Here is a 69,651-nt window from a genome sequence, read left to right on the forward strand (position 1 = left end):
TGGCGACGAATCGAAGTTTGTTGCCTGAACCGGAGTTCATCACCGGAGTTTGTAGCCCATCGGCAACGAATTATAAATTCATCGTCGATCGACGCTGAATCATTGTTCGTCACCAATCCTTAGTGATAAAATTGATTTTCGTCGTAAAACATTATGACAAAATTTTAAATTTTTATCGTGAAAATTGATGATAATTTAATAGCAACGAAAAATTATTCCTTGTAATTTTTGTCACAAAAATTTTTACGATGAATTTATTTATAGAATTAGTCACAAAATTCGTCTCTAAAATATTTAATTTTTTTTAGTGTTATTAATATATGGAGGTGTAGCTAATGCATACGTACATACATACCTTGCCAAGGTTGTGAATGCCATGCTCGATGAAGATAGAGATGATGACCATGAGAGCGACGACTATGGCCACCGCCCACGTAGGCGTGTCCATCAATGACCGCTCTTCTGCACCACCTCCTGCCATCGCTCCACCACTGCAAATTGAACAAACAAACCCTTTCGATTCTAATTCGATCAGTCCGTCCCTCCCTCTTTTCTACTCTGCATCCATATATTGCTTAACTTATAACAGGAAGACGATGGACGATACAACTAACGCGCACTTTGGGATGCCTCCAAATGCTTCGGAAATCACCCATCGTCATTTTGTTTCCAATGAATTCTTTACTTCCATTAATTTGGCCGGCCATTAAGTATATTATATTATATTATATATATACGTTGGTAATTTGGCCGGCCATTAAGTATATTATATTATATATATAACGTCCAACGTATTGCATAGCCCATGTTTGCCAATTCATTATTCAAACAGCCTCTAATTGTTTGTCCTTGGCCTTTGTCATTTCCTTTTTCTTATTTCTCTTCTTAACCATGCATAATCAATTTATGCACTAACGCGGGGAGGACGTGGTTGTGGTCCCGATTATGCGATAAATGAGGAGGGGAGGAGATGAATATCATGTCTTTAAAAATATTTTTTAAAATCTTTTTAAAATTAGGATGCAGTGGAAAGTAAAACAAGTGAACTCAAGTATGAAGATGAGTGCTTATTTGTTTCACAATTTAATGGACGCTACTTTAAGATCTACGATCTATTGGATTATATTTTAGTTAGACAAATTATTAAAATTCTCTTTTTGAAAAATTTTCGGTAAGGAGAGAAATCCTTTACAAGACTTAGAGGAACAACTCTAATTCTCTAATATAAATAATACAATAATTAAAATTATTGACAACAATGAGTAGAATTCAGAGTAGGTTGCAGAACAGAGTAGGTTGTTGGAGATCATTTCGGCATAGTAGACTTGCAAACAATGAAACAATTTAAGTAGTTGTGTATGAAGAATTGATACTGAGCTTCGGATTCCGAACTTCTTTTATAGCCTTCTTGCTGCAACTGATCCCAGGTTCAATCAACTAAACCAGATATGATGATGCCAAATCTGCGCTTTATTTTTGAGTTTTCCGATCGATTGAACCTCCATATCAATCGACTGAATCCTAATCTTTCATTCCTTGTTCAATCCGATCTGATCACTTCCCGCACAATCCACTTGATCGGCCAACTCAATATTCTATCAGTCGTTTGTTCCTCAAAGTTTCCTTTGCTCTCAGATTTGATCACATCTGATCCTTGATTTTCAAAGTGTTTGATCGATCGATCTTATTTCCTTCTATGCTTGGATATAAATCGAGACGTGCTTATCTTCTCAGCATTTGCCGACTGAACTACTCAGTTCGGCCCACACTACAAGAAAAACAGTCATAGACATCGGTTTTCCACCGGTGTCTATGAGAAAATCGACCGCTATCTATGAAGGCGCTGTAAAAGGTTTGACATTTTAGACATCGGTTTGTAACCGGTGTAGTATCAATTAACAACATCGGTTTTCGAATCGGTTATTTACCGATGTAGTATAACTCAACGACATCGGTTTTGCAACGGTGTAAAACCGATGTAATTTCTATTTAACACCAGTTTTAGCAGCGGTTTTCGACCGATGTAATATCACTTAACGACAACGCTTCCAAACCAATGTCATTGATGCTAAAACTGTTGTAATAAAACTTAATGACAACGCTTCTAAACCGATGTCATTGATGCTAAAACTGTTGTAATAACATTTAACGACAACGCTTCCAAACCGATGTCATTGAATCTAAAACTGTTGTAATAACACTTATTTTTTTAATGTTGTTTGTAAATTATAATCGAGCAAGAGTGACATCAATCTAAATCCCAATAGTACAAAATTATCATAATATTATAAATTCACCCAACAAATCACAAATAGAAAAGCACCAATGTATTTAATCACCTTAATATTTACAAATAACCAAAAGTAACTAACACAAATATTCTTCTTGCAACATATTACATATTCCATGGAAAAAGCTAATAGAGATACACATCAAGTCAATATCCACAAATTACATTACATGAAAATGTATGCATCCTCCATGCAAGGAAAGCCATCCATTGCTCTTGAGAAGACTGAGGATATACCCATGAGTTGCAAACGACCTGTGACACCTGCATAGGAAAGCAACCATTTTTCAACAAAAATGATAAGACATGAACAGAGGAAGAATCAAAACTCAACACTAAAGTATACAGAAAATACAAGTTAGATTCCATGATTATGACTCACATGGAAGAATACAAAGGTATAAAATGTTAGATCAGATTATAACTATTCACAAGACATGCAAAGTAGTTAATCTTGATCAATAAAAAGCAGAAATTTATTGTAAGTTTAAAATAACTTATCATTCTTGTTTGAAGCAACATGCTTCTTGTTAACAAACCTTAATTTGGTCATCAAACTCTTATAAAATATCACATATCAGGATGTCATCAAACTCTAAACTTTGTAGAATTACCACTATAATAACACATTCCAAACATACTAAACTCTTTAACTTTCATCAGAATACAACTAGCATATTAAACCGAAACTACAAAGCTTTGAAAATTCGAATACCTTTCCTACTCAAATGTAATCTAGCATGCATTTAGCAAACTCGGATCGCACTTCATTAATTTCAACCGATGAGTACTTGAGATTTGTAAACTGTAAAAACACATAAATAATATATTAGTAAAACTACCTACACAGTAGGGAAAATCCAAGAAAATCTCAAAGTCCAACAAAAATCTGCTAATCCCGTTGAAAAAAGATACGAATGAGTTAGTTGTCAAATTAAAGATGCAAAATGGAAGATATTGTATTATTACCATTGATGGAGGTGATTCCTTGTCGCCAACTCCAAAATTTTCAATTATATCTTTCATATATCGCATGATATAAAAACCACATTGCTCTGTATCTGGTTGTCGAGGAGCCTATGTTAGAAAAGAAATATTTAAATAACTCCTTCGAGGACAGTGAAACAGTTGCTAATTCATTTGAGTCATACCTTGACAACTTCCCATGTTGGTTGTTTTTTCCCTTTCCTTCCCGCCTCCACATTATACAATTTCAAGGCCCTTCATGCATATAAGAATTTATTGTATGAAATCATGTTTCAATAAAGGTAAGAAAAGAACCCAAAAAACTTACATGTTGACCACATATTTCCAATCTTGATCATGAATGCGGTGTCTAAGAGGATCCAACAAATAAACAATCTCCTTTTCAACATTGAGGATAGTCAAAATCCAGTGAAAACTACTCAAAGAGATATAATTAGTGCATGCAATCGGACAAGTTCTCAAAATATGCAAGTGAGAGTGATATATAATGTTATTCTTACTCACCCATGATTACATGGCACAACCACCAATTGGCCAGTTGAAGTACCAATTAGCCTACTGGTTAAGTAAGAAGCCCTTTTATTCAACTGTTCTTGGATGAAATCTATATTCTGATTTCTTGATGGCACATACTCCACAGGCACTGGATCCATCAATCTGAAATCTTGCAATAACATCTTATCCTGCATCTTTCTGTATAGATGCCTACAATTGGAAATTAACCCAAAAAAATTAGGAAATCTTAATTAATGAAACACATAAATAAAGTCCAATATATTTGAAAGCATACCACATATACACAACTATGCAAGTGTCTGTAATTGGCATCAATTTACAAAAAGGAATTATGTCATCGCAGTTAACATGGACTGTACGCCCCATGCCAAATACACCAGGATCTAATTCCAAAATCACATTCTCTGTTTCGTCAAGGCGCTGAAAATAACTATATAATATGTGTAAGAGTCTTGGCACATTAGACAATTGCAACTTGGACTTCTCTTTTCTATTGCCAACTTTTTCCTTCCTAGTCTTCTACATATGTAGATGCACACATATATATTAGATATGTGACATGCTTAAAAAGCATATAAAATTTAGACACCACTTTATCACGTTTACCTCATCCTGCATGCTGATCAAGTGTACAGGCCAAGCCACATGGCCACCTACAGCATCACCAATACACTGAAATGTAGCTGGGATTTGTTAGTGAGAGCCCTAGAGCCAATCATTTGATGATTGTTGTATGGACTCAATGTATCATATTTCTATTTATTTATAAAGGCATTTCTCATTTGTGGTTATTATACTTACTTGTATTGGTGCCAAATAACTAAGTATAGTAATGTCCTTGAGTAGTAGGTTCATATCTATATCAATCGATTGGTTGAATCGATAGTGAGATGATATAGAGAACACTACTCTAAAGCATTCCTAGTCAAGTATTAACATTCAGGGACAATGTTAATGCGTAGAGACTAGCATGTAGGTCAACATGATGACTTGATCTCACAAGTCATGGATATGAGATATCAAGTTGACACATGGGTATGCATTGGAGAATGTATACTGAATGACCCGCCATGAGAAAGTATCATGGATCGTTATATGAGTGTCATATACTTTCTCATGTGGCTATTAGTATGACTATTAGTCCTTAGACCTGAAGTCACCATGGTTCCCAACATAAGGAGTTATATACTTTGGCTTCGTCAAACGTCACCCGTAACTGGGTGGACTATAAAGGCGATTACTGGGTATGTAACAAATTATGTAGTGGGATGTGAGTGATGTAGATGGGATCTATCCCTCCTATATGACGGGAGTGATATCTTAGTTCTTGATAGAGTGAGACCACTAAAGTGCATGGCCATGCCCAAATGAGTCAACATGAGATGTTGAGCTCGTTTGATTGAGTGAGTCTACTTGGAGTTCAAGACATAGATTGATTAGAGGATGACACGGTCTATGCCTCGGTTTAATCAATCTTGATATCAAGGATAGAAGGACATGGTCACATATTGTGAGAGTCACAATTAGTAGTCACAAGGTGATGTTGGATCTCAACATTCTTGTAGCTTGGGTAGTAGTGATGTGTTGCTAGATACCGCTCACTACTTATGCACCTAAATGAGTTTAGGGCATTGCCAACGTTACAAGAACCTATAGGGTCACACTCAAAGGGCAATTAGGTGGAAATTAGGTTCATGTGATGAACCAAGAGGATTAGATTCATGTGATGAATCAAGTTGGGTTAGGTGTAATCCAAACTAGACTAGTGGAGTTGATTTGATCAACTTTGGGAGATTAGAAGTCAAGTTTGACTTGACTTGAGAAGGAGAAATTTTGGGAGTCAAGTTTGACTTGACTTTGTGCCATGTCATCATAAATGTTGACTTGACTTTTTGCCATGTCATCATTTATGTTGACTTGACTCATGCCACCTCATGGTCAATTATTGACTTGACCATTTGACTTTGAGGTGAGGTGGCATAAGTGATGGCCAATAGTGAGCCTCCACATCATCAAGGTGCCACCTCATGGGAGGTTACAAAGAGAGTTTGTAACTCATGGGGTTTTAAAGCTTTTTAATGGGATTAATTGGGGATTTAAATGCATTGATAGGTGGTGACATGCCACAAGAGGATGAAAAAGAGTTTTTCATTCTCAACGTTGAAGTTTGATTTTTCATTCCAACGTTGAATTTTTTTCTCTCCTCTCTCTTCTTGGTTTTCTTCTCCCTCTCCCTCTCCTCTTGCTAGCCAAACAAAGCTAAGGTGCTAGCACACCTTTTGTTTTGGTTTTTCCACCCATTTTGTCCGAGTGGATACCATAGAGGAGACTACACGTGTAGCTCTCGAGATCCGACTCCACCGTGGACGAGCGGGATACGCGAAGGGCACGCACCGAGGGTAACGTTCTCATCTTGTAGATCTAGTGTAGATCTAGGTTTTAAACATGTACATGAACATTTTTATGTTTTATCTTCGCACGGATCCAATGGCAAGGGTGTTCCGAGGTTTCCGCAACGCAAAAAGCGGTTTTTGCGGCTCGGAAAACCCAACAGTGGTATCAGAGCCACGTGCGAAGCGTGTACATGTTTTGTTTTGTATTTTTTTGTATTAGATGCAAAATTTACAGATTTATAAGTTTCTGTAATTTTTCTAATTTTTATGATTTTATGGGAATTTTTCTCGTAGAGGAGAAGCAACAAGTGTTCGGACACTTGTAGGCTTCATCCACCGAGAAAAACTCTCCGGATCGGCAAGATCTCGCCCCGAAATTTTTGGGACAGCGTAGGAAGGTGCTTAAGATCGTGTTGGGACACTCGTGAAGGTTATTTCGCGAGTAGGGGTGCTGCCCCTAAAATTATAAAAATCAGTAGGAAAATTATGGAAATTTATGAAAAATACATAATTTAGAATTATGTATCAGATTGTGATAGTCATGGCCCAAAAACCCCAAAAAGTTTGGAAATGATTCATGTCATTGTGGAGATACGAACATCCTTTTGGACCCAACAATTGGTATCAGAGCGAGGCCGCTCTTCACCGGACTAACCGCCGGATGAGCCATGATCCAGATCTAACCATGTGGGGGCCCTCGAGGAAAACAAAGGAAGTAGGCTCGGACCATGAGGACTCGGAACCATGAGGGACATGGCAGCCGGACCATGCAGCCGGACCATGAGAAATGGTAGCGGAGCTTCCAGTGGTCCTTTGTTTGAGGGGGGGATTGTTGGGTTGCAATGGTGCAAACATAGTCCCACATCTAAAATACATGGGAAAGATCATGGGTTTAAAAGGATAGAAAGTATCTCCATTGGCATGAGGCCTTTTGGGGAGAGCCCAAGAACAAAACCATGAGGGCTTAGGCCCAAAATGGACAATATCATGTCATTGTGGTGAACATCCTTTTGGACCCAACACAACCTCTCTATGGACTGTAATGCCTATTTGCCAGAACCACCCCACGTGTGCCGGTTGGAATCCATCCAACCGAAGAAGATGTACCATAATTCTTTTATGCCGGAGAAGACGTCCGCTCCGGCCGGGCAAATAAGGGAGCTATGTACAAAAATCCAAAAATATAAAGTTCCTCCAAGGGGAAGGTGATGCGCTTCCCGCAAGTATACGGGTTGTCGTCAAGTAATAAAAATATCGATCCACAGGGATCATGGAATTACTTACTAAATCTAGCACAAAAAGGTGGAGAGAAAACTGAGCATGAGTTGTGTGGGGGAGATGGGAGTATTCTAGAGTACTTTATCCTAGAGCCGGAGAAAGGAATCGACTGTGACACATGGGTTGTGAAACGATCCTAGGACTTCGGACTCCTCAGAGTATTGATTGATTGACTTGGATCCTCTACCTTTCCTCAATAATTGTTCAATTGTAGGGATGTTAACCAATTTATCCAATTCGACCTCGTCAGGTATCCTCGGAATGAAGCATTGGTGTTCTTACGTCATCGTTGTCGGTTTGAGATGGTTCTAGAAGCCCGGTTCAAGGCATTCCCGTGTCACTCAGGCGCCCCGGAGTACTAAAAGAACCCTATCCCCTGTCACAGGATATCTTTTTACGGACCTCTCCCCAACAACAAATGACCGCTAACTATCCCTCATATGAACTAACTATGAATTAAGAAACCCCTCGGAAACTCGCCCGGTTCAAGGCATTCTTCCTGTCACGAAGCGCCCCGGTGTACGACCTAATGATTCCCCAATTCATAATTAATCCCTACCCTCATGGATTCATACACACACATTTTATCATTCATCACACAAGCACAAATCCATAAAGCAATAGACAATTAAATCACTGAAATCGGTAGATTAACAAATCCAGAGTACAATCATCCAATACATCCGATTCATCCTACATCCTAGAATCTAAGGACACTACTCCATATCATGGAGTTTACAATACAAAGGAAAGAGAGAATACATCTTAATCCAAAGATACAACAATGAAATGCAGGAAATAAGACTTATCTTCTTCCTCGGACTGCAAACTCTGCGTAGATGGGATGTGGATGGAATGGAGCAGCCAGATCGGTGGATGGATCGTCGAATCTCGCTCCGAAACAGGCGTCGGTGGCTCTAGAACAGCTCCGGTGGCTCTCCAAGGTCTCCCCCCTTTCTTAGGTCACTAAGAGGACCTATTTATATGAAGTCCCCGTGGTCAGCACGCTCCCGCTCACACGGCCGTGCTTTGGAGGCACGGCCTAGTGTGGGCACAGTCAGTGGAAGAGACACGGCCGTGCCTTGGGGGCACGGCCTAAGGCAGTCAAGCTTCTGTTTTGGGGCACGGCCGTGCCTCTGGGGCACGATCCAGAAGAGCTGAGGCTCTGTTTGAAGGCACGTGCCAAAGCTTGTCTCTTCTCCTTTTTCTGGACACGGCCGTGTCTGTGAGGCACGACCAGCTGCTGAGGACTCTCTGTTTTGACACACGGCCGTGCCTGGTGGGCACGGCCAACAGCAGTTGCTTCTTTCTGATTGGAAACATGGCCGTGCCTGTGAGGCACGACCCTGCCTTGGCTGGCTTCTGTTTTAAAGCACGGCCGTGTCTGGTAGACACGGCCTCTTATGCTGCTGATGGGGGATGTTGGCACGGCCGTGCCAGTGAGGCACGACCCAGGCTTGTTGGTCTTCTGTTTGTGCACACGCCCGTGCCCTGTGAAGCACGGCCAGGAGGCTGAGTAGACACGGCCGTGCTCGACTAGGATACCTACCAGTCGACTAGTAGGCGACTTTGATATATAAGCTGTCGCGTGTGGGTCGACTGGTAACCCTAGGGTTACAACCGATCTCGTCGCCCTCTCTACCTTTTTGCGTCCTCTTGCATCTCGAAGCCCTATTTCTTGGTTTCCTACCTTCTTCTCCACTCTACCTTTGCAAATCTAGGGTTTGTAAGTGGTTATTTGGGCTAGTTCATCTCCTACTTCCTTTTTAAGATCCATGGAGGGAAGGTAATGATCCCCACTTAGCTCTTCCATTTTCTTTCCTTATTTTGTGATTATGTGGCTAACTTTGTATTTTGCTGCATATTTTTGCATTACATTGTTCATGCATTTGTCTCATAACATGTAGAGTTAGGCAAAAATGTGTTGCCTCTCGTAGGCAGGGGGAGGGCTCTTCCCGACAACCCCCTCCTTCTTCTTTTCAAGGATTGAGAGTACCGTGGTTTTATTCACCGGGTGCTCAACATTGATTTGAGACCACTGAATTCCAACTCATGGATTGTCAGTATCTTAATCGGACTTATTTTCAAGCCAAGACTCCTCATCTTTTTGACATCATCATGCATTATCAACTAGAGTCCGTAGTTAGTTGCACGCATCATGTCAATCTTGACTTATGCAAGGAGTTCTATGTTAACCTCCGTCCCATCAGTGGGGATGAGAGTAGATATGAGTCTACTGTAGGAGGAATTCCCATTGAGTTCAACCCTGAGATTCTTAGGTCATTTCTACGGTGTCGGGCTTCAGAGAACCCGTTCATTTGCTTTCCTGATGTTGTTAGACCCATAACGGGTTCATTCTCACATGTCACCATTGATCATATCCATCGCCATTATTTTGGCGTTCCTAGGGATCCCCTTCGAAAAATCTTTAAAGCCACTCACATGTCTGCACCCCACTACGTCTGGTATAGGATCATTCTTGACTGCATTCTTTTGATTGTCACCCGAGGACGGCTATGATACAGCTTCCTCATCTCATTATGATGTATGCCCTGGAGCAACATCTTGATATTGATATTGCTCTTCATATATTTACATCCATTGTGTACTTCTCGGGTCCAGCCCATGGCAAACTATACATGTCATTTGGTCACATTCTTACATACTTCTTTGCATCTAGAGGAGTTGATGTTACTGTAGGAACCATACATCATCTATCTAAGGATTATGATCAGCTTGGCCCACGTCACCTAAAGTTGGCTAGGATAGTGTTTCATGAGGGTGCTATGACATGGACACGTGATGTTGCACGCGTAGCTTCCTCTGAGTTCGAGGAGGAAGAGGCTGGCGATGCACCCGCTACTGCTGCTACTGCTCCTCCTCCTCCTCCTGCGTCTGATGCACCTCCTGTCAGTGCTTTGGACGAGAGGATCTCCCATCTAGAGGGGATGGTGCATCAGGGATTTCGGGATTTTGGTCAGCAATTGCAGGGATACTATCAGGAGGTTCAGACCTATCACCAGGAGGTCCAGACCTACTACCAGGGTGTTCAGGCCTACCATCTCGATGTCCAAGGCTACCATCAGGAGGTCTAGGGCCTTCATCAGGACTGGGCGACAGCTAATCACGACAGCAGGAGATGTATGACATGATGCGGAGCATGCACCTGTCATACCAGGCTCCTCCTCCTCCACCTCCTGCTGATGATGAGTAGATGTCTTGGTTGAGTTAGGTTGATGTCGAGATTGTACTTCGATTTGATATTTATGTATCTCGAACATTGTAGCTGTGTAAGGGATTTTATTTCATCTACTGATGTCACTATATGTATGACCTTTTCAATATTTCTATGCTATGTCATTTCTATTTAATCAATTCTCTTTTATATATATTTATATGTTGTATTCTTGTTTATTTTCTATACGAATGGTGTATGAATCTAGGAGGAGTTTTTGTAGTTTAACAAGTCATTTTGAAATATATTTCCATCTTGTCCCCAACCTTACCTTTTAGACATACACAATAACTCTATAAAAAAGCCTTAGTGATGTCTACCTATTGACAGCCTTCCATTGAGTATGTTAATACAAAGCTCTTGTGTCATTAAGAGTTTCACGGTTTCTCAAACTTTGTATCAAAATCTTGTTTTAATGGGTCAAAAATTTTCAAAATATTTTTCCCCTATTGTATCTAGTGTAAGTAATGATCATATGAAATTTCATGATTTTTCATCGTACGCTGAATTACTTATGCTATTTTAAAAATTCAGCTCTGAAAATTCTAATTTTCAGACACCAGTCGACTGACTCAGATATCAGTCGGCTGATAAGGCTGAAAAACTATGATTTTGGCCCTATCTTGGCTAATTGCGTATCCTATGACTTAGTACTCCTTGACAAATGCTCTAAGAGCATTTTTATGGTCTATAGGATTGCTCATACTTATATTTTAGGTTCTAAAATGACATTGTTGGTGCATGATATAGGGAGAGTAGGGCTTTAGGGGGAGTATGTCCCTGAAAGATTAAATTTTATTTTACAAAGGGATTCGGCTCTTGCTTGGATGTTTGCCCTAGCTCTTGTTCGTTTCTACCTCCTTATGGAATTATAATCTTTTTGGTGTTTGTCAAAAAAGGAAAAGAAATGGGTTTGGTTTAAGTTAGAATTTACATGTTCTTTTGCTTTTAACCATGCTTATCGTCTTATGCTTTATGCTATGGTTATTTTTGCTGAAATTATATCTTGTCATATTAAACACCTAACTTAAATAAGTTTTTGCCAAACATCAAAAAGGGAGAGATTATTGGTGCAATCTTGGGAATGTTTGGCTAAATGCGTTTAAGTTAGGCAATGTTGGTGATCTAACATGTGTGAATTGAGTATATAGGAAAGTCCAGGTTTAAAGACTTGGCAAATGGTGAAGTCCCGGAGACGCGACCTCTTGGCAAATAGTGAAGTCCCGAAGGTGCGACCTCTTGGCAAATGGTGAAGTCCCGGAGGTATGGCCTTTTGATATATGTTTATATGTTTTATCCTTGTTTGTTTTCTATAAGGATGGTGTATGGCTCTAGGAGGAGTTCTTGTAGTTTCACAAGTCATTTTGAAACATATTTCCATCATGACACCAACCTTACCTTTTAGACATACTCTATAACTCTATCAGAAAGCCTTAGTAATGTCTACCTACTAACAGCCTTGCTCATGAGTATGTTGATACAAAGCTCTTGTGCCATTAAGAGTTTCACGATTTTTCAAACCTTGTATCAAAATCTTATTTTAATGGGTCAAAAAATTTTAAAATATTTTTTCACTATTGTTTCTAGTGTAAGTAATGACCATATAAAATATCATGATTTTTCATCCTACGTTGAGTTACTTATGCTTTTTCAAAATTTAATTCTGAAAATTCCAATTTTCAGACACCAGTCGACTGACTCAGATATCAGTCGATTGATAAGGCTGAAAAACTATGATTTTGGCCCTATCTTGGTTATTTATATATCCTATGACTTAGTACTCCTTGACAAATGCTCTAGGAGCATTTTTATGGTCTATAGGATTGATCATACTTATATTTTAAGTTCTAAAAAGGTATTGTTGGTGCATGATATAGGGGGAGTAGGGCTTTAGGGGGAGTGTGTCCCTGAAAGAATAAATTTCATTTTACAAAGGGATGCGGCTCTTGCTTGGATGTTTACCCTAGCTCTTGTTCGTTTCTACCTCCTTATGAAATTATAATCTTTTTGGTGTCTGTCAAAAAAGGAGGAGAAATGGATTTGGTTTAAGTTAGAATTTACAAGTTCTTATGCTTTTATGCATGCTTATCGTCTTATGTTTCATGCTTCATGATTATGGTTATTTTTGCTGAAATTATATCTTGTCATATTAAAGACCTAATTTAAATAAGTTTTTGCCAAACATCAAAAAGGGGGAGATTGTTGATGCAGTCTTGCCCTAAGTATCATTGGATTTTAATGTTTGACTAAATAGATTTAAGTTAGGCAATATTGGTGATCTAACATATGTGAATTGAATATACAGGAAAGTCCAGATTGGAAGACTTGGCAAATGGTGAAGTCCATGAGGCACGACCTCTTGGTAAATGGTGAAGTCCTAGAGACGCGGCTTCTTGGCAAATGATGAAATCCCAGAGATTCGGCCTCTTGGCAAAAGGAAGACTTAGCATGACGAAGCTGAGGGAAACATCTCAAGCAAGTGCAAGAATGGGCACGAGGCTTGTGGAAGATGTTTGAAGGCGTGAGTCAAGGATAAGGGATGAAGAAGGAAGTTGAAAGGTTATTTTCAACTTCACCAATCGATTGAGACTAACATCAGTCGACTGGTGTCCTGATCCGAAACACGCAGAAAGTTTGGTCGAGTGAAAGACACTAACCAGTCGACTGATGGAGCCATCAGTCGACTGATATTTGAACGTTGGACTAACAACTGAAGAATTAAATGCAATCTACAAGAGCTGTTGAAGCCCACCAGTCGACTGATCCCTGAGGCAGTCTACTGGTATCGAGAAAAATATTAAAAAATAGATTGAAGATTGGAAACGCAAGTGTTTGCACTTTTTCTTCCTTACACGATCTTCAAGCTCTGTGACTTTCAAATCTTCCTCCAAATCTCCACTATATATTTTGTAAGAGGAAGAGATTGATTATAAAGGTTTCTCCACCTACAAAGATCGCTTTGAGAAGGAGAAATTATTAGTGGAACATTCGCCTGGTGTATGTGGATCCTTGGATTAGTCACCTCATAGAGGTGGATACCAAGTAAATCGAAAGGGTTAACATTGCTTTGATTTTATTTTGTTTTTGTCTTGTGCTTCCGCTAGCATTTTTGTAGGCAAGATCAAAAGTTGCTATTCACTCCCCTCTAGCAAACGAAACGGGCCCAACATAAACCACAGATATGAATGAAACTCCACAACTAGAATTCAAACAAGTTCACTAATACGAAAATGTAAACCCAAAATCACACGAGATAAAACAACAAAAAATACTTCTCCTACTACCAGTTAGTCCTCTCGCATCAGCTGTAATCTCCTATCTACTACCTGGGGAGACAAAAATCTCAGGGTCTGAGTGGTGAGTACAAAATACTCAGTGGAAAATTAGATAGATAGTGCATGCTTAAAGTATATATTCTAGAGCAAAGGGTATACAAAGGAACATCAATAATCAACTAGTGATCAGTATTAACAATGAACTATCAATAAAGTAATATCAGTAATAATCCTGTTAGTAGCATATAGTCTATAATGGATCTCATAAATGCAATAATCTATATGAATAACAATGTCATTTGGATGCATCAATCAAGGAACAATCAAGTATACAACTCACATTCCAATGCAATATATATACGGTCAAGTACATATATATATCAAGCACACAATGCAAGCATATGCATGATGCAACTGCCACACTCATCCCAGTAATCACGTATATATGATGCTGGAGGTGTCCGATATCCAACTGTCATAAATCCAACCCTACAACAAAGTAGCTTGGTGACCAAAAAGTAGGTAGCAGCCATGTATAGCTACATACATCCTATGGTTAATGTCTGTCCTCTAATATTTGTCCCTGAGTATCAATCTCATACTCTCTGAGTACCACCCCTCTACAGTGATAAGGTCAAGCCATTGACTCGGCTGCATACAGGTCGTACAACCACCATCCCCGCGTAATAGGGAATTCCTAACCACCTATTCTATAACATGCCACTACAGGCCAACTATCAATGATAATTTCCCTACAACATTCGGAGTTATAATCATCACCATACATGATGTGATAATCAAGTAATAATAACCAACATCTACTATGCTAAATCAAACTGCATAGATAGTAGAATCTCAATTGATCACAGGTATCATAACTAGAGATAATAAACAATATTCACGTAGATAACAAAGATTCTTACAAGTAACAATATAGATGTTTATAAGATCAATCGAATTAAGGATAAGTATAAAATAAATAGAGTATGTCTAAGGTATCCAACCACTTCAATAGAAAGATAACATGCACTAGAAAAGAATTACTTCTGTATTGACCAAGTACATGGATTACCCACTTAATATGATGAACGTCGATATAAGAACCCCCAGAAAATATAACCTCGTATATAATCGAACCCACAATCAATCAAGGTCCTACAAATAGAATAAACAACATTCACTAGTAAATACATAGACCTTAGCCAATTTAAGATCTAACACTTAACCTAACCAATTAAACTCCAATTAACTCAGGTTAGCCTTAATTGGATCAACACAAGCCAATCCAATAGATCCAAAAGGTCCAACTCTAACTTAATTCACCACACACAAAAATATAACCTAATAGGAATCATTCCTATCGAATCACAATCCATAACACCCAATCAATCCACATTCTACAATTTCCCACTACAATACAAGATTCCAATAGTCAAGAATCGATCCAATCAAACAAAACCTAACTCCACTGATCCTTGAAACCGATCATTCAACTCCCTTGAACCTCCCAACGGATAGAATCAATCCAAGAACCCTAGTTCCACCGATTCAAACAATAAGCAACAGATCTAATTAAACCAAGAGATCCCGAATCAAAATCAAACCTAAATAGAACACAACAACAACAAACATCCTACAACAAATCAACATAAATCCCAATAGTTTGCAAGAATCCAATATCCAAAATGATCAGATTCAAGAAAAGGAATCTCACCTCAGATAGATTGTGTCCTAATCAGCTAGCTCCAATCGTGATTCGATTTTTCTCTCGCAGTCGAAACCAACCTTCACTCCACCATCACCGATCTGCTTCCAACAAGATCCAACATCAAAGCTTAGAAATCCAAAGAACCCAACGAAATCTCCACAAGAAATCTCACGAATTGAAGAGTTCGACTTACTGATTTCTTTCCTCAGCTTCGCCTCCGTTGCTTTGCGCCGATCGCTGCCACCGACATATCCCAACCAACCCCCTACGAGATCCAAGCCCAATGGTCGAAGCTCCTAATCGTCAACGGTTCTCCTCGTTGTCGGCACCGGTTGCGGATGAGCACGTTTGCGCGTCGGAGAAGAAGTAGGGGAAGCAGAGGATCGCGATCGAAAAACTGAGGAAGAAAATCACGATCACTGTACATTTAAGGATTTCTTAATGGATTCGGGTTAACAAATTAAGCCCAATTCCATATCCAAATCCTTTAACATAAATGGGCTTTAACTGGGCTGCCTAAATTGGGCTTATCGGCTGGTTTAATTAGGCTTCTAATTGAGCTCCATTAATAGTCTAAATTACACCCATTCCCTAATTAATTAAGCCCCTAATGAATACTTAACCCCTTAATCCTTACCAATTTTAGGGTTAAATTATTTACAAATATAATTTCTCATATTTTACAAATATGAATGATTTTTGCCTCTTTAGCTTCCCCATATTAAAGTCAATTAAAACTCAAATAGAGCACATATTTCTCATATTAGCTCTTCATCTTTTCTTCATCCAATGAAGAAAAAAATCCTTGGTCTTCCTCTATTATTAATTTATTAAATATTTTAATGAATCAATATCTCATTCAAATTTTATTGAATCTAATCTAAATGAGTCTAACTCAAATTAGACTTAATCTCATAATCCAATTGAATTCACTTGAGTCTAACTCAATTAATTCAATTCAGATCATATTTTAGTCAAACTAAAATCAATTAATCTCCAAAGCATCGTGTCCTTTTTGTGTGACCTAATAGGTTCTCGTAATGTTGGTAATGTGTCTAAATTGCTTTAGACACATAAGCAATGAATGACATTTAGCAATGCATCATTGCTATCCAAATGACAAGAAAGTTGAGATTCAACCTAACCTTTCCGTGACTAATATAATGTATGATGATGTCTTTCTATCTTTGATATTTAGATTGATCAATGAGGCATACACTATGTCATCCTCAATATCAATTTTTGTGTTTCTTGATCCCTGAATAAACTCACTCAAACAAATGAACTCAATATCTCATATTAACTTATTTGAGCATGGTCATACATTTAGTAGTCCTACTCGATCAAAGAGCCCATAGATATCACTCCCGTCATATGGAAGGAATAGATCTCATCTACATTACACATATTTCTCCGCATAATTCGTTGCATACCTAGTGATCATCTTTATAATCCACTCTGTTACGGTTGACATTTGACGATATCATAGTACACAACTCCTTATATAGTAAATCATAGTGACTTTAAGTCTAAGGACTATTCATACCAATAGTCACATGAGAAAATTTATAACACTCATATAACAATCCATGAAACGTTCTCATGGTGGGTCAGGTTAATTCAGTATATATTCTTTAATATAAACTCATGTGTCAATGTGATATCACATATTCATGACTTGTAGATCAAGTCATTAATTGACCAACATGTTAGTCTCAATGCATTAATATTGACCTTAAATATTAATGTTTGACTAAGAATAATTAAGAGTAGTATTCTCTACATTATCTCACTATCAATTCAACTAATTGATATGATGTAGATTAGAACCTACTATTCAAAGACATTATTATATTTAGTCATTTGACATAAACATGAAGTAAATATAATAACCAAACTTTACTTTTATTAACAATAAAATATGATAAAAAATTCCTAATCAATCGTCACATAATTGGCTCTACGGTTACTACTAACACACCTAACCTACTTGGCTTCACTTCTTGACATTTGGTCCACCTAACCTTCTAGGGTTTTACTGCCTGATATCCGATCTCCTTGACCTACCGAGTGTTCACTGTCTAATATCTAGTCTTCCTAATCTACCAAGGCTTCACTATCTAGTATCTAATCTCTCTAACCTACTATGTCTTCACTTTCTAATATTCGATTCACCTCACCTACTAAGCTAATCAAGTTATTTGCTCCTGCAAACTTGACACAAATCAAATAACATAATATCTAACTTTAAACTCTTTGTCATATATCAAAATCCTAGGTTTGATCATTTGATGCTCTCTGCACTAAAAATTTGTATGATTTTTGTCATGTTAGAAAAAAGCTACATGTATAAATGTTTTTCATGCAATGAAAGATAATGATATCAATGGGTGCATCCTAAGCCAAGACGTCAATTATGATTATCATAGTTGATATGCATCATCATCTAGTATAGGGAAAAGATTACAAAGTATTACCTTATTGTTCTAATGAGATGTGTCCTTGGGGCATGGTTGAGTTGGTTACTGCGGGACAGACTTATTAAACTGGACAAGGGTCAAATCTTGACAAAACTGAGGCAATACGTTCTCCCATAGTGGTCAACTACAACTTTTCGATTTACACAAATAGTCGTAGGGCCAACCATGTGGAGCCGTTGGGATGGTGGATTCCACTTCTTACTGAAAAAGGGAAAAGATTAATACATCTCATTAGAATAATAAGGTGATACTTTGTATTATGTACTTAGACATAAAAAAACAACTGAAATGTTCGAAGACACATGGTTGAAAATTGATTTAAAAAATTATTTCAATATTAGTTTTAAAAAACCTTAATGTTATTTACCTGTTCATAGAAGTCACCACTAATTTTAAATCAAAGTTTTGAAAATATTGAAGAGTTTATTGATTTTTATTGTGTCAATTTTTAAAAATTAAAAATGGTTTTTCTATATAAATATTTTTCCTGCAAGTTTTTAACATACATGCTGAATATATGATCTATCATAAATTTTTATAAAATTATTTATAATTTTTTTAATTTTAAATTACTAGAAAATTCAAATAACAGCTAACCAATTTAGTGACATTAATAGATTCATAAAAGGTGGTCGGACTAAAAAGGCATTTTAATTGATTAGCACATTGGTAGAAGCATTATACAATTTTCAACAAAATTAAAACTTGCTTAACCTCATTTCTAACCCGTATACTTAAGAAGTATTAAAAGGAGTTTGTTGGAGCACACCAAAGGGAGATGTGTTGAAAAAGTAAAGACCTTAGACTAAGGGAAGATTAAAAGCTCAAGGTTAAACCTGACCTCATAAACCCAAAATTAAATGGATATTACTAATGATAAAAAAAATTAAGAGAAAAATTAGAAAGAATATTATTAATAAAGAAAATTATTAATGCATTAAATAAGGAGACCTTTTGATTTAGAAGTATGCTTTAAAAGAAGTCATAACTCAAGTAACTCATAATTTAAAAAGATGAATTTTCTTAGGACTTTCCTATATTAAAAAAAAGTTGAGAAATAATTAGACACGAGAAAGAGACCCACCTTAATAAAATAATAAATTCAAAGTTGAATTAAAGAATGAAAGATAAATAACTTTCAAATAAATTTTAACTAGCTTGTTAGTTATCGAATCAATAAGGTGTGCTGTAGAACCTTTTTAAAGTGTGTCAAAATTTAAATTTTGACAATGGAAATTGTTTAGAAGAGAATGAAGAGTTCGAGTTAAAAAATTATCATTTAAATTTTGAGATAAAATATGAGAATGAAAAAAAAATTATTAAATCTAACTTAAACATATTCTCAGAAATGAAAAAAAAAGAAAAAAATATTAATACAATCATTGTTTAAGATATTGATGTTTAAGTTAAAGATGAGATATCAAATAGGATAATAATGAAAGGAAGTCTAAATGAATCAAAACTGGATTAAACAATAGACATTAATTGATTGAGCAATAGACATTAATTAAAGATAGATCAATAGGTGTTGACAGAATTTGAAAATCTAATAGAGAATTAATAAGATAATTGAAAGTCTAATAGAAAATTAGCGACAAGAGAATCTACCTAGAGTAAAGTTGACTTTAATTGATAGGATGCGCAAGTGAGTCCTATCAACCAAAGGGGGCACCATGTCGCCCACAGGAAAGACAAAACACATCCGAGTTGACTGTTGGGATATGCTATTCGTACTTTGATTTCTTCAGCAATGGTAATATTTTTTATCAACATTCAAAAAACTCAAATATAGTGGTACCTTAACAAAGTAAATAGTCACAACTTTAAAGACTTATTTTCAGAAAATAGCAACTAACAATAAAAAAGCTTCATGGGTTATTAGAATCTAAATTCTCCATTCACTCTATAGCAAACTCTTATAATCTAGATTCTCCTTTCAGTCTCACACGCCATAGATCAAGCTGCCAGTGTGCGTCCAAGTTGATAAAAGCTAGTGTAAACCTGTAACAAAGCAGAAGAGAAATAATCATTCATTCTACCTTTACTACAGAACTTTAAATACAAATACATAGACACCAACAAATACTAGACGAGTATAAATAGCCTCATGTTTCAACGCCATTAAGATTATATATTCTCTCAGGGTAAAAGAGAATAAAGAAGTATCAATCCACAAAACATATTCTATAATTGCACAAAAACATCTGTCCATGAAGAATCACTTATTAAACAATTAATAATTTTCTTGGAACTGTAAAGGAAATCATCAATAACTACCGCTTATTAATTTAATTTCTTTGATTTAGAAAAGGGAAATTGTAAGCTACAATGGGCATTCCATTGCCATTTAATGTCCGATAGAAATCAAAATATGCAAGTCCTCTGATAAAAGATCCAAATGTCAGTAGGGAATGTAATTGCATTGCGATAATTACTTCCTTTAAGTAATTTTAAAATTAATTGGTAAGATTATCACAAAAACTTGGGGGGGGGGGGGGGGAGTACGTTAAAAAAAAGTTGTGGCAAAGATGAAAACACTAAGATGGTATAAAGTTATTTGGAAAGATAAAAATAAAAATGCTAGAATGAATAATTAAGTGTAGCCAATTGACGATAACATGAGATACAATGAATTTGATATGTCCAAAGATGAACAATTTGAGTTAAAACAACGAGAGTGCTAAAATCTCTATACTGTAATTAAGAGTTAGTTAACATAATTATGATCTCAATATTACTAGTGATATACACTTGAATACAACAAATGAACAGATGAGATCTATCTAATTGACCCTAATAGTTGAGACTTAAGATAACTATGAAGAAGATATCATCTTACAAGATCATGTTTCAAGCTTCTGTAATGATATTCCTTCCATTTTACATCAAGCAAAAGAATTACTGACCCTCAGACAAATACCACCCAAATGTGAAACACCAATGCAGAGTTCTTATTCAAAGGGATGAATAACAAATTTCCCATTTCAATATACATACATATATATATAAACAAAGCAGTGCAAGAAACCAATTATGCTAGGCGAAAAATATTTTCAGTAGCACTTAAACAAGGAAAACAATAGGCTTTAAAATTCCATATCTTCGAGTTAATAATCCATTTGACAGGGATAAATCATCATTTGCTAAACTCTTGCTCAATCACATATTAGTCCACCTAGTTTCCTCTATTGTTTTTTAACTACGAACAAAGGTTTGAAATCTTGAGTCAAGCCAAAGTTTTGTTCTCTAATCGGTTCAAGATGGTGCTGAGGGAAAGGGGAAGGAGAAGAATGTCAATGTCAGAGGAAGAGGAACTAGAGTAGGAGAAGAGATGATTATCCGTCATGCTAGGGTTTTGTGCAGAGGAACCAACGCAAAGAGAGGAGACAGCATCTGTGAGATTGAGATCGCAATGTCAAAGGTTAAAAGAGATTCTGTAAGATCGCAATGGGGAGGAGGTTGTTCCAATGTAGAGACCACAATGTTGAAGGTTATCACAAGGCAAATCATGATACAAAGGAGGTCATTCTAATGTGGAGATTGTGATGCGGAAGAACTCATGATGCCAAAGGTTCTCGTGAGATAGATCACAACACAGGAGATTGTGATGATGAAGGTTCTCATGAGATGGCAAAATGATTGCAATGTTGAAGGTGCTCGCAAGTGTCAAGCTGTTCCATCAGGTGATCAGTGAGCAAAATGAAATGCTTTCCCATGTCAACCAGCATGGATGAGACATGAACCTTGCTACAGCAAGCATTCATGCAAAGAGAATGTGATCCATCCACATCCAGTAGAACTTTAGTTGCCTCACTAAGATATTCACCATGTCACTATGTTTATCTCCCACATGTTACATTTCCTTTTACCCCCTCAAACATCTTATCTATATTATGTTTAGGAGTCTAACCTCACTATCTATAAAAATTTTGGGCATCATCATTGGATGGATCCGGCATGATAATAACAGAAATTTCCTGGATATTGACAAACAGCAGACAGAAAATTAACTAGTGTCTATCATTGATATAACTGATATTAATGGTGTAACTCAAATTACGTGTTCCCTTTTATATTTATTTAATAGTGCAACTCATGGTACATCTGTCCCTTCCCATATAGTTTATTGATTGTTGACTTGAATTACACCTCTATCCAATTATCTCCAAAAGAAATGGCCTCCTCCAACGACAAATTGTGATAACCTTGCAATAGGCCAGTTGTCACATAAGTCATCTACTTGTGTTTGCATTTTGCAAGAATTTTGTGTGACAATATACCATCAAAGATTTTTACATCGTCCATAATAGATGGAGTTCTATACACTAATGGCTTTCATTTTCCTCAATTACTTGAATCCATTTCTCTCCATTGACAATTGACAATCTTCTAATCCAAAATCCTCTTGTCATCTTCATCTCCAATAGGTGGCTACCTTCCTCATTACCTCCTTCACTTCCACAACCAATCCTCCCATGCTCCAGCAAGGATCCTCTTTCTAATCTCCTCCTCCATGAGCTCTCCTGCTCAGCCAATAGTCATAGCATCACCTCCTCCAGCAAACCAATGGCTTATCCTTCCCTATATCACTAGTTTTCTTTATTGTCATGGCATCATACTCCTTTGAGATTAGCATTTGAGTTTTTGCATGTGAGATGAGTCATTGTGTTTTTTATGTATAACAACAACGAAAAGCCTAATAAATATATACTTATAAGAAGAAAACTTTCAAAAGTATGCAGTGGCCCAAAAAAAGGTCAAGAAACCACTAAGTGAAGTCAAGAACGAAGCTTTCGAACGCTTATATTGACAACTTGCTACAAAAGAAGATGAAATGAACATTTATAGAATATCTAAAACGAGAGAAAAGAAAATAAGAGATGTTATTCAAATAAGATGCATTGAGAATGAATCCAATAAGATAATAGTAAAGGATAGGGAAATAAAGAAGTGATGAAAGAAGTATTTTTATCAATTTTTTAATGAAGGTTTAAGTAACCAACTTAACTTAAAAACTTAAATAGATTATAAAAGTTTAAATTTTTATCACAGAATTTAAATTTTAGAGGTAAAATAAACATTAAATGGGAAGAAAAATAAAGAAGCCGTTGGACTAAATCATATTCCAATAGAAGTATAAAATGTCTAAAGAAGTAGGGGATTGAATGATTGATGAAATTATTTAATTTAATAAAGAAAATAAAAAAAATCTAATCAGTGGAGGATAAATGCTAGTCATCTTATATAAAAACAAAAAAGATATATAAAATTATGTGAATTATAAGAGCATTAAGTTAATAAATCATACTATGAAACTTTAAGAAAGAGTAATTTAAAAAAAAACAAATCAAAGTGATCGAAAATCAATTTGGATATATAACCAAAAGGTCAACGATAGAAACTACACAAAAGTATAAAGAAAAGAAACAAGACTCACACAGTCTTCATTAACCTAGAAAAAATTTATGACAGTATAAGAAAAATATATGGAGAATTCCATAATAGAAAGAAGTTAATATAGCGTATATTGAAATAATTAAGAATATGTATGAAAATGTAATAACAAGAATAAAAATTTTAGACAGATTAACTGAAATATTTTCTATAAAGATAGAGATATATCAAGAATCAGCTCTAAATTCATATCTTTTTATACTAGTTAGGATGAACTTACTGGTTACATCCAAGACACATTATTATGGTGCATATTATTTACAGATATTATTTTGATCAATGAGACACGTAAATATGAAAATGCTAAGCTTGAATTTTGATGAGCAACACTGGAAGTAAAAGGTTTTTGTACTTAGTAGAGTAAAAATAAAATATGTGAAATTTAAATTTAGTAGTATTAGATCTAGCTAGACAATTGTTAAATTAGAAGATAATGAGTTACCTATGACTAAGAGATTTAAATAATCTAGGATCATTTTTGTAAATAGATAGAGGGATTGATAGAGATGTTTTTTATAGGATACAAGCAATATAATTAAAATAGGAGGATGTCACATGTTCTTTATCATAATAAAGTACTTCTAAAACTTAAAAGAAAGTTTTATAAAATGGTAATCAGATCTGCTATGTTATATGAAATTGAATGTTGGATTTTAAAGTATACACACGAGTAAAAGATGAGTGGCAGAGATAAAAATAGTAAAGTACATGTACGGACATACTAGGATGGGCAGATAAGAAATGAGAATATTTAGAGAGAAAGTCAAGATTGTACTTATTGAGGAAAAATTTCGAGAGACATATTTAAAATGTAAGAGCATATACTTATGCATCGAATAAATGCCCTAGACAATATAAGCTTATGACAAATACGTACATTAATAAAGAAAGAGAGAAGTCAAAGAAAACTTAGTTAGCTATAAGATATGATAAAATTCTTTTAAATATAAAGATGATATAGTAAGAGATCAAATCTAATGCATGGAAGGATTCATATACCCGACCTGACTTAAGGAGATAAAGACTTAGATTGTTGTGCTGATGTATAAATCATATGATAATTTCATGTTAATGTTTTATATTAACGTATATAATTATTTGTGTTATTTTTTTTAGCAATGTAGAAAATTAAAAAGTTAATTTTAAAGCTTAAACTCTCTCTGGGATTATGTTTGTATCATAATCAATCAAGATTCCTTTTTTGGGAATTGTACAACTTTTGAGAGAAATTAATGCTGACGTGATCCCTTGAACTACTTGTGTTAGACTGCTTATGATTATAGATTTTGATACTGATATTTTTGTTCTTATTGTTAGTATTTAATGGCTGAAACTTTGACTGTCTCTCTAATTTGTTCTCTAAACATGTGTCTAGATAATTTGAATATTTAAAGGACGGTAGTGACATGTTGCTGAAATGTTTAACTCTAAACACTAGAAGAAAAACACTAAGAGTAAGACGCAAAAGATTATAAAAATCATAAATCCTGGATGTGATGAAACCAGATTACTAAGTCCTACCCTATTGTTAGCCTTTAACATATAATTTCTTATAACAATTATATTTTAAAGCCTGTGTAGAGTTGTTATGAAAGTCCAAAATACATGGAATATTAAGTGAGAAAGTGCTAGAAAAATTATGCAATTGGTCATGAAAGTCTAAAAGACATCGAATAATAAGTGAGGAAGTGTTGGACAGGCTATGCGAACAATAATGGGTTTAAAGAATTCTGACTATATATATACATACATATATATATATTGCAACGGAATCATGAAAACACAGGTTATGAATATATAGTGGTTATCTTACAAATTTCATCTACATGCATTTTCAAGTGGAAAGAAGACGACGATGAAAATATATATGGTGTTTTAGGGGGGATGGAGGAGATGATTGATTAAGTTAGAAAATATAGGGGATATTGTATCATAACCTTATTTCATTTCTTCCAAGATGATGGAAGATGGAAGCAATAACACTAAGGAAGATGGAATAAATAATTCATTATATAGTTTAAAATCTCATGTCATGCCAAAACTTTTGCTTGTGATTGTTACTTGAGGTAGAAAAAATTTGTATCACTTTATTGAAAATAAGATATATTTATATACAAGACTAGAAATTCATCTTAAGAAACTAAACTCATCTTAACAAACTATTTACAATTTATATATATAGCAATATATATTTATTAATTATGTTAGTTATTAATTAGCTTTATTATATATATATATATATATATATATATATATATATATACTATCGTATATATATAGTTAATATGTTAGTGTTAATCCTAGAGTCAATTATGAGATGATTGAAAAGGAAACTTTTGTATCATATTTCATTAATAAAAGGCAAAGTTTATGGTTATTATATTTACTTCAAATCTGTGCCAGAACAATAAGTATAATAATTATTCTATATATAATATATATATATATATATATATATATATATATATATATATATATATATATATATATATATACATGGACAATATTAATGCATTGAGACTAGCATGTAGGTCAACTGATGACTTAATCTCAAATCAAGGATATAAGATATCCAATTGACACATGGATATATATTAGAGAATATATCCTGAATTGACCTGCTATAAAAATGTTTCATGGATCGTTATATGAATGTCATAAACATTCTCATAGTGACTATTTGTATAAATAATCCTTATACCTAAAAATCAACAAAACCACTTAGCTCATATTGCGTCCACCAATGATGTCTCTGATAAATCAATTTTTATCTCTACAGATGAATTTGTCAAGTTCACAAAATATCAGGAATCATTCAAGTCTGCATCTTTCTCTGTCACTATTATTGTTGATTCAAATAAACAGAACACATGTTTGTTTCCTCATCCTCCAAATAGGTCATTTGATTCTGGTACCACAGATCATATGACAGGTAATTCTAGTCTCTTTTCTACTTTCCAATCTAAAGCTAACACTTCTACCATTACTTTAGCTGATGGTTCACCATCTTGTGTTTGTGGGTCTAGCCCTATCAATACTACCTCATTGCTTCCTCTGTCTTCTGTTTTATATTTACCTAATTTATCCTTTAATTTGCTCTCTATCAGTCAACTAACTTGTAATCTTAACTGGTGCACCTAATTTTTTCCTTAATCATTATATATTTTTGATCTTTTGACGAAGAAGATTATTGGTAAGGATATGAGTCTGGAGGCCTCTACATTCTTGACACATCACTTCTAAAATCTTTTGCTTACTCGAATGTCACTTCTCCTTTCGAGACTCATTGTAAGTTGGGTCATCCATCTTTCCCTTTGCCGAATAAGATTTGTCCACAATATTATAAGGTATCTTCATTAGATTGTAAGTCGTGTCAGTTTGTAAAACATCACCATCTTAGTTCGAGTCCTAGAGTAAGTAAACGTGCTACTATTTCTTTTAAATTAGTTCAATTACCTAAGAATAATCATCCACAAAATTAATAAAATTATATTTAATGAAAAGTCATTCTTGTTGGTGTCATTTTGAGCTGATACAATTTCTACAGCATGTTTTCTTATTAATCGCATGTCATCCTTTGTTTTTCATGGTGAGACCCCTTTTCAAAATACTTTTTCTCAATAAGTCATTTCTTGTTAACCTTAGGATATTTAGTAGCATCTGTTTTATTCGGGATGTTCATCGGCATATTACTAAATTAGACCCTAAGTCTTTGAAGTGTCTTCTTTGTTACTCTCGTCTTCAGAAATGATAGAGGTGTTATCATCCGAGTATTAACAAATATCTTATTTCAATTGATGTTATCTTTATGGAAGATACACTTTATTTCCAATCTTCATCTATTCCAACTAGTCGAGGGAGGATAATGATTTATTTGTATATTCTATCAAATCCTCTACACTCATCTCCAAATCGGATCCTGTCAAGTCTCCTATTATTCAAGCCTACTCCAGGCGTCAACCTCTTGATTCAAATCCTACACCTCCTCCTTCATCAACTAATCCAGTTTCGAGCAATGATCCCCTATTGTGTTATACAAAGGTAAATGTCAGTGTACCTATCCTACTTCTTTTGTTTCTTACAACGGTATGTCGTCATCCTCTTATTTTTTTATTGCTTCACTTGACTCTATTTTTATTCTTAAAACTACCCGTGAAGTCATATCTCATCCTGATTAGTATGATGCAATGATAAAGGAGATGAATGCTTTAGATGACAATGACACTTGGGAGTTGATTGATTTACTTTCAAGGAAACAAGCTATTAAATGCAAATGAATATTCACAGTTAAAGTCGACCCGAATTGGTCAGTTGCCAGATTCAAAGCTCGTCTTGTCGCAAAGGGCTTTGCTTAAACCTATAGTGTGGACTAGTCTGACATTTTTTCTCCTGTTGCAATATTGACATCTGTTCAATTATTTATTTCAATGATTGCTATTCATCATTAGCTTTTACATCAACTTAATATCAAGAATATTTTTCTTCATAGAGATCTTCAGGAAGCAATGTATATGGAGCAACCTCCTAATTTCATTGCTCAAGGGGAGTTAGGGCGAGTTTGTCATCTTCGAAAGTCCTTGCATGATTTAAAATAGTCCTCATGCTTGGTTTGGAAATTTTAATCAGGTTGTTGAAATTTTTAGTATGATGAAAAGCAAATATGACCATTCTGTATTCTACAAACAATCAGGATTCGGTATCATCCTATTAGTTGTGTATATGAATGATATTGTTATCATTGGAAGTGATGTTATAAGAATCTCATCTCTTAAGTCTTTTATTCATACTCAATTTCACACAAAGAACTTGGAGGTGCTAAAATATTTCTTAAAGTGTTGAAGTTATAAAGAGTAAAAAAAAATATATATTTCTATCTTAGAGAAAATATATCTTTGACCTATTAACTAATACAGAAAAATTGGAAGCAAAACCTCGTAGTGCTCTAATGATTCAGAACATGTAGCTCACAGGAGATAGGGAACTATTCAAATATCTTGAGATATTGAAGATTGATTAGGAAGTTAAATTATTTTACTGAAACTTGTTGAGATATTACATATCCGATTAGTGTTGTCAGTCAGTTTATGTCATCTCCAACAATTCATCATTAGGCGATGATACAACAAATTTTATATTACTTGAAAGGGGCATCCAGACGAGGTATTATATATGTAAATCATGGACACACTCATATTGTTTTTCAAATGCAGATTGGGGAGGTTTCAAAATGAATAGAACATCTACTTCAGGTGATCGTATTTTTGTTGGAAGGAAATTTAATCTCCTAAAAAAGTAAAAAGCAAAATATTGTCCAGTGTAGAGTTAGAATATAAAGTTATTGCACAACCTGTGTGTGAGATAATGTGAATATATCAACTCTTGACTAAGGTAGGACTTAAGGCTTTAATACCAACAAAACTATGGTGTGATAATCAAGCTGCTCTTCATATTACATCGAATCCTATGTTTCATGAGTGAACTAGGCACATTGAAATTGATTGTCATTTTATTCGTGAAAAGTCAACAAACTTGATTTCTACAGAATATGCGAAGACTGATGAACAATTAGGGGCATCTTCAACAAAATTTTAAATGGGATTCGGATTGATTATCTTTATTACAAGCTGGGCATGATTAATAATGCTATGCTCCAACTTGAGGGACAGTATTAGCTGTATATATATAATATCATATTAGTTGTATATATAATCCTATATTCGCTATATATATATGGCAATATATATATATAGTATATATTTGTTTCCACTATGACTAGTTGATCTTCCAGGCATATAATTAGTATTGCGACTTACCAAAACATCACTAATTGACGAGATAATATACTTTCTGGATAGATACACGGTGAATATATCTTGTAAAGAAGAAACCTCAAAACCAGAAAGGACTTGACTTAATACTCAAAACAATAGGAGTAGTAAACCCGACCATGGGCCGGGTCCAGACCGGACCCGGTTAGCCGGGCCGAACCGGAACCGGCCGGTTACCGTTCAAGTGCTGTGAAACCGGCGAACCGTCAGTTAACCAGTGGGTTTCGAGAACCGCCAATTGAACCATTTAAATTTTTTTTTGTGTTTTCCCATTGGAACCGGCGGTCCGACAGCTCCAAACCGCCGGTTCCCAACGGCTCCAGCGGTTCAAATGACTAAGATCATTTGATCGTTTTTTGATCCAATGACTATGATTTAGTGTTCGTTATGGTCCAAATTCTATAAATAGAGAGTTCATTTCATCATTTTTAACACACTTTCTCTACTCTCTAACTCTCATTCTCAATTTCGTAGTTTGCATTTTCTAATCTCAACAATGTGTTTCCGAGTTCCGACTCCATCTTTCGACTACAATGAAAGGATAGGTGGTGGAAGTTCTTCACATCGATCTCGGAGGGGAAAGAAAGTATCATCATGATTCCAATATTCAATCCACTGATGATGAGATCGAGGCCCAACACCTTCTACGCCCGAAACACAAGGAAGTACTGAAGCAATTACTTCTAAAAGGTTAGAGAACATCCTCCTCTAAAAATCTTCTATTTTCACTAAACATTTTGAGAAGTCACTCTTCCATCGGGAGAAATACGTGTAAAATGCAAGCATTGTAATACTTCCTACAAATTCCAAACCGGCGGCGGCTATGGATTGTTAAAACGACATGTAGAAACGAGCTACCCCTCGATAGAATATGAAATCGACTGTTCTCAAACACAATTATCTACATATTTTCTAACGGTAGTAGTACTGATTCCGATTTATTTTTATATTCTGATAATAAATTAAGAGATTTATTAGCTAAATTTGTTTCCGTAGAACATCTTTCTTTAGTTTTGAATCTAAATGCACATTTGAAGATTTTGTAAAGAATCTCTTAATCCATCTGTTAAACGTGTTCCTAGGACTACACTTACTCGTACAATTAAAAAATTAGTAAAACAAGGAAAAAAGAATTTAATTGATGAATTTAGTAAATTAAATAATAAAAGTTTCTTTATGTGCCGATATTTGGAGTGATCATTGGGGAATTCATTCTTATATGGGTGTGACTTGCCATTGGATTCAATCCTCCAAAAAACTTGATTTCTACAGAATATGCGAAGACTGATGAACAATTAGGGGGGCATCTTCAACAAAATTTTAAATGGGATTCGGATTGATTATCTTTATGACAAGCTGGGCATGATTAATATCTATGCTCCAACTTCTTGAGAAATTTATTTAGTTGCATTTGCTTTAGAGTATTAGCTGTATATATAATATCATATTAGTTGTATATATAATCCTATAAAACTTTCAAAAGCACAACTTTTATTGATATATATATGGCAATATATATATATAGTATATGGACAGACATTCAGTTGTTTCCACTATGTCTCCCGACTCATTGGAAGCTCAAGCATTACTCGACGATTGGACCAAAGCCGAGAAAAGAATCCAAGGAATGCAACTTTCGAATAAATTGATACTGAAAGAACGAATACAATATAATTGATGTATGAAATGTAACAGAACTACGTGGGCTTTGATTCTCCTATACCCCAAAACATCACTTTTTTTAATAAATTTTAAATTTTAAATTTAATAAGTGCGAGGAAAGAAATTAAAGAACGAGAATTCATAATGAGTACTAGTGTCAGTCGACTGAAGTGGTAAGATTAGTCAACTGGCACTAAGTTATTACACTGATACGCCTCATCAGCTAAATACATCTTGTAAAGAAGAAACCTCAAAACCAGAAAGGACTCGACTGTATGAGAAAAGTAAGTCGATGAATTTTGAATCTCAAAAACCAAGTGTGATTTCAGCAATTCAATAGCCATTTTGGTCAAAACAACTGGGATGGTAAAGAAGAGCACTTTTTTTAATAAAATGTAAATTTTAAATTTTTTAATATAATAATCTTGAATCGTCAACTCGTTGCGATCCGTGAACCGAATCGGCGACCGGCGGTTCCGAACTGTTAACAGTAACCGTCTTGGGCGGTTAAGGTTAGGGTTCGACAGTTCAGTTCCGAACTGTCGAATCGTCAGTTCTGAACCATGGTCGGGTCTAGGTAGCAGCGGCAAGATTTGAACTGGAAAGAAGAAAAGAGACTAGAATTATCTGTCATATGATCCGTGGCACCAGAATCAATGACCCATTTGGAGGATGAGAAAACAAGACATGTATTATGTTTAATTGAATCAGCAATAGCAACATCAAAAGAAGATAAAGACTTAAGTAATTCCTGATATTTTGATAACTTGACAAATTCATCTGCAGAGATCAGAATTGAGAGGCATCATTAATAGCCCCTGGGGCATAGCTGAGTTGGTTACGACGGAACAGAGTTGCAGAAGAGGATAAGGATTCGAATCTCAGCGAAGCCAAGATAATACCCTCCTTCGTCGTGGCCAACTGTAGCTTCTTAATTTACCTCCTCACAGATGGTCGTGGGGTCAACCATGTGGGGTCACTAGGATGACGGATTCCACTTTTGCAAAAGAGAGGCATCATTAGTAGACGTAATATGGGCGACGGTAGAAGTATTGTATGGTGTTTTAGGGGTGGAGGTGATTGATTAAGTTAGAAAATATAGGGGATATTATCTCACAATCTTGTTTCATTTTTTCCAAGTTGATGAAGATGGAAAAAATAACACTAAGGAAGATGGAATAAATAATTCATTATATGGTTTAAAATCTCATGTCATGTCAAAAGTTTTGCCTATGATAAAATGTTGTCCCATCATAGCACATATTAACATGCTCCCAAGCGTACTGAGATGAATATAAATAAGTTAATCCTATAATTCTCATCCACATAACATTTTAGTTTCACATATGAGTGTATACCAATTAAGATGTCTATTGAATTGAAAATTTAAAGCAATAAATTATACAGTTGGGATCCTTGTCGCAACAGATTCCCGTCACAAATTTGTGACGGGAATCTGGACCATTCGATTTTAAAATAAAAGATTAAATCTAGGCCATCGCAATCATCCATTCAATTTACGGCCTAGATTTAATCTTAATTTTAAAATCGAACGGTGCAGATTCCTGTCACAAATTTGTGATAGGGGTCTATTGTGACAAGCAACTTTTTTGTAAATTATAAAATATTATGAGCAACCAGACAATTGATTATTCTGTTAATGTGAAAATGAGTTGTGTGCATTCAATGGAAACAATGTATAAATTATCATTTCTCACAGGAGCTTTAGTCCTATTTGGAGAAGTACAATATTAGCGTGGTGTTATACCTATACTTCCACGCTTCAAAAAGCATTGAAGTATATCGAAACAAATTTATATAAGTTTTACTCCTTTAAAATACTTCAATTATTTTATTTATTTTAAAAATAAGACTGTCATTAGATAGTCAATTGATTAAAATTTTATTTTACATATTACACATTCATAATTTCCACATGTTTATAACATATCAAAGATACATTGAGATAGGTTTCACTTAATTTAATCTTCTTCTACTTAAATTATTTGAGACTAGATGCTTTAAATAATTAAATTAAAAATGATTTTTAATCAACTTGTACTTTAATGTATATATAGATTAATTCATAGAAATTTCACAACTATAATCTTCTTCCACTTAAGCTCAATTATACAAATAAAATCATATCGGATAAGCAATAAAATTATAATTTTGAAGAACTAAGTAAAAGAATAAACCTTGCTAAATTCATCTTGATGTGTGCAGAGGCATGCCAAATCACTCTTAAGCATCGATAGGGTATAATATATTAGGGAAGCAATGCTCTCAAGTGATCACATTCTGCTAAATTGTTTTAATATATTTAGCAAAGGGTATAATTTAAGTTTTAACAGTATTTCAAATATATAGATGCAGGACTTGGTATAGTACACATGAATTTGCAAAGTTGTGTGACTGAATTGGGCCAAGAAAGTTTATGCTCAATGGTTCAAAGGCCTAGAAATATAAGAGCTTTAGAGGAGCTTGGACTCTGTGAGGAGCATTGAGTGATTGTGGATGTTGATGTGCAGCTCATGTGTCCAATGGCTCAGATCCTTGGTACAAGGTGAACTCAAAAGCACAGATAATTAGATGGCTAAAGCAAGTTCAGGGAGCTTAGCGCATCTAATGAACTGGAGATTTAGAAGGGTTGACCCTAGGACAAAGGAACAAGGCGAACTCAGAGGCAAGGAGGATTAAATGGCACTAAACAAGATCAGGGAGCATCGTGTATTTAAGGTGTAAAAATAATACAATGGATTCCTTATTTTATTATAAGAAATAAACTCCTATTTATATACAAATATAGGGACCTATTTTAGAAGAATTATTCTATAAAAAATATATTTATCCCTAAATACTCTAACACTCCCCCTCAAGATAGAGAATATAAATCATATATACCCAATTTGTTACATATGTAGTCAATTCGAGGATCTCACAGTGACAGTGAATATATCTGCTAGTTAATCATGTAAGTTAACAAAACTAGTAGATATTTCACCAGATATGACTTTTTCTCTGATAAAGTGATAGTCGACTTCAATATGCTTTGTCCTCTCATAAAAAACTGGATTCGGAGCGATATGCATAACGGCTTGATTGTCATATATAAGTGGCATTTGTGTAACCTCTTCAAATCTTAGCTCTTGAAGCAATTGTTTGAGTCATATAAGCTCGTGACTAGCTATGGTCATAGCTCGATATTCTGCCTCTGCACTGGATCTTGCCACAACATTCTACTTTTTGCTTTTCCAAGAAATAAAATTATCTCCAACAAATATACAAAAAATCAAAAGTCGATTTCCTATTGAGTGATTGTGGATGTTGATGTGCAGCTCATGTGTCCAATGGCTCAGATCCTTGGTACAAGGTGAACTCAAAAGCACAGATAATTAGATGGCTAAAGCAAGTTCCCCAGGGAGCTTAGCGCATCTAATGAACTGGAGATTTAGAAGGGTTGACCCTAGGACAAAGGAACAAGGCGAACTCAGAGGCAAGGAGGATTAAATGGCACTAAACAAGATCAGGGAGCATCGTGTATTTAATGTGTAAAAATAATACAATGGATTCCTTATTTTATTATAAGAAATAAACTCGAAGTGCTATTTATATACAAATATAGGGACCTATTTTAGAAGAATTATTCTATAAAAAATATATTTATCCCTAAATACTCTAACACTCCCCCTCAAGATAGAGAATATAAATCATATATACCCAATTTGTTACATATGTAGTCAATTCAACCCAAAACTGAAGAGGAACATGAGAATGGAGAAAACGGATCTCAAAAAGACAGTGACAGTGAATATATCTGCTAGTTAATCATGTACTCTGCAAGGTTCGAAGAGAAATACCAAATTGAATTTAATTTCATAGAAGAAAGATTGAAAAAGAGAAAACAACTCTGAACGATCATTCATTAGATATAATCAAGTACAACGGAAAAAATCATCTATAAAGGTAACAAAATATCTTGACCCCAACGTAAAAGAAACACAACTCGGTCTCTAAACATCGGAATGAACCAAAAAAAAAAGGTGTAGACCGACTCCCAGTGTGAGGAGAAAAAGAACTACGAACATGCTTTTCTAATTGATATAACTCACAAGACAAAAATTCTAAGTGAGAAAGACCAGGATACAATTGTTTCAACTTATCAAGACCATGATGAATAAGAAGAGATGTCATCGCCGAACCAACAAGAGAGGACTATTGAAGCCGATATAGGCCATGAGACTCACATCCGAAGCCAATCATCCTCCCCGTGCTCCGATCCTGTAAGGAAACAGAAGATTTAGTAAACGAGATGACACAATCAAAAGATCGAGTAAGCCGACTAATTGATAATAAATTAAAAGGAACACCGAGAACATAAAGAACATTATGAATAAAAGAGATAGAGAAGGATGAACAATACCAACACCCTAAGACTGAGTTTGAGAACCATTTGTCATGGTGACGAAGGGTAAATAGCCAGACGTAGAGAGAAGAAAAAAGAAATCTATTACCAGTAATATGATCAGTGGCCCCAGAATCAAGAACCCAAGGATCCGAAGAGCGAGATATGCCAGTAAAGGAATTACCAGCATGTGCAACGACAGCATGGGAATCAAAAGTCTGTCGATCCACATACCATATCATAAAGTCGTCATAGAAAGGCGGTGGGGTCGGATCAGATGGAAACTTAGACTCTGTAACAGGTGGCAACTGTGAAGTAGAAGTTGAAGAAGCGACAGAACTCTGAACAATCTGAGCAGCACGGGGAGGTCAACCATGTAGACTCTAACATTTATCAATCGTGTATCCTAGTCGGTGGCAATGATCACACTAAGGGCGTCCTTTGCCACCCTTACGAGGTGGAGGTTTGTTGTTGTTTCAATAGACCAAAACTGATGATTCAACATGACTGAAAGGAGGCAACGTCAAGACTTTAGCAAGGACACGAAGGAAAGTCGCCCAGGTACTGTCCATGGTAGCCTCAATAGGGCTACCCAAGATCTGATCACGAACATGAGAATAATCTGTGGGTAAACCATATAAAGTCAAAGACATAAAAAATTTCTTCCGATTTTCAAGTTCTACAACAGGAGTGGCCGCAAGTGGAAGTAGTTCATTAAAGTCACAAAGAAGGCTAAACACCGAACCCAGATAAGTTGATATAGAATCCTTAATCTGATGGACACTGAGAATGATCATAAGATCTCCACAAACTTGATAAAATCATCAAGAAGTATTTGTAAAAAGTTGTTGAGCCTGTGTCCAAACAACTTTGCATGTCTTGTGAGTGCTGAAGACATCTCTAACAGATGAATGGATGGTGGCTCGGATAATACAACATAGCTTAGCATCAACCTTTTTCCACAGAGGACGATCGGCAACTTGAATATCCTTTTCGGTTTGAGTGAGATATGTCTCATAACCCTGTCCAACAAACCAAAGTTCAATGTGAGAGTTCCAAGAGGAATAATTCTTACCATCTAATAGCTCATAAGAGAGCGGTGCAGTGATGTAATTGATAAAAATTGAAATATCCGACTTCGGAGTACTGGAGGTAGTCATGAAGAGAGAAAGTTGACGGCTTCAGGAACCGACACCGAAGAGGAATCACGCTGTGGAAGACGACTAAGCACGCAGGAGAAATTGCGTTGCACAACAGCCGGCACTATGGAAGAAGGGAACGCGGCTGGTGTTGGAGGTAGCTAGGGTTTTTTTTTCGTGCCCTTTGCCCTGTTTCTCCTCCGAAGGATGACCGTCGACGCTGGAACAGGGGAAGAGGCTTGATAGCAAATCAGGAAATGCTACTGGCGGTTGGCGCTGGAACAGGGGAAGAGGCTTGATCGCGAATAAGCTTCGCGCTCGACTTCAGGCTCTTTAGGAACTCCGACGCCTGGTACAGGGCCTCCGCCACGGATCCAAGTGGGCTTGCTCCGGAAACAAGCGACGTCGTGGCTCCGGAGAAGTGGCACATCGCTTGCTAGGAAATCGTCGTGGCTCAGGGAAGAAGATACCGCGATCTGGAGGGTGGCGCCACGATCCAAAGGAGGGTGGCGCCGTGATCCGGAGGAGGCAGCGTTGTGGCTCCGGAGAAGAAGTGAAGCCAGAGAAGAAGCAACTCTGAGATCCGATGCGGCGAGCAGAGGGAGAGGAGCTTACCGGTCAAACTGTCGGAGAGAAATCCCGAGGCCATCATGTGTCGAAGACGTCGATCGACCGGATTGAATGGCGGGAGTGCGTGCTGAAGAACACGGATCCGACGAGGAGCGCGTCGGGCTCGCGGTCGGATTGTAGCGCGAGAAGCACGCACACGACGGAGGAAAGAGAAACCCTAAAAACTTAATCCCACTCTGATACCATGTAAAAATAATACAATGGATTTCTTATTTTATTACAAAAAATAAGCCCTTATTTATACACAAATATAAGGACCTATTCTAGGAGAATTATTCTATAAAAAATATATTTATCCCTAAATATTCTAACATAATCGATAAAAAGTTTGGATAGTCATACTCTAAGACGAGGGAGCAATCAAAGATGTGGAGACATGAGAGAGTGAAAGATTATATTAGTGAAAACTAATCTTGGAGAGGGTGTTTACACAAGTGAAGAGGAGGGATCTAGTGCAAGTGAAGGGGTTGCTTCACACAAAAGCAATAATGAAGTCAACTCATTGATGAACTTTTCAATACTATTGTTAATTTATCTGATTCTTTAAATAGTGATAAGGACAAAAACATGAAGCTTAAGAAGGAATTAAAGTCATTAGAAGCCTAAATTAATTCACCATCATCACCTTATATAGAAGCACATTTTTTTGATCAATCTCAAAACTCAAATTGAAATAAAAAATCTAAAATCACAAATAGATTATTTGAAAAAGGCTCTGGAAAAATTCTCCCATGGTACAAAGTATTTAGATATCATTATTGGGAATCAATGGCAATTATAGTAAGGTCACACTAGGATAAGCCCCCTTACTTCATAACTAGAAGTCAACCCAAAATTAAGAACAATTAGTATGGACCTTCTAGGAATGTAATAAAAAAGGGCCAAGAAAAACAGAAGGAAATGGATCCCAAAGAAATACCTACTAAACACAATTAGACCCAAATCCCTTCTCACTCAAGACTAGGTTAGGGTGCACCAATAAGTGAGGAAGATTGGTGAATTCACCCAGTGAGTTGACACATCAACTAGGGTTGATCCGTACTCATACTAAATGAATAATTCATGTATGTTTGTAATTGAATAAGATGGACAATTAGGGATTAATATGTTACTCATACTATTGGGTTATCTATACTAGGTATGTCATGTATATATGTCATACAATATATTTAGCGTGTCTATATATATGTGAAATTATAGTAAAATATATGCTACTTCAACCTCTTAGATGATTCCATATGTTACTACAATATCCACCATCCCTTTTCCTTTTACACTTGATAGGAGACTACTACTCGGATATCATATGAATGGTATCTAGAAATAAGTTCTAGCTCACATGTTGAACTGTGCATGAGACTTATTTTAGCCTAAGGTTTTACCAATGCATTGAGCACCTCTTTGCAATTGCTTTCATCATAGTTAGTGAACATGCTCAAGATAGTTCAACAGTTACACGAGTAAACACTAAGTTAGATCCTTGAGTGTCCAAGTCGGTTTATGGAGTTATTCAACACCTTTAATATAGTGCCTCCAACCTAAATGCAATCACCTCCAATTGAAGCTATATGACAGGACACACCCCACTATTGTCAACCTAAAGATTGTTCATTCTTGCTACTAAATATGAATTATTGTGTTTAATGTAGTAGTGTATCCAATTGTTGAGTTCTTAAAATATTATTGTGAGAATGAATATACATGTTATGTAAATGTTGGTGCAGTCATGCCATGAGTGGTGACCTTGGATTTGATACGTGTTTGAGTATGCATGGACTGACACGCCCAGTGCATTGAAGGTATGTGGAGATTGGAGAGGATTACATGAGACAACTGAAAGACAACAGGAAATATTGAGGTGGTATTGAAGCAACTCTGAAGGATAACTTGACGAGGCTAAATTGATAGCTCGATGGCTCAAGGTCCATAAAGATGAGAGAAGGATAGCATGGAGCATCTAAAAGGATGTAGGGCAAGCGGCATTGATGGCAGTGTTAATGACAGCTGCTAGAAACACTATATAGGTGAAGCATAAAGGATGACTTGTGGAACAAATCGGGAGCATAGTGTATCCGAGGGACAATTAACCTAAGGGAAGATGGTGTGGGGCGAAGTCAAGCTGCAAAGATAAGACTTTGGTGGTGAACTATGAGAATTGAGTAATTTATACGTATGGGAGAAAGTAAAACTAAACTTGGGTTCTAATCCACTAGAATTAAATCAGTTGATGGAAGAGCAATCGATTGTTTGGTCCACTCGGGCTGAGGAGCATTTTTGTTTGTGGCTCAATAGACTATGTAAAGACTATCGACTAATATTGAGATATAGTTGAGATGCTACAGTAAGAAAGCAAGGAGTCATTGATTTGACTATAATAGTCAATGACCTAAGAGCTACTATAGAGACAGTCGATTGATGTAGGAATCTAGTCGATTCAAGTAATCATTAGCAAACTCGACCAAAGGCGATCAAATAAGGTAGTCAACTCTAGCAGTCAACTAATCAATGACGAATCAGCTCAACAAGTGAAGATGAAGAAGAGCAGCTGAAAGCTATAAATAAGGGGCTTGATAGAGACTTAAAGCTCAACAAAATAGTAATTGGTTAGATCCTATTAAAAGTCACTCCCTTGTATTTCTAGCCTCTTTGTAATCTCTTGCATGTTGATCTTGTAAGAGGTTTCTCCACATCCGATAATTGACTAAAAAAGCAAAAGATAGTGGCTTTCTGGAAGTAATCCATCAATGGATCATAGGCTATGGAGTAGAAGCTTTAGGTGCAGCCAAACCACATCAACACCTTATTAGCAATTGCAAGTGTTTGCATTTGTGTTTATATTCATTTAACAGCACTAACTTATTGACCTTGCTAAGCTGATAGCAAAACTAGTTTCGAAATCACATTTGCAAGTACAATCACTATTCACCCACTTCTAGTTCATTTAGTCATATCAACTTACCAATTCCAACAAGTGGTATTAGAACCTAGTGACTTCAAAAGGCTTAACTGTCAATCAATCAACAAAGAAATAGCTAAGATAGCAAACAATGCTACATCATATCATGAAGATTTTAGTTCTTAAAAAAGAATGAAGGCTTTGTTCTAAATGGATTTCACAATGGTATTCATTATGAAGAGTGATCATGAAAAGCCTAGAGATAGAGAATAAAAAAAGGGTCATGGCAAAAGATTGGTCAACACTATAAATCAAGATTTATGAAACAAACAAGATTTTTGATTCACTAATCTCAGTGGTGCCCAATAATATCTTGGATAAAATTGAGAACTGTGAATACGCAAGAGGTCTTTAAAGGAAGATAGTGGACAATCATACGAATCCTGCGAAGGAAGTCCATGAATGGGAAACTCAAGTCCTAGAAGAGAAAAGTAAAGGGGAAGTAAAGGGAATTGAACAAAAAAATTGAAGTTCCACAAGATGAAGAAGGAATTCGAAGTCCAAGAACTGAAGAATTCAATAAGGACACTAGAACTTCTTTATTAGATGGGTAAGTAGGGAATCATCCACCTCTTTAAGGTGTAAAGATGAGTCTAATCAAGTTGAAGATGTAAGCTTCTAAGGACCTTCAAGTCCATTAACCCAAGTTAAGAAGGAGCACATTGTGTACTTTGGTTGCTATCAAAAGGGGCATTATAAAACAAATGTTCATATATCAAGAAAGAGGTAAAATAAATCTCTTAAATTCAGTAAATTGAATTTTCTATTAATCCAAGTTGTAGAAATATGAAAGAAAAACCACATTGTCTGTTTCACATGATGGGAGAGAGGCCATTACCATACCAAATGCCTGAAGAAGAAAGCGATAAAGAAGAAAAAGCGAAAGGAGTGGAAGAAATCTGCAAACTTAAGGGGGAGCTCCAAAAGTAAAGGAGAAGGCAACTCCAAATTTAAATGTCAATTCAAATGTTATTTCTTCTATGCATAGCCATAACAATTATGTGTATTTAGCTATGCAAAATTATGGCTTCAAGTATCATTATAAAAATATGGTTAGAATTCATGATAATTATAGAACATTCATGATAGAACTATTTTGCTTAATATTAGAAATGTAGATGGGAACCTAAACAAGCAACCCAAGGAGGATACATATATGCCTAGAAATAGAAATGCTCACAGGATTGTCTAAGGGGCACATGACAATTCTATGATTATAAAACTACAATTAAAAATTCAAGATTTGAGAACAACGCTTCAAAACTTGAGGACATGGAAAAACCCCATGAATGAATTACAAATAGGTCTAAGGGTTTAGACTGTAGACCCGTTGTCATCGCTAGAGGGAGTGAATAGCGAGTTTCATTTTTCGTCAATTGTGTGCTCGTCTACAATCATTAGCGTAGCAAAAAAAAATAGAAAGGTAAAAACACAACAAAAAATTATAACTCACACAACACATGAATTTTACGTGGTTTAAAATTTATAGGTTTCTACTCCACATCTAAGAGTCCTATCACAATCACCACTATCTTTCTCCTTGTCGAAAACCTTTGAGAGGCAGAGAAACCACTTATAAAGTTTGTTCTTACAAGAAATACAAGTAAGAATACAAATGATACAATAACAATAATGCAGTTAAATAAATTTTACAAAGGCTTAATCGCTTGATTGTTATAGAGTCACTTTAGAATACTTTCTGCGACCTGCAGTAACACTCTCTCTGGAATCACCCTAAATGAATCTCCAAAAGTCTCTTTTTCTCTAAGACAAACAACACACAATTTTTTATCTTCATCACTATCAGTCGACTATTTGCACACCATCAGCCAATTGTTGTGCTTGATATGGTCGATATCATCAGAAATAACAAGTCCTTATCTTCAGAATCCTCATTAACCACTTTCTGAAATAACCATCAGTCGATTGTCAACTGTTTATAGTCCATCAATCGACTGTGCCATATAAAGTCATCTTCCCAAGCTGACTTCTGAACGTTCTGTTCATTCTTGGATAACATCAATCGACTACAGTAGTCAACTCAATTTTTCAATGATGATTTTATCATCTCTAGTTGACTACAGTAGTCTATTCAAAATCTTTCCATTCAATTTTAGACTAAAAACATTGTTCATGCCAAAACTAATGTTCATACTGTAACTACTATTCATAGTGTTAAAAAAACTATTCACACTAAATTTTCTCATGTTTGGAGATCGTTCTAATCAACATATTAAAATTTCACAGGGACAATGCGTAGCTCAAATAATCTTTGAAAAGATTATTACACCAGACATATATATGAGTTACCAATGCTATCTGAAACAGAACGAGGAACTGGTGATTTTGGTTCTACCTCTGATGAGAAGTCAGTTTTATCTCAGCAATTATCTGAAGACAAAAAGAGCAAATAAGTTATTTCGGTTTTTGTACAAGAATCTTCCTCAGTGTCAGTTTCCTCCAATGATTGTCAATGATGTTGCTTAAATGTACTTGCTTAGTGGTAAGGGCTTTTATGATATGAAAGGCTTGCATATGTGACGAAAAGTATGAAAATTACAATGAAGCAAAACCTTTTTCCTTTTTTACTTAAGAATTCAAAAAATGTGTGTACGAAAGATATTATATAAGTGAGTCTTTAAAGTGGAAAGTCACACAAGGGATGCAGAGACCTTTATCATTTGCATATTCTAGGCCTCCTCAAGCCAAGGCATCACTTTCACTGATTATTAAAAGAAAGGTACATGCAACTACATTTAAGAAATTCATGGTTGAGATGGAGAAATCAATTGGTAGTATAAGCATACTTCAAAAGTGTTCATAAATAATTTCAAAATGAAGGCATTCGAAGACATCTTAGAATGTACAAATTGGTAAAGCATGCAGTTAAGCACGTGATAGCACAAAGATTTTGTTGAAGGCAATTTGAGCTATTTAGCAATGAAAACTAGAGTAGAGTTACTCAGGTCAATATCAGCTATCTTGTGAATAGATATCATCATTAATGATATTAGAGATGAAACACCAATTTAGTATGCTTGGGAGTCGTTGTGACTAGTTTGATTTGATGGATTGTGAATGTGATGCATATGTTTTACCAGCTACCTTGTGAATGGAGATCACCATTAATAGTAGTCCTTGTGGCTATTCTGATTTGACAGATTCAGAATGTGATGCATATATTTTAATTCCTAGTTGTCACAGGACTAAGCTTGATCCAAAGTGATGAAAAAATTGTTTGAAGACTATACCAAGTATGTGGAAGTATATCATTATGCTATTCAGCAACCACAGGATCATTATTAACTGAGATCTGCATTTTGAGGAATCCTCTTTTTTTTGTTGTTAAAGAGGGAATGGCAAGACAACCAATGATGAAAATAGTCAAATACAAGGTTTAAAATCTTAAAAATCTTAAGCTAGCACAGGAATTTCAATCTTTTACTAAAATGATATTGTTTTCATACGCGTCAATGTATGATATCAATTGTGAATTGGAGGTGAAGAGATAAAGTAAATAAGGGCAGTCTGGTACATGAAACTCCCGTTAATGCAAGGTCGCAAAAAAAACATCAAACCACATAGTCTATTGATGTGCATAGGATATATATTTATTTCTTACACTTTATTCGCACATCTTTATGTTTTTCATGCTATATCATATGTATGTTACACCCATATCTGTGCATTTGGCATCGTATTCTCTATTTCCTGCTTCGGAGGACTGCTTGTGTGTTTGTATGTTTCAGGACGGAAAACGGAGCAAAACAGGCGAAACGGAGCACATAATGAAGATAAGGCAAGACAGGGTCGTGCCTCACAGGCACGGCCGTGCCTATCATCCTCCATGGGCAGTGTTTACATAGCACGGGCATGCCTCCAACCAGAGAACCAACAAGCTCTGGCCGTGCCACACAGACACGCTCGTGCCTCTCTCCTGCAGCAGCCAAGACATGGCCGTGTGCTTGTGCTAGGATAGTAATTAATTCCACGATCCATGTGGATTCGATATCTTTTATTACTTGACGACATTCCGTATACTTGCGGAGAGCTTATCATCTATTATACGCAGCATTACCCTGCATTGCAAGAGGTTATTTCCGTGACTCGAATTCGTGACCTCTAGTTCATATGGCAACAACTTTACCAAAGTTCTCCTTCCTAAAGAGAAAATCAATAAAGAAGGAAAAAAAGTCTCATCTAAAATGGTACAGTTTTGACATTACGTTATATGCACTTCAGCAAGAAAGGTGGAATCCGCCACTCTAACGGCCCCACACGATCGGCCCCACGACCATCTATGAGGAGGTAAATCAGGAAGCTGCAGTTGGCCACTACGGGGGAGGGCATTGTCTCGACTTCGTCGAGATTCAACCCTTGCCCACTTCAACAAGTCTGCCCCGTCATAACCAACTCAACTATGCCCCGGGGGCGATGTTATATGCACAAACTAATAAAAATATAGCATTATTTCTATTCATCTTGATGTCCAAGTGTCAACATGACACAATAATCATCAATATGATTAGCATGTCAAACAATATAGAGTTTTAGTAATTTATCAAAACTATATGTTTCAATTGTGTCACCTAACATGAAATGAAATTCAATCATGGTAAAATACATCCAAGAATTTGAGTATCAACTTTTTGTATCCATCAAATAAAGATATTTTAAGCAATAATGATGGGGAGATAGCTCTTAACAATGGAAGAAGAGACACCAATCAAGGTGGAGAACTACATAAGGTGGAAATAGATCCTTAATTAGTTTAAGGAAGACCATTGAGGAAGAATTGAACGTCAAACAAGTAAAAGGACTACTAATCACGCACTCTTAGAGCTTCAATTGATATGGATGGGTAACCATATACATTCAGAGTAACCAAAGTGATGTAATTAATTAGAAAAAATGAAACTTAAAAGGAAATTAAAAAAGAATGAAACATGGAATTGGGCATTATTACCCAAAGAAAGATGGATAATTAAGATGCAAATAAGTGTTCAAGGTTAACAAAAAGATTGGACGGCCAAGTTGATAGATACAAAGCAAGTTGTTATTTAAATTTTTCACGAATGGAGAGTGTTGACTTCTATAGAGTTTAGATTTCTACACCAATTGTAAAAATATTTAAAGTTTAATATGTACCTAGGTTTATTACTATGCTAAATGTTGAGTTTAAACAAATGAATGTCAAAAACATATTTTTGCATTCAGATCATCAAATAGATGAAAGAAATGTAAAGTGATATGGAATTAACTGAGGTGGTAAGGTAGGATCAGGTCAAACATGAACCTCAGCAAACATGTCACACCGAGAAAGGAAATAGAATTATTATTAATCAAAAGTTAACTATTACATGAGAATCTTAACACTTTTACAAACTCAATTTTACGACAAATGAAACAACTAACTAAAATTACCAAGTTAGAGGAGCATTATCAAATTACACAATTAATTATCAAACAATTCAAAATTAATTTTTTTCCAAATCTATTTCACTCTCCCCCACCAAGTAGAGCTTGATTCTATCAAGTAGGGAGATCTAGATCTACAACACCTCGAGTAGGTATAAAATAGTGCACCTTTGTAAATGGGTCAATTAGTTGCACAATTTCTTCAAGTAACTCAGAGGCAAGATGTCGAAGTTTGTTCTTGGTTATCTAAGTATTATCCACTTCCATAATGCTAGTCGATTTAGGAAGTAATCAGTGTCGCAGACTGGAGTGCAAGAACTAGCATCATGGGTGCTTAACTTGTACATAAATCAACAAAAAAAAGGAAGGCTTGAATGTCCTTCAATAAGGCAGTAAGTGTATATCAACATAATTTTTTATTACTAAATGTGCAATCTTATGATACCAACATGAGGCACCCAAATAAGCTCAATAAAACACCCAACTAACTCAGATGAATGAGAAGTGAGAGGTAAAGAAACTTTTTGACCCACACAAGACTTCAAATGCACTTCAACGAGTGGATCAATTTGCCACTACTCATAAATTAAAATATCGAGTCGTGTCATTTAAAAATGACGATATTTACCATCTGGCACGGGATTGGCACCATGAGGCCACAACCTCGCGACCTCCACGAGGGGCGCGAACTAGAGGGTGTCACACCCCCGTGACATCCTTTTGTAGGGGCATAAGAGCGGTCCCCCCCCCTCTCCGCGCGCTTGCCGTCGCAACCTCTAGGAGTTGCGGCGGAGATGCCCGCGTAATGCAAAAAAAAAAAAAAAAACTTAAGGTAATAATTAAACGTTAATAATTTCAATCAACTTCTAACTAAAAATAGGATAATATAAATAGGCTTAATCAAAACCTAATGAAGTTATCCCATTAATTTAATATATATTTTTTATTTTAATTCTGAAAATATATAATAAAATTTTTATTTATTTATCATATGGGAGCGCTGCATTCTCGTATCTTTTCTTTTTAAATTTTTTATTTTTTATATTTTTTATTTTTTTATATTTAGATTACATTTTGTATTTTTTATTAATATATTTATATTTAAAAAATATCAAAACCATATCGGCACGACATTATATGGTACCGAAACTCCGATACTGCTCGAAATTTTAAACCATGTCACTACTAAAATAAAGTCAAGGTTGAAGGTTGTACTAATATCTTCCAAGGTATATATGGAATGGACACTAGCATTAAAAGTTCAGTGTGTTACCTAGTTGCCTTAGTCGTGTGACATAGGTGACAATATAATACCATCTGACCAACATCTTATCGCAATGAGAGTGTCAATCCAAAAACAATGGGATGGTCGCATATTTCCTAGTGTCCCACTAGACCACCTGAGTGCATTTTGAAAATAAGAAAGTCTCAATGTGCTCTAGCAAAGGAATTTGACCAACATAGTATATTTTGCACTTAGCTTCCTTGTAGACAGTAGATAATGTTAATGTCCAAGGACCTAGATGAGAGCACTAAACTCTTTATCATAGAACAATAACATTGTCAAATTTTATTTTTTTCGATAAGAAGGCAATCAAAGGGCTTCTTGACTTAGGATCCATCATACTACTACTTAAGACACGTCATATGATACCTTAAGATTTAGAAAGGTCACGATATCTAACAACGACTTTAGTTATTCCTCATTAAAAGGTAACATAGGTGGATTTAGACTAATAGAACACTCCCTTCTTAAGGGAGATGGGGTCACAAAGCCATGGAAAATTTAAGCTTCCTAAAGGGCATGGAGTTCAAGCCAATGCTTAATTATCTTAATCTTCTCTATGTCTATTGAAATGCTTTTTACAAAAATTGTAAATCCAACACTCCCTTTAAGGTCACGATATCTAACAGCAACTTTAGTTATTCCTCATTAAAAGGTAACATAGGTGGATTTAGACTAATGGAACACTCCCTTCTTAATGGAGATGGGGTCACAAAGCCATGAAAATTTTAAGATTCCTAAAGGGCATGAAGTTCAAGACAATGCTTAATTATCTTAATCTTCTCTATGTCTATTGAAATGCTTTTTACAAAAATTGTAAATCCAAAAAAAAAATGTTGGGTTGTGAGATCTTCAAATTCAAAACCAACTTTTCGATTGTAAAGGTCTCTAAAACAAGGCAAATGTGTCTTAGGTTCATTACCCATATAAAAGTACTAAGGGTGTTTTAAATGGCAGGACCAACCACTCAAACAATACATTGTGTCTAAAATGTGATTTTCCACTCTCACCCATACTTGTCAAGTCTAGGTACGGGTGATTTATTAATGACAATACTATCAGTGTGTTTTCTTCAAAACCTATCCTTTGTATATGTTAATAAGGCAGGAGCAATAAAGCACTCAAATCTCCCTAATAAAAACTTAATGTAAGAGTTTTTTGACTTGCTTAATTTGGTAGGGCAAGAGTCGAATTGTATACATGTGGAAGTTTAATACGCAACTATTTAAGAGTTACATCTTGTAGCTCTTTTTGAATCTTCTCGACTTTTGGAGAGAGGTTCTACGTTACTAAGGCTATTATTGCCATCAACTTCTCACCTTCTGTCTCAAATTAGGATTGAGTAAGATGAAGGTTAGCTTATATTTATTCGGAGATTAGGTATAGCCTTAAGGTCATTTAGGTTGGTGGGGCACAACTTAACATTTCTCCCATTGTGATTGAAGAAATCAGTGTCACTAACGGACAAATTACAAAGCGAAGACAAACCAAGGATAATATGGATGACGCTCACAGGTGTAACATTGTGTTATATTTCATCAATATATAAGCTCATCTCAATAGAGACCCACCATCGTCAAGTAATGGGACCTTATGAAGATTTTGGGCGTAATTAAGGTGTGTCTTAGATTTTAAAGACAACTTGTCTGGACATAATACGAATGATGCTCATGGGTGTAACATTGTGCTATATTTCATCAATATATAAGTTCATCTCAATACAGACCCACCATCGTCAAGTAATGGGACCTTATAAAGATTTGGGTGTAATTAAGGTGTGGCTTAAATTTTAAAGACAACTTGAGTGGACACTACATTCTTGTAGCTCCCACTTCACTACAATTTTATAAAATTTATTTCTACACTTTAGGTAAGTATAGAAGATGTTAATGGGTTTCCACATATTATCAATTGTGGGTGTTGATAGAAAGCAACACACTCCATGAAGTCCTACCGTTTGTTCCTCATTCATCAACTTCTAGATGTTATCTATGGGTTCATCCTCTTCATCACTACCCAAGGTTAGGTAGTAGCCTACTTTATCCTCTTCATCACTAACCTTGCTACAATAATTGTAGCATTATATACCAAAGTCAGGGTTCTCAATCTCAAAAGGCCTAATTCCTCAGTAGATGGCAGTTCCCAAGTGAATTGAACAGCTTATTTTCCAAATCACAGTAGCATGCCCTATAAGGAGGTGTGTTTCTACTTAAGGGGCTCGATGGTCAAAAGGTGGACTCAAGAATTGCTTAACCTCTACACCCTTATGGCAAGCTTCTTTTATTAAAGTCTAGACAACTTATCCCTAAATCTCAAGCCTAAGTTTATTAATGAAATAGATAAGGATTTCCTAGAGTCTAGTCTAGGATTACAATACATGTGCAAGTCCTCGAAATCACTTTAGTATTTTATTAAACTTAGGGATGGCTCTATAAGCTTAATCCACATGTTGTAATGTTAATTTTTTAAGTGCGTTGGAATGTCCTTCTCCATCAACTTTCACTTCATCTTTACCCAAATTATAATGGATTCAGCTCCTATTACGACGTAGTATCTTAAGCACTTTGTCGGTACTTCTTCGTTACTTCTTTTTTAATATGATAAATTTGATTTTTTGTAAATTGTGCATCTTTGTTTTGGCTCAAATTATCCCAATCAAAAGGTCTTTTGTTTTAGCAACCCAATTAAGGAATGCTTTTGGGTCCAACTACCCATTGAAATAAGGGGCTTCAAGTTTGGCCAACTGGATGGTACATGACTACTAAGCTTGAGTTGGGTGTGGGTTTCAAAAAGCAATCTACTTCTAGAGTGAAATAATGATCATGATGCATGTGTTGTCTAGATGAAGGTCATGTGGCTAATCTCTGCCAATTTATTGATTATACTCACCATATAGTCTTTAATCTATTCGGCTAACAACCTAACGCAACCCTTAATCTTTTTCATTCAAGTTTACGATCAACATTGACGTTTTCGTCTTATACCTACCATCAACCTCTTTAATAGTGGAATATTCTAACAAGCTAAATAAAGGAACAAGTAAAAGCCTAAACAAATTAGGTTACTATTTTTTTTTTTTTGAGAAGTAGGAATATATAGTATATGAGAAAATGATAAGTGGATTGGGATTAATTAATATAAAAAATTGAAATAAAAAATTCAATGAGGGAATAAAATTACTAAGTCGATGTAAGTGCTTAAACTCGAGGCCATTGAATAGTGATGCAGGAGTTGATAATCATTGTCAATCTCATGTTTGACATATCAATTAATGGTGTTGCAAGATTCATAGGCAAAGAGTAGGTGAGTTGCTGAGGGGGAAGTAATGTCATGCGTAGCTCACTTAGGTTGAGGCAACATCATGTGCAGCTCACTTAGGTGGAGGTAACATTGGGCCTAGTGCACCAAACTAAGGATGAAGCACTAGATGTAGTTTACGGAGGAGTCTTCAAAAGCAAAGGAGTTGTTGAAGTTGTCATGTGGGTATTGCACTACTGGTTGAACACCACTTTCAGTCTAATGTAAAGGGGAAAGTGGTGACAAGGAAAGGGGAGTGTATCAACGACAACAATTAGGCTAGCTCTTGTAAGCGCACCTACAATGAGTGAAAGGGAAAATGAAGGATAAGATCGAAGGGTGAGCGACATGTCTACCAGAGGTGCATACAAATTTAGGTGGAGAGGGCCACAAAAGGCATGGCAGAAGTGCACATCTATAGGCACATGCGCAGTGAGTTGGGGAAAAACAAGGGATTTCTTTATGGAATAAAAAGGGAAGCAACATCATAGCAATGACACGAGGTGGCATCGGTTGATAGAAGGCAGGCAAGAGTTAAACAATAGAGAAACAAAGAGAGGAGGTATAGAACCAAACCAAATTTTGACTCAAATACCAATGATATAGCATCAAAAAAAAACATGAGCCTCATGAGGAGAATCTCACATAGAGAAACAAAATAAAATTCTTATTAATAAAAAAAAATTATTAAAATCTAGACACTTTTATAGAATTGGTTTTATGATAAACTAGGAAACAACTAAATAAATTAAGAAATATAATAATCATTGTTAATTAACTACCAACTTAGAGTGGTAATCTACATAAAGTAGTAACTAGGGTGGTAATTCAAAATAATCAAAATCACACCATTTGATACCAATTGTAGGCTACTTAGATGGTTTTCTAGTGACAAAAGTTTGTCCATGATAAGGGTACCGCTTTCTCATATGTTACTTCAGAGTAATTGTTATAAAATAAAAATCCAAAATAAAATGGTTACCAGCAACTCGATATTGGAGGTTGTATAAGGCTTTCTTGGTGCTTCTTAGGAATAGTCCATCTTCATGTTGTAAAAGGGACTACTCAGAAAGGAAAAAAAAAGGAAGAAAGAAATGTAAAGGCTACTCTTGAGAACTTTTTTGCAGTTTTGCAAGGAAACGTCCCTTTTCTAAGCTCTTGATTCTCAACTTTGTAAGTTAGGTGGTTTTTGCCTTTACATTTTTTTCAGACATTGTTGTTATAGAATATGCACCTAAACTTGTACTATTTTGAATTGTTTGAATATTAAATTCTTCTTCTTCTCCCATGGATGCAGTCACATATTGTTGTGAACTAGGCAAATTTATCGTTTTAAGTGTAGCTTGATTGAACATATTTTTCTCAATTTATATAATGTCTCGAGTTTTACAGGGACAATCAAATAATCTTTTTGCCTAAGTTTTAAGATTTTCTTTCAAGACTATTTTTCCACTTTGAAACACACAATAATTAATTCAATCAGTAGTAGTTGTCAACTCCAATCCATATATCCCAAAGCTATGCACTTCATTTTACCTAAATGGCCATGTATTATCGTTGGAGAAGGAAATGCTAAATTATTCACGAAAGGGAAATTCTTACAGATTTCTCATAACGAGTCCTCTCCTCGGTTGTACAGATCTCGGAGGTGCACATCAGACGATGCTCGTTTTTCCATTGTATATCTAGACAAAAGTATTCAACCGTCGAAGTCAATGGGCACCGCGATCACAAGGGAAATGGATACGGCCTAAGGATGTAACTCACCTAAGAGCTGAAAAGCAGCAAAAGGGAGGACGCTGGCGGCGGGCTGGAGAAGGAACGACGCCAACGCCACAATCCGCGATCTGATGGCCCGCGGGGCAGGGAGAGTCACCAAAGCCGCCACCAGTGCCTCGGCGACCACCACGCCCGTCAAGATCACCCACTGCAATCCCATCACCTTCTCGTCTCTGTTCTCGATAAGCCTAAAGGAATAGTTTCCACCAAATGGAATACCTTGCTTGGTGGCCAAGGATTTGGCTGATCTGCCCCACGGGAAGAATTAATTATTCAGCTTCCTACCTACGTTTTTAATAATGATAATAATTTCTTAATTAATAAAATTTGGACGATTCTAGAACAATTTGCCACGTTGACGAGTGATGACACGTCGCACCCCATAATTTAAAAAAATAAATAAATAAATCTAAGTTAGTCTACTAAATGAATTTTACTTAGTTAATTCCTTCAAAAAAAATAGATATACACAATAGATATGTCATCGTATACATTTTAATTTGTTATTTTTTTTTTAGAATTAGAGCAATGATCAAGTTCACATTTGAATTTCTTACTTAAAAAATAACAATGTTGTGCTAACTTCTTGTTAGTTCATCAAAAATTGATATTTTATAATGATGTCCCAAAATGCATTATTTGTTTTAACTTCTTTTAGTTCATAATAAATGATATCTAACTTTAAAATGTTTGTTAAACACATCAAAAACAATCGCTCAAAGTATAATTATATTAATAATTTTATCTTTTTAATATTAAATAACCCATTTAAAATTAAGATAAAAAGATGGTTTAAAATCAAATTAAGAAATATCTAACTTAACCCCTCCCTCAACACTAATTTCCGAACTGATTTCCAAAATTCCAAACGGGAAAATTTAAACAGAAGGATCTTGTCAATTACTCACAGACTCTATGAGCTGCTTTCAAAGACAGAAATTTTATTTATCCCAAACTCTCTACAAGACTTGAACTCAGTGAAATGGGCAGATAGGTATTGCCTTCGATGCCTGTTACACTTGATTACATAGTCCTTATATAGCGGGAGAGGAGCATGAGTACTCCGACATCATCCCGTGATTACAACTCAGTCTATCGAATAAAGCAAAAGACAGACTATAGGTAGGTACAGCGCACTACCTTACTTAAGGGCTAAGTAATTCACATAGTGAGACACGTGTCTTCTATTATTCGGAAAGTAGATTCCCAAATATATGTCGGGTCCACCACTTCCACCTTTAGTCATCATGGCCAGGCCAGAGAATCGATTCGGTAGGTGGATCGTCAATGTCAAGGTTTGCAAAATCCAGCTCCAATAATTGCAGTGGAGTGAGTTCTGACTCAACATCCTCATCTGAATAGCTTTGGAGTGTAGTGAATTGATGGCTTTGTATCTCCGCGTAACTTTGAAGCTGCCTTATGTAATCTGAGAGAAGATCCTCCCAATACCAACAATGACATTTATTGGTGGCGCATCGGTAAAAGCGCCTTCCAGGATTTCGGCTTGTATTGGATGTTAGCAGCACAGCATCCTGGTAACATGCACACTGAAGAACAGGTTTACCAATGTCAGTAAAATTTACCTGATAAGTGCTTCCCTTGAGTGCTTTGGAGATGCATAAAGAAAGCCTTAATTCTGCTTCTTCCGTAGTCTTCTGAAAGACCTCAGATGCTGCTTTCACCAAGGACTGAATAGCAGGACTTTGAACTTTGTGAACCAGAATAACCTGAATTAATTTGGATAACTCATTGATGACTTAGGGTTTTTACGAATTAAATTGATTCAATTTTGGACTTTTACATTGAAAATAATTATTTATTGAATAAATTTGACTTTAATTGTTCTATATTGCATTATTTAAGGATTGATATAATTTTTGTAATTTAATGGTGAATTTTGGCATTAATTTGATTTTTATTGATTTTAGGGCTAAATCGGACCCAACTCGAGCTAAACCGTGGTCAACTCAAGTCAAAAGTACCAAACCGATCAAGCCAACACGGAGGACATGACTCAGATCGAGCCCGATCAAAATTCCAGAATTTTTCGCAAACCCTAAAGCCCTAGATCAAGTCAGATCATCAAAAGCAAAACGGACGGCCAGGATTTTTTGATCAATCGGAGGCTATTTAAACGCAACTTAGGGAGGAAAATCTTTGGCACTGTTCTTCGTTCCCCGCCGCGCGCTACTCTGCCCTGCGACGTACCAGACGGCGGCCCTCCTTATTCCCAAACCTGTTCCATTGAGTTCCTTGATCCACGAAGAGTACGAAGCCGGCGAATTGGGTGTTTTCCGGCAGCTGGAGTTGAGCGACGGAGAGGATTTCTACTCCGGTCACAGCCTCTGTTTTTCCGCGTGTTCCGACCATCACAGCAAAATCCGACTTCGCGTGTCCTTCGAGGGGTTCTCCTAGGACCGAGAAGCTTCCCTCTACCACCATCAATCTGACCGGAGCAAGAAGAACACAGAAAATCCAGTTTGCACCTTAAAACTCGCTGCGCGGCAATCTGTTCTTGGCTGGGAAGGGTTTTTCCGGCTGATTTCGTGTTGCTGGCAACGGGTAACCCACAGGACGACCGATCTCGAGCTCAACTTGGATGCAAAGGCTGATTGACAACCAGCTTAAGAGGATTTGAAGGAAGAAACGGAAAAAGGATTAACTTTTGGTTTTAGTGTTTTCTGATACTGTCTGATACTGTCTAATACTGATCGTTTCTGCATTTTCGATTTTGAAACTTCTGATTCAAGTTGTAGTTAACGAATTTACCTATCTTTGAATGCATTTCATGTAGTTAATGCAGGTTTAGTTGTTTGAATTCAATCTATTGATTAGCCTCAATTCCTTGCATTACAACTGCTGAATTCTTGTCACTGTGCACTCCCTTGGCACTGTTCCGTGCCAAGCAAATTCCATTTTATCAGGTTTAGGTTAGCTAGGATTGAAGGTTTGTTTACACATTAGGATTTAGTTATCTCGGCCACTCACAGTTCCCTTGAATTGTTTGCATTTGCTTGCATCAATCGCATTAACATCCGAGAAGATTGCATTTAGGGTTAAGTTCCAATTTAAACAATTAAGGTTTAAGGTTTAGATAGGAGTTAAAATTGCATCTTAGGTTTATCCAGTATTTTGGTTTAACAGCTCATCATTAGGTTATTAAATTGCAATTTTCGTTTATTTTTCTGACTTAAATTTACATTTCAATTAAAATCCCAAAACCCCCATTTTCTATTAAAAAACCCAAAAAAATACGACACCTAAGCTAAAGTTAAGCAATTATCCACTAGTCCTTGGAAAAATACGACTCGAGGCCCCTATACTACGGTTGTTTGAATTAACTACGGGTTTTCGATTAATTTATAAATTCTAATTTGGAGCCCTATCGTGACACCCAGTTTAGGGCTGATCACTCATCCGCTAAGATGTTATTCTTGCCATTAATATGTTCGAAGGTTATTTTGATTCCTATGCCAGAAATATAATCAGAGAGGGTCAACCATCTAACTCTTGATGGTTTGTGATCTGCACTTTTCTCATAGAATCTGACAATAGCATGACTGTCTGTCCTGATCACAAGTTCTTGTTTGTCCAGGTAATAGATTTTGAACTTTTCCAGACTAAAGATGACCGCCTGGATCTCAGCATCAATAGTGCTTTTAACAGGATTGAATCTGCCACTGGCGTAAGCGCCAACTTTCTGAGTAGATCTTGGATCCCCTTTGTTCATTTTCTACTTGCAAATTCCACCCCAACCTTCCATACACCAATCAGTTTCTAGTATAATAACAGCATTGGGAGGAGGAATTTCTAGCTCAGGGAGGTTCTGAACCATTTCTTTGACTTTCTGCACAATCTTCCAATCTTGGTTATTCATTCGCCTTTCTCCCTTTCCTGATGTTTTGGAATATAAAGGACCCAAAATTTTTCCCAAGTTAGGGATATATGCTCTTGCATAATTAAGAATACCAAGCCACCTTCGGAGGGATCGTATTTCTGTCAGAGTTCCCTCATTGGTGCTAAGGATTTTCTGAACAATATGAGGTTGCAGTTTTATTCTGGATTCTCCAATTGTTGCCCCAAGAAAATCAATTTGAGAAACCCCAATTTTCATTTTGGTAGGGCTGAGAACTAGACCGTTCTTTTCACAGATGGAAATGAAAATACTCAGATGTTTCTTATGAGATTCAGAATCATTAGAGAATATTAAAATATCATCTATGTATACTGCAATGTATTCTTCTGTACCTCTAAAGTATACATCCATCTTCCTCTAGAAAACTGCAGGTGCAATCTTTAAGCCAAATGGCATGACTAGCCATTCATATAATCCATCAATTGCCCAAAATGCAGTCCATGAGATCGATTCTTTATCCATAGCAACCTGATGAAATCCACTTTTCAAATCAAATTTTGAATAAATTTTTGCATGACTTATCTTGGCTATGATGGTATTGATTCCAGGCAAGGAGTACTGGTCTTTTTCCGTGTTGTCATTCAATCTTTTGTAATTGAACACCAGTCTTTCTTTTCCTTTCTTTTCTTCCCCCGTTACTGGATCAACTTCTGTGCCTGATTCCACCATAATTGCAGTAGTTCTATGTTTACTGTTTGAAGGATGAATTACCTTCATGTCTAGTAACTTTCGCACATGTCTAGCCATGGTCTCCTTTAGCTTTGGAGTCACATGTTTTAAGGGCATGTCCTCAATAATCAAATCAGGGTTTTTAATCAGTATTTTACATTTTACCTGATTTAAGGACCAATGTTTTAGAGGCTCTTCCCCTATAAATCCCAGCCTTTTTAATCTTTCCAGCTCCTTAAGATCAATGAAGTCTTCATTAATGAATCCCTGATTAGGAATTGAAGCACAAATATCATAGTATTCTGTTAATTCCAAATCTAATTCATCAATAAGATTCACCTGATGAGCCTCAGGGGATGCTTCTATAGTAGTGACTAACTTATAAAAAGTTACCTCACCCTTTTCAATGCGTAAGCCCCCATCCATAGCTCGTATGAAATTCATACCAATAATGGAATTCAAACCTTTAGATAAGGTTAGCATAATATATGTCCTGGGTAGTCTGAAATATTGTCCCCCAACCCAAAGCTTCCCTTCTCTCAATATTTCTTGGACTTTGGTTGCTCCGTTCACTCCTTGTATCATGGTGTCAGTTAGGGAGGGCTGCCGGAACTCCTTTGGAACTATTTCTCCATTGCAGACACAGATTGCTGCTCCAGTATCTAAAATAGCATTCATAGGCAATCTTCTCCCTTCAATTTCTAAGTCCACCTTGATATTTAATAAATTATTCCTGGGCTGAATAGCAGAAATAGTTATTTCATCATAACTTAATACGGGAAGAGTAATTTGTGACCTTAAAGAAGCAATCTCTGCTTTATCAACATCCGCCAAATTCTTCAGAAGCTGAATCTCTTTGGCCATAGTAGCTATCTTTGCTTCCTGTTCTTTATTCAGAATTCCCAGTAATTCATTCTCCATCTTTAACTGTTCAATTTCTCGCTCCTCTTCTGATGGTGTTTCTTCTACAATCATTACCTGGGATTCTTCTAGTTCCATGATTCTTTTCTTTAATTCCGCATTTTCTGCAGCTAACTCCTGTTCTCTGGTACTGAGTCTCTTTAATACCTCAGATTGTCTTTCTGCAAGGCTTCTCCATTCATCTCTGTTTACAGGCCTACTTGTCTGAATTGGTCTCGGGATCTGCATCTGGGGTCTCCATTCAGATACACCAATTAAGTATTCATTTGGCTCTTCTTCAGTTGTTATCACCAAGACATCATACTGCTCCTTCTTGCGCATTTCTGGTATAGTAAATATCATCTCTCTAAAAGCTTCCGAGTCAAATGTGCAGTATTGATGAATTGGGTCGCTCATATGAGAAGGTGATGATGAAGATGATTCAGCATCTTCCGGAATCTGAGCATACAACCTGCTTTGTTCTTTTACTGCAGCTACACTAACCTTTGCCTCCTCAATCATTCTGAGATAGCTGAGCTGAGGAAAATACTCATTTAGCGAAGTCATCTCTTGTTTAGGTGCAGGTTCAGGTAGCAAGCTCTGCATGGATGTGGAGTCAAACCCCTGTTTCCCCTATCTCTCTTATCCAACTCAAACACTTCATAAATATCAAGTATAGCAATCTTCTCAATAATCATCTGAGCAATTCTATCATTGATGTTAATATGAATAACTTCATTTGAAATGTTAAAAACAATAACCTTGACTTCTCCTCTGTAGTCGCAGTCGATTACTCCTCCATTTATGAGAATTCCTTTTGCCGCAGCACTTGAGCGAGGAGCAATTCGCCCATACATTCCTTTTGGAATTTGCACACAAATCCCAGTGCGCAGTATTGCTTGAGTATGAGGAGGTATTTCTTGCTCTTCACAAATGCTCAAATCATATCCTGCAGCTCCGTTAGTTTTTCTTTCAGGTAACAGAGCAGAGGGATGTACCTTTTTAACATACAACCGATACCAATCCTCATCATGAAGCATGAGGACATCATAATCTTCTGTGATTTGGTGATTGTCTTCATTTTCTGAAATAGAGTAAATGTCAGAAATATCTGATTCATCCATCCCCACTGAGACGACATCAAAACCCTCATCCAGTTCCAGGGATTCAACATGGCAACCCTATGCATCAGCTTCTTCGAGTTCTTGCACTCAGATGCGCAGTGCCCTTCTTCTCCAGAAGCATAACACCGACAATTCTTTTTTCTGAGGGCCAAGTGTTTTTGTTTTGCTATCCGAACATGGGACTTATGAGGTTTACCTTTATATGTTGTGGTTTTCCTTGCCCCAAATCTCTTTCCTGTATGCCTGCTGTATACTCCATGCACAGGTGTTTTGCCACAAAAATTCATCTTCTTCAACTGACTTTGAAACAAGGCCTCCTGGCACATTTCCTTTAAATAATGTTTAGTAAATGCAATACGGGCAGTAACTCCTATAGTGTTAGTGGGATATTTTTCCTTAAAGGCCTTTTCTATTCTGTCACCCAAAGGTCTTGGTAATTTGGTAAAGAATTCCGCAGAAAGTTCTTCATTAGCCCAAGCTCTCCCACTTTTAGAAGTTAAATGAAAGTAATCAAACATGTACCTGTAGACGGCAGTATCCGTCATTTCTGTACATACTAATGACTTCAATGTTTTGTAAGCAGCATCTTGCTCACTTGTAGTTCTTACCTGAGGATTTTCTAGGAAGAAAATTAATCTTATCTGGTTTAGGATATTTTGCGTACCATCGGCTCCTAGTGCCTGAGCCTTCATTGATTCATATTCATTTGTAAACTTCATCCTCCAGGTCATAAAAATCTTCTTCTCTGATTCTCCCAACAAGTTCTCCACATACAAAATTTTATCTTCCCCATTTTCAAAGGATTTATCAAAGAGATGCAGCAACACTGAGCTCTCCCATCTGTCAAACACTTTAGTGTCAAAATCATATGACATTACAAAAATAGAGCCCTTGCCTGAATTTGCAGCTGGTAATTGAAACCACTCTGAGCTATTTTCCCATCTTCTTGGTCTTCTTGTTTGTAGTGGAGGTAAATCAGGAGTTCCTCCCATCCATCCAGCTGCTGCCTCTGTTGGGGCATACCCTGGAATATTCATTTCCACATCTGTGGGGGGGGGGGGGGGGGGGGGGGGGGGGTTATAGCGACTAATTGCAGACTCATTTGTTGATAGAACCTTTTCAATTCTTTGTAGCTCAGGGTAGTTATCTTCACAAGTCTGAACTAAATACCGACTTCTAATGGTCGAAGCTTCCTCCTCAGAGTCAGCCTCATAATCTTCTAACTGCAAATTGGTCAGAAATTCAGAAATAATTAATTCTGAGTCAAAGTTATTACCCACCATGAATGCCTTCTTCTACAGCTGCTAAAGCTGGGTAATCATCATCCTGATCATCTGGTATAATGATAACATTAACCAGGCTACTATGTTCGTCATTAGGGTCATCCCATCCTATTGGTACCATAGGGATATCAGGTATTAGTGGCATAGAATAGTCCACTAAGTAGTCAAATCTGCTACTAGGTTCTCCCAAAGGAGCCCAAATATGTTCAGGTGGAGGGAGAAGTTCTTCTTCAAGGATAATATTGACCATATAAACTTCATCATCAGTTTCATCATCATGCTGGTTGCATGCAGGAGCTTTAGAGGTTGATGCAGCTTGATAATCACTAAACCGGAGGGATGTGCTTCCATCATAGTGAGAATTGGTGATCAAAGATGTAGGTAGCATAGGCACAACGACCGAAGATGGTCGAAGGTTCCAATTTCCTTCCTGATGTTGTTTTGCAGGATATTTTGCAGCATTAATTGCCCTTACCCCCTTTGATCGAAGGTATTCTGCTACCTTGTCAACCTTGAAGGCAAATCCAACATTTGGTGTATTGGATAGTCTTGCAGTTATACTTCTAGTGATTAAAAGGTTTGCCTCAGCGCCCTCCCAAGTGTCGTAACCCTTCGTCTTTATAGAAATTTGAATATGTCTAAAGAAATCCTTGATTGTTAGCATGATATCTGGCATAACATAAATAAGTTAATTTCCTTCTGCCAGATCCACTTCCATGGCCGCAATGATACTTCGGTCATTACTCCCCCATCGAGTGTCCCTGAAAACCACCAAAGCAAGTGTTCCACCATAACGTCTATGTAAAATTTGAAATCTCACCTGAAGAATTCCAAGGTGAATATATTCAATCTCCGCTTGAGACAATCTTTCAAACGAATCTTCCGCAATAAAGGTCCTATCCTGCTGATCAGAACCAATAATAAGCATCCTCTCTTCTGATCGATAATGATACACCCTATGGTGTATACTATCTCGCCTCGTCATGTACAGGACTTCAGCTGGCACCGTCCTTGCACGTTCTTGCATAGATCTCCTGAGATCAGTCTCAGGATCCATTAGTAGGGCCAGAGTGTGCTCTCTGGGTTGTCTTCCTACCATTTGCCTTCCGATGTTAATTATCTGTCTACCAACACGCTGAGCTTCATACCGGGCATGTGCAGCTCGCCGGTAGTCATGTATCTGATCTTCCACCAAAGGAGTTCCAGGACCTCCGCTAGCACTTGTAGTTTCGGTGTTTGTGATAGCAGGTAAATGGGTTCGCCTGGTATTCATGATGATATTTTCTTTAATAAATCAAATGGATTGCGGAATACCTTAATCTTACCCTTGTCCTGGGTTCTGAAAGCTGTTCCTCCTAAATGAAGTTTATCAAGCTTTGTTATAATATCAGATAAATCAGGGGCAGCAGTTCCCTCGGATTCCTTGAACTTTTATTTTCAGAAAATTTACTTCTTCTCGCAGAACTTCAACTTTTGAATTAATTTTAAGGACAGAGTATAGGATAGTATTAAGCTGCCTTGAAACAGAAACAATACCTGCAGTGTCTTTATCACTGAATCCAACACCAATACTATCCCAACCTTGAGATGTAGCTTGAATAGCTTCTTTGTAGAGCTCAGTTGTCCTTATGTTGGTCAGGCTCATCTAATAAGCAGCTTCTGGAGTTGGTGGATTAAGGATTCCACCTTATCAACTTTCTCTGCCAATTCAAGAGTTAGCAACTCAGTTTGTTTTTCAATAGAATTTAGGTTGCTCACTGATTTTTAACACAAGCTCCTCCATGTCTTGTTTTGAAAGAGGTCTACGGTTTAGATAATCCCTCCGAAGATTATTGATCTCCTTTTCAAGGTCAGATTGTTTCTTGAGAGTTTTCTTTAAATCTTCCCTCTGAAGCTTTATAACTTCAAATAAGTCGTGAATTGCCTTTAGGTGCTTCTCCTGCTCTTGAAGCTGTGACCTAAGATTAAGAGTATGCACACAATTTTGTTTGCAAATAGCAAAAATAGCCTTGCTACCGAGATCCACTCGATAAGCAGTTATCTTAAGATTATGTGCCAAATCAGCTTTTGTAGTAGAATCAAGATTAAGATAATCAAGATCTTTTCTTTCACGCCAATAATTACGCCAAATTTAAAATTGGTTTTCAAATTCCTTAAGGTCAGAGTTCATAAAATAACCTGTTTCAAGAACAATTTAAAAACAGATAAGGGTAATCCTTCATGGGTTACCTTCTTCTTCGGGGTTCCCGTTTCCTTCTCCTTACATCTTACTGATCTTACGACCAATCTTTTACCTATGCCTTCTGGATAACTAGCATAACTCTTGAGGGTACTTCACGCCTGTTCCTTTATCCTAGGAGGATATTAGAAGATCTCCTGGGCTGACACGGTCTTCAACGCCTCGCCTCGGCTAAAAACGACCTTTAGCAACGCCCGCTCCGCCTTCCCACTTTGGGGATTTCACCATAGAAGCCAAAGAAGCCGCCTAATGGACTTTCCTGACCTAAACCACTCTCGTTCCCCTTCCCATTTCCTCCACCATAGAAGTTGCCTAATGGACTTTCCTTCCACCATGTCGCGGTGGTTGTAGGGAACTTGTTGCGAAAAATAATCGCAAACGCAGTGGAAAATTAAAATAAAATTTTGATCCCTCCAAGGATCCATGTGTATACATAAAGAAAATATTTCTCTTAACTACATCTTAGTTAAGAAGTTACCTTTGTAGCGCATCCCTTCGCAATCCCGACAGCAACTCTTTGATGGCGGATCTCAGCACGATCAGAATAGTCGTACCTCTATGGTATCCACACGAACACTATCTTGGAGAAGGAGACAAAAGCCTTTGATTGTGCTAGCAACCACCCTTAGGCTCTCCTCTTGTGTAACACCCGCAATTTTCCTTCAATAATTCTTTGATATTAATGAATGATAGCTTAGAGGAAAATTTAGTAGAAATACTAAATGGGCCTTAATATTAAATAGGCTCCTACCCTTAATGGACCATTAGTAGGATTTTTCCTAATGGGCTCTATGGGTTTAATGTTTTCATAATGGGCTTTTCTCTTATATGGGCTAGCCAATGACAAAAAGAAATGAAAATGGGCCTTAAGGAATTGATAACTTAAATGGGCTTATCTCATGTGGGCTTTGCCTAAAATAAAAAGAAAAAGAATGGAGGTGCCAAGGATTGAACCTTGGACCTCAAGGAAATGGCAAGCCTAGGAGAAGCATGGGGTAACCACAAGGTCTAGCAAGTTTTTGTTATGAAAATGATAGGGGACATGCTACTTAAGGTTAAAGGTACATGAAGGGGCACATGAACAAGTGAAGAGACACCTTGTAGCCTTTACTTCATGATTTAAGGGAAGTTAAGGGAGGAGTTGCAAAGTAAAGTTGTAACTCCCTTCCCCACTATCCTTTTTAACCCCTCCCTTCACCGAAATTCACTTCTCTTCCTCCATTTTCCTCACCGAAACCACTCTCTCCCTCTCTTGTTCTTCCTTTGGCCGAGAGCTTCTTGGAAGCTACCTCCATCAACAAAGCTTACAAGGCAAGGGAAAGGGATCTAGGAAGGCTTGGAGGATCTAGGAGAAACAAGGAAGAACTAAGGGACTTCTCAAGGCTTCATCTTCTCTTTTCTTTAGGGTATAAAAATTCTCTAAAGGCCTAGGTAAGACTCCCCTCACCTTGCAACATAATTGCTCTATGATGATGTTTCCATGAATTTCTAATGTTTTATGTGTTGTTGTTGTAAGAGCATGAAGAAACCTTCTTGATGTTTCGGTCAAATGAAGAATCTAGGGTTTTAAAGTGTTGTTTCAATCTAGTATGGCTTAATATATGTTTAATGAACTTTTATGTTGATTTAGAGTTTATGAAGTTAAACCTAACTCATGTTGTATGATTTTTATAGTTTCGGCCATGACATGTTTAGGGTTTCAAAGTTATGTTTTTGACCATGCTATGTTTGCAAAAGATACATGATGATGTTTTATGAGGGTTAGTTTTTCATGTGGATAAACCTAGGTTTTCATGCTATGATAGGTTTCGGCCATGCAAGAAATTTAGGGTTTTTAAGTTATGCTTTTAACCTAGTAATGGTTGTATATGCTATGTGATGTTTTGTCATGTTTTAGGGTTCATATGATTGGATCTATTTCATGTTACTTGTTTTTAAAGTTTCGGCCAAGTCATGTATAAGGGAGTTAGGTTATGTTTCAAACTTAACTATGGTTGCAATTGCTATGTGATGAATTCTTATCATGGTTTAAGGTTTCATGTGGTTAGATCTAAAGTTAATCAAGGGTTTCATGGAGATTAGGGTTTCGGCCAACAATGAAACCAAGGCTTAGGAGATGTTTTGAACTTAAGAAATGGCTTAAAATATTTGATGAACTTTAACAAGACATAGGGTGTCATGAGGTTAAGCCTAACCTAGGGTTTCAAGCTCATGGGGTTTCGGCCAAGCCTAGTTAGGAGCTCAAGTGGTGTATAAAATTTAGCTAATGGTTTTAAATATCACTTGATGTTCTTTTATGATGATATAATGGATTAGGGTTATGATTTAGGTTGAGAATCTAAAGGAACTCTAAGATGATTCGGCCAACACTAAGAAATTAGGGTTTGGTTGGGTCTAGGGTTTCATGTATGTTCAACCATGAATAGCTACAATTAAACTTGTTAAAGTTTCAAGTAGTAAGAATTTGCAAGATCCTAAGGAAAGGAAACCTATAAGTTTTGGCTAACCCTAAGGAAAGGTTAGGGTTTGGGTCAAATTAGGGTTTCAATAATGTTATCCATGATGTATGTTTATCTCATGCCAAGGTTATGAAATGAGATCATGTTATGTTATATCATGCTACATGAAATGATGTTTGAATGTTCACCATGTTAAATGGATGATGAAATGATAAGGAACATTCATGATGAAAAGAAAATGAAAGCATGTACATTATTTTACTTTAATGAAAGGCTTGTACCGGAACCTGAAAGGGATCCAAGGGATGGGCACCTTAAGAACGCCCCTAGGTTGAAGTACATAGAGAAGACCTAGTTACCAAGTAGTCGAGACTAGCTATCTCGTACTTACTTGAAGGTTGCGCGCAAAGAATGAATGGGTACAAGCCGGGGACCCCAAATAATGATGATGATGATTATATTAATCTATTATGATATTATGTTTTCAAAAGGCATTTTCATCATTTTGTATGCATATGATTTAAATGTTAAGGTGAAAGAATGTTTATGTGCTTTATGCCATGATAATGTGTTTTCATGCTTATGTGTTTATTATGTAATATAAATGTTATGCTTGAAGTGACGATTGGTTTTTGGTGAGTAGGAAAGGAGCTTACTAAGCCTTGTGCTTATAGTTTTCTTTCTTATGTTGCAGAGCCAAATAGAAGTCACTAAGCAATGGGAGGCAGCAGGAAAGGGCTGACAGTGATGTGTGTGGTGGTGACGTGACAGATGTTCCTGGCAATATGAAATTTTATACTTGCATGTTGAATGTTTGGATTGTTTGAATGTTTGGTTTTAAGAATTGATATGCTAAGATGTTTTAATTAGAACTTAATATCTAGACAATACATGCATAATAAGTTTTTATTTATCACATATGAAATCACTGCCATGTTATAGGTTTTATGTTTCCGCTGCGAAGTTTTGTGGTTTTTCGTATGTGATTAATTGTATGAATGAATGAAAGCAAACTGTAGCGTCCGTCTAGGCCCACGTAAGGGCGGGCGTTACAACCAATAGTTACATGAAAAAGTTCATGACACTCATATAATGATCCATGAAACTTTCTCATGGTGGGTCAATTCAGTATACATTCTCTAATGTATGCCCATGTATCAACTCGATATCTCATATCCATGACTTGTGAGATCAAGTCATCTAGTTGACCTACATGCTAGTTTTAGTGCATTAATATCATCCCTGAATATTAATGCTTGACTAGGAATGATTAAGAGTAGTGTTCTCTATATCATCTTACTATCGATTCAAACAATCGATATGATATAGATAAGAAATAGCTACCCAAGGACATTATTATACATAGTTATTTGGCACAAATACAAAGTAAGCATAATAACCAAAAATCTTTACCTTTATAAATAATAGAATATGATACAAATTAAAAGTCCTTAGTCAATCATCACATAATTGGCTCTAGGACATCTACTAACAGTGGTCGTCACCGCTATAGCAATCGTCGCCGCTAGAGCAGGCCTAACCCTCTCTGCCTCCCTCAAGCAAAGCGCGCCCTCCCTCCGCAAGCCTTGCGACCAAGATGACGATGACGCTTCCCATCTATGGGCCGCCTTCGTCTCCCTCGACGGAGGCCCCACTCGGACAATGATATATGTCGATCCGAAAAGCAAAGTCGAGTTCCCGATGGTTATCAATGGCGAGAAGCGGCTCCTGAGCTTCAGAACATGGCTCCGAAGGCCTTCTTTTCTCTTCGATTTGTCTACTTAATTTATTATACTTTGAGCAAACAATTACTATATACCCACGATTTTTTTACTGTGGGTATATGGTAATTTAGCTCTTTACCGGTCGGTTCCGGAATCCTCAGACTTGTTGGATGTCGGTGGGTACCGTGGGAGGTTCTTCGCTCTCCCACCCCAATTCTCCAATTTTGCAAGCGCCGAAGCAGATGAGGCTTTGGTGGGGCAAGCCAAATAGCAGTAGAAGGAGGATCACATGCTCAACTCTTAAAACACGAGATCTCTTATGTTTCTCTCCATTTCTAAAAAAAAATTTTAGGGTTTCTCTGATCACTAATTTTTTATTTTCCAGTGGAGCATATCTGTTGCATTTCACTAGCAGCTTGGTAATTTTGTTAATTGTTTTTTTTTTACAGTAGCATATGTAGATCTTATGTTTTCCTCTATCTAAATGCTTTTGCTTATCTTGTTTATCTTCTGTTTCTCTTTGCTATTATGTAGATATCTCATATACAGGCAGTTTTCTATAGGTTAGTTTCAGTGAGGTTGAATTGAAGGTGTGCTTGGAGCTAAAGGTTCTTGAGTTGAGGTTGTTCGTTCTCACATCCTTTCCCCTATTGATTCTAAATTATTATTATTTCTTTTGTTTAGTGATCATTCATCCTCATGATCAAGATGATTTTAAATCTTTAAGTTTCAGTCATAGTCGCTCTAAACTATCATGGCATAAAGAAGTTGTAGGATTCATCTGAAAGGAAAATTTTCATTGGATTTTCAGAGAAGTTATACACACTATTCACCTCTAATAAATTCAAAGGTGTCAAAAAAAGCTAATGTTAAATATTTGTTTTTCTTTTTCAAATTTCAAATTGTATTGTTGTGGAAATGAAAATTACAAATAGAAAAATTTCAATAAATGAACAAACCAAATGGTTGGAATTTTTAATATATATGCCAACTGTTTTCTTTTCTATAGTCACATCCATTATCAAACTATAAGATAATCATATATTTTAATTTGATGATGCAATTGCAGGGCGCATAAAGTAAATATTGCCATCTATGTCACTTTCCACTTGAAGGATGATAACTTGTGTGTGTATAGCCTGTATTCATGCTATTTCATCTGTTGAAAAGTTTTATGTACTTTATAGATATCCAGATGACAGATACTGGCAACCATTTTCTAATAGTATACATGCAAAATCCAGCACCTATAATGTCACAACATCTGATTTTGGGAATCTTCCACCTACAGTCGTCTTTAACACTGCTATGGTAGCAGATCAAGGGAAACCATTGATGTTACTACGGCCTCCTAATTTTCTTCCAGATGCTATCTATTATATTGCTCTTTACATTGCTGATACATCACCAGAGAGCACCAGGAAATTGAATGTTTTTGTAAATGACTACAACTTCTATTCTAATCCAACAATCCCATCATCTGCCCTTGTTGTTTTTTCAAACAAATGGTGTAAAATATAAAAAAAGGTTAATGGATTTCAAGTTTAAAACCTGAAATACCCGTTAGGAATCCTATAGCCACCCATGACGCATGTTTCCCCTTTTCTACTCGCGAAATCGACACCCTCCCCTCTCTCGTAACCGCGATCTTCTCCCCCACCTGCCGCGATCTCTTCCGTTGTCTTCTTCTTACGCCCGAGCCCATCACGACTTCTCCCCTCCCTGCTCGCGCCACGCCTTCTCCTTTCCCACACGAACACCGCCTGTGCGCCAGTGTTTCTTCTTCTTCTTCTTCTTCTTTTGCTCGAAATCGCGATCGGCGTGAGGTTTTTCCCCCTGCTGTGACAACTTTCCCCTTTCCCTGCGATCGCTTTGACCAGGCGCCTTCCCCTTCTCCTCTGTGAAGAACGCCACCGCCGCGTCGCCATCTTCGTGCTATGGATCTCGCCGTTCGCAGCCCAAAGAGCCGCCACCTCCTTCGCCAGTGAGCAAAGGGGCTGAGGTGAGGTCCTGTTTCCATTTGGGTTGTTGTTGATTGTGTTGGATTTCTTTGGTTTGCTGAGGGTTTCTTCTGGATCGGCAGATTAGAGGGGTTTGTTGGTTTTGGTAATGCAATTTTATTATGTGATGATACTCAACTTGTTTGCGTGAGTAGAAATTCTGTGAATGCTAAACTTTGAGGTTTCTTCATGCACGCAACAATTTGGAGTCGTTTACCTTGACTTGCTAACACGCTAGTAGACCGAGCAAAACTACATTTTTGTCAACCATGGACGACAATCATCTGAGTAGTTGTGATCATTCACAAAGGATTTTGTGGCTGCTTGGTCACTATGATTGAACTAAATGAATTCTTTTGTGTTGTAGCAGAAATGTTTGAATTGATCACAAGTTGTAGCAGGAAAATCCAATAGGAAAAGGGTACGGAGATAGGAGGTGCTCTTGCTTGACTTTGTATCCTGTTATTTCGGCCATAGATTGACTAAATTAAAGGTCACAATTAGGCTTGGAATCCTACACATGGTCTGTTGCTGTGGAGTAGAATTATAATGAAGCATCCTGGTTGTTAGCCATTAGTAACACGCAATAACATCTAAAAAGATTTAGTAGTTTCTGTTCAAGATATACTAGAAGCTAAGGAGATTAATTTAATTAGGTAAATAATTAATAACTAAGTTATTAATTGATTAAATTGGATTATTTTAAGTTAGTTAATTAACAAGTTATGTGTGGAATAGAGTTAATTGGAGTTTAATTGGGTTGTAACTAACCTTATAATCGGTTAGGATTTTATTTGATTGGAAAATTTATATATTATTGTATTTAGGAATGTTGATTATTCTAATTACAGGACACTGAACCGGATTTCTAGATGGAGGTTTTTTTTTGCTGATACGGACTACTTTCGAAAGGCGGGTATCTCGACTTATCTTTTAGATATGTCATTTTGAGGTGTATAGTTTTGCTCTAACTAGTAGTAATTTTATGCTTTTATATCTGCCCTGGTATGTTACTACTTATTTCATATTGTATATCATTTTTATCTGATACCTGTTTAGGTTCTATATCTTCTTTTGAATGAAGATGCTTGTACATGCATCCACATAATCTGAATTGATATGTAATTTACAGATGTCACAACTTATGTAACGCCCGCCCTTACGTGGCTTAGACGGACGTTACAATTACTTTACTTTCATTCATTCATGCATATGAATCATGAGCATTGCAGCGGAACTTAAAACTTTTGTACATACATTGTTGTATTCATATGCAATATGAAAACTTTACTATAAACCTTTCTAATTCCGAATATAGAAAG

General features: G+C 36.4%; 3 protein-coding genes across 3 annotated transcripts in view; all 3 read right to left on the reverse strand.

Moving 5' to 3' along the window:
• LOC141846074 (MLO protein homolog 1-like) overlaps positions 1 to 481 on the reverse strand; it is a 48,399-nt gene extending 47,918 nt beyond the window's left edge. The window contains exon 1 of the mRNA XM_074734058.1: positions 356 to 481. Within this exon, the coding sequence (XP_074590159.1) occupies positions 356 to 481 (126 nt within the window). The remainder of the gene's footprint in view (positions 1 to 355) is intronic.
• Positions 482 to 19,940: 19,459 nt separating this feature from the next.
• Positions 19,941 to 52,939, reverse strand: LOC141846627 (uncharacterized). Its single transcript, XM_074734665.1, has 4 exons — positions 52,924 to 52,939; positions 52,004 to 52,263; positions 51,839 to 51,921; positions 19,941 to 20,163 (listed from the first exon to the last, which is right to left on the reverse strand). The coding sequence occupies exons 2-4, from the start codon at positions 52,173 to 52,175 to the stop codon at positions 20,119 to 20,121; spliced, it is 300 nt and encodes a 99-aa protein (XP_074590766.1). The 5' UTR covers positions 52,176 to 52,263; positions 52,924 to 52,939; the 3' UTR covers positions 19,941 to 20,118.
• Positions 52,940 to 58,063: 5,124 nt separating this feature from the next.
• Positions 58,064 to 58,624, reverse strand: LOC141845960 (uncharacterized). Its single transcript, XM_074733948.1, has one exon. It carries the CDS (start codon positions 58,622 to 58,624, stop codon positions 58,064 to 58,066), a length of 561 nt encoding a protein of 186 aa, XP_074590049.1.
• Between the last annotated feature and the right edge of the window lie 11,027 nt (positions 58,625 to 69,651).

The sequence above is a fragment of the Curcuma longa genome, chromosome 15 (genome assembly GCF_044706935.1).
Source record: "Curcuma longa cultivar G26 ecotype Majalengka, Jawa Barat chromosome 15, ITB_CL_G26_1.1, whole genome shotgun sequence".
NCBI classification, from domain to species: Eukaryota; Viridiplantae; Streptophyta; class Magnoliopsida; order Zingiberales; family Zingiberaceae; genus Curcuma; species Curcuma longa.

Bases quoted from the DNA above. Each gene is read 5' to 3' on its own strand.
- LOC141846627 (XM_074734665.1), bottom strand. From the start codon at position 52,175: ATGGGATTGCAGTGGGTGATCTTGACGGGCGTGGTGGTCGCCGAGGCA. The intron at 51,922-52,003 runs GTGAGTTACATC...ACTTTTGTCTAG, and splicing joins TGCTGCTTTTCAGCTCTTAG to ATATACAATGGAAAAACGAG. The intron at 20,164-51,838 runs GTAAGAATTTCC...GCTTTGTTACAG, and splicing joins GGACTCGTTATGAGAAATCT to GTTTACACTAGCTTTTATCA.
- LOC141845960 (XM_074733948.1), bottom strand. From the start codon at position 58,624: ATGGATGAATCAGATATTTCTGACATTTACTCTATTTCAGAAAATGAA.